At 44.9% G+C, this 61,692-nt stretch overlaps 4 protein-coding genes and 1 long non-coding RNA gene across 12 annotated transcripts; 4 read left to right on the top strand and 1 right to left on the bottom strand.

The window, feature by feature from the left end:
* The first annotated feature begins 3,362 nt into the window (after nucleotides 1-3,362).
* Nucleotides 3,363-11,401, top strand: LOC130369938 (nuclear factor 7, brain-like). Its single transcript, XM_056575553.1, has 10 exons — nucleotides 3,363-3,532; nucleotides 5,957-6,194; nucleotides 6,288-6,669; nucleotides 6,778-6,873; nucleotides 7,291-7,515; nucleotides 7,930-8,077; nucleotides 8,284-8,310; nucleotides 9,053-9,117; nucleotides 9,246-9,368; nucleotides 9,938-11,401. The coding sequence occupies exons 1-10, from the start codon at nucleotides 3,493-3,495 to the stop codon at nucleotides 10,316-10,318; spliced, it is 1,725 nt and encodes a 574-aa protein (XP_056431528.1). The 5' UTR covers nucleotides 3,363-3,492; the 3' UTR covers nucleotides 10,319-11,401.
* A 1,609-nt stretch (nucleotides 11,402-13,010) lies between these two features.
* On the top strand, nucleotides 13,011-20,231 carry si:dkeyp-74b6.2 (cerebellin-1). Its single transcript, XM_056576228.1, has 3 exons — nucleotides 13,011-13,319; nucleotides 13,815-13,934; nucleotides 20,034-20,231. Exons 1-3 carry the CDS (start codon nucleotides 13,011-13,013, stop codon nucleotides 20,229-20,231), a joined length of 627 nt encoding a protein of 208 aa, XP_056432203.1.
* A 282-nt stretch (nucleotides 20,232-20,513) lies between these two features.
* On the bottom strand, nucleotides 20,514-30,604 carry ripk3 (receptor-interacting serine-threonine kinase 3). Of its 2 annotated transcripts, none has more exons than XM_056575970.1 (13): nucleotides 30,204-30,604; nucleotides 28,747-28,907; nucleotides 28,099-28,264; nucleotides 27,571-27,726; nucleotides 27,300-27,448; nucleotides 24,977-25,026; nucleotides 24,714-24,869; nucleotides 24,244-24,326; nucleotides 23,855-23,918; nucleotides 23,423-23,475; nucleotides 23,048-23,087; nucleotides 22,736-22,890; nucleotides 20,514-21,857 (listed from the first exon to the last, which is right to left on the bottom strand). In XM_056575970.1, exons 2-13 carry the CDS (start codon nucleotides 28,899-28,901, stop codon nucleotides 21,726-21,728), a joined length of 1,359 nt encoding a protein of 452 aa, XP_056431945.1. In that variant the 5' UTR covers nucleotides 28,902-28,907; nucleotides 30,204-30,604; the 3' UTR covers nucleotides 20,514-21,725. The 2 variants fall into 2 exon arrangements, with proteins under 2 accessions (XP_056431945.1, XP_056431944.1); XM_056575969.1 differs by having other exon boundaries at nucleotides 20,516-21,923; nucleotides 30,204-30,603.
* A 448-nt stretch (nucleotides 30,605-31,052) lies between these two features.
* On the top strand, nucleotides 31,053-45,774 carry khnyn (KH and NYN domain containing). Of its 7 annotated transcripts, none has more exons than XR_008892918.1 (9): nucleotides 31,053-31,736; nucleotides 33,780-33,914; nucleotides 35,000-36,966; nucleotides 37,592-37,722; nucleotides 38,750-38,846; nucleotides 39,073-39,180; nucleotides 41,906-42,007; nucleotides 42,819-44,434; nucleotides 44,806-45,773. XR_008892918.1 is itself a non-coding variant. In XM_056575526.1 (9 exons), the coding sequence occupies exons 2-9, from the start codon at nucleotides 31,515-31,517 to the stop codon at nucleotides 43,207-43,209; spliced, it is 3,153 nt and encodes a 1,050-aa protein (XP_056431501.1). In that variant the 5' UTR covers nucleotides 31,053-31,320; nucleotides 31,476-31,514; the 3' UTR covers nucleotides 43,210-45,774. The 7 variants fall into 7 exon arrangements, 6 of the variants coding, with proteins under 6 accessions (XP_056431501.1, XP_056431503.1, XP_056431502.1 ...); XM_056575526.1 differs by having other exon boundaries at nucleotides 31,053-31,320; nucleotides 31,476-31,736; nucleotides 42,819-45,774; XM_056575528.1 differs by having other exon boundaries at nucleotides 31,053-31,320; nucleotides 31,466-31,736; nucleotides 42,819-45,774.
* A 4,137-nt stretch (nucleotides 45,775-49,911) lies between these two features.
* LOC130370029 (uncharacterized) lies at nucleotides 49,912-53,083 on the top strand. Its single transcript, XR_008892948.1, has 3 exons — nucleotides 49,912-50,519; nucleotides 50,887-50,975; nucleotides 51,648-53,083. It is a non-coding gene; the product is annotated as an uncharacterized LOC130370029 (long non-coding RNA).
* Nucleotides 53,084-61,692: the final 8,609 nt, after the last annotated feature.

The following is a 61,692-nucleotide window of genomic DNA, read 5'->3' as shown; positions in this document are numbered from 1 at the left end:
ATAGGTTAGCATAATTGCTCACCTGTATTAAATTATGTCAGGGTTAATAACAGTAATATAATCTATATTAAATAGAGATAATAATATACATAGATTATAATATAATAATATAGGCTTAATATATGTAGATTATAATATAATTTCATTAAAATACACCGGAAGAGCTGATAATTAAGTTAAATGTAGGCCTATTACTTGGCATCGTTTGATCAACCCTGTCCTGATAAGTTACACCTCTGGTTTCAGGTCAGGATCAGGGGTCTCATTTATAAAACTGTGGGTGGGAACCTTACTAAAAGTGTACCTACGCCCAAAGGCCAAGTTTTGCGTGCGCCAAAAAATATTCAGACTTATTAAACCCTGCGTACGCACACCGTACGCAGTCTTTGCTTTATAAATCACAGAGTGCTTACAAGTGTGCGCAGCTGAATCAGCTTCACGTTCCGCCTGTACACGCCCCTTTTTAACCATAAATGGTCAATGCAATCGATCTCATGAATGCGATCTGCATATAAAACAGACTCAAATGCAAGTATTATGTCTTGTCGGAAACAATGGCAGAAGGACTGAGAAAAGCAAAATAGCGAAATTTCGCGGAGGTTGAAGTGGAGACACGTGTGGGTGAGGTGGAGGCCCGAAAAGTAGTTTTGTTCGGCGGTCACGGGATTGGGATCACTAACAACAAAAAGCAGAGTGAGTGGCAACATGTTGCTGCAGCAGTGAACTCTGTCAGTGGCACGGAGCGCAGTCCCAGGATTAAAAAAGAAGTGGTCTGACATAAAGGTACATATTTTTATGTACCAATAGATCGTTATGGTCCCTGAAGACCCTATCCCTCCGAATCCTGCCATCCTCCAGCAGTGCCAGCAGTGCCATGGTGCAACATTACGCACGAGGCTCACCGCTGTATTTATAGAGTTACGGTAATAAGACTGACCAAGAACACCTTGGATAATCAGTTTGTAATCACCCACGTAAAATGTTTTTTAACATAACCCCTTTTTAATGCCTGATTTGTCATGAAGAGCATCAAGAGGAACGGACAATAATATAACGATTGTGATGAGGAGTATGTGGCTTGGTTTTCCACACTTGGGATTTCATTGACATTTGATTATGTGTTTACAGTGTCACATAAGAATATTATGTTATTGACACATGTTGGACGGATGCTTTATTCCATGCAGTCGCGCCGTCAGTGGACAGTATGGAGTGACGGGATTAAATAAAGAGACTTTTCTTTTCTATCATTTCTATTCTAAGGAAATGCTTCTGGAGTTATAACTGAGAAATAACGCAGTTGACTTAAATTATTCTGATTACATAGATTTAACGCATGATACGGGTTGAAATTAAATTTATGAAGGGCGATGATAAAACATAATCGTTCACTCTACAATTCTTCTTTCTGACTTCAGTTCACCACCACACCTTCTGTGTCGCCAGTACTCCAAACCATGCGTACGCATGGGTCAGAGTTTGCTAACCCATGCTGCGCACATTTTCCCGTCACGTTTTTTTTTTATAGATCACAACCTTGGCGTGGAAAGTCACGTACGCCAATTTCAGCCCCGTTTTGTGCGTACGCAACGGTTATAAATGAGACCCCTGGTTCCAAAATGTAGTTCTTTGGGAAAACATGTTTCTTTTTGTATCTTAAATGTCAATACCAGCCTACATTATAAAAGTAGTAATAATAATCAAAAATATAAATATATTCACACCATAGCATTTTTTCAGAGAGTGACAAACAGTAGGCCTATAATGAGCCATGCTAATTTGTACACTCATTTATTTTATCCAAGTCAAATAAACCAAAGACAGAAAACTTTTCATCATTGATTTTTATTTTTACCCCATAGGCCTGAACATGTTTGATCTTTAAAGAGAAAATACATAGATGTTATAGCCTAGTCAAGTACATTAAGCTTCCATGAATGTTTTACAATGGAAAGTATCAAGGTATTTTGCTCTCCTGGGTATGATCAAACATTTAGCACAAAGCAATGCAAGATGTAAACAAGATCAGTAGCTGATTTTCAGTATATTCGTTACTACTAATACTAGTTAGTAGTAACTAGTCTGCAAGCAATAGTTGACTACAAGACTAATTAGTCACATTACTTCTCACCTGTTGTCCTTTTTCCTCTCTTCGTCTTTTTCGGTCCTTCAATCTGTCTTCTTCAGGCCTTGATGATTCAATAACGACATACATTCACTATAGTAGGTCTATATGTAGTAATATAGACAATTGATATAATGTGTACAATATATTATATGCATGAAAACATTCATGTTGGTCGGTTGATAGTGAGTAAAATAGTTTGTTTTTGTGATGTGATCTAGAAGTGTGATCTAGAAGTCATTTGGCATGAGGAAATTCTGCAAGAGAAAAAGCAAACATTTTACAGATAACCGCAATGCTGAACCGGTCTTACCATCAAAACAAACACACTACAGTTGTTGAAGCACCCTTGCGTTGATAGGCCCTGAGGTGTGAACAAGGTATTTTAATAAATAATGGCAAGAAAATAGTAATGCAGCTTTTACTTCTTCGCGATCTGCAGAGTTTGTTATCCAGGCCTACGATCATTAAAAAAAAACATGTTATTTTCCTTAGACATTTGACCGAGGGAACCGGCTGGACCCTCCGAGGTCTATGCATGGTAACCTGACTCTCATTATGTAGGCCTATCTTCGCGGAAACGGAATACTGCCAACGATAGAAAACGTTGCATTGACTAAGAAACCAAACATTAGGCCTATATGAAGGCCTATTCACTGAACGAAGGTCCCGTAGTTCAAATAGACATATTGCATATTCCACTAACAATTTTGTAATATTCATCTTTGTTTAGGAAGACAGAAACTTCACATATTCTTTCTCCATTTCAAAAGGCTTTCTTACGTTGTGTTCACGTGCACACGGCAAACGGCTTAGCATGAAAAGCACGGCTTTTACTGAACAAAGATGGGAGCAGCAAAATCGGACAAAAACACCAGCAGATCTCAATGATACCATATAGGCATTACTAAACATTATATAAATCTCGCATTATATAAATACTCCAGTCAAACCACGGGCCCTTCGACTGCAGGGTAGGCTGCTAAAGTTAGTGGATGTTCACTGCGTGACTGCGTCTAAAGATCTGTGTTAGTGAGCCTGTGTGTGTGTGTGTGTGTGTGTGTGTGTGTGTGTGTGTGTGTGTGTGTGTGTGTGTGTGTGTGTGTGTGTGTGTGTGTGTGTGTGTGTGTGTGTGTGTGTGTGTGTGTGTGTGTGTGTGTGTGTGGATGTGTTAAGTTTCGTTTTCCAATAAGGACGCAAATAGTTTTTGATTCACTTACAATAGCCCCGACCAGAAAATCCTGTTCATGCGAAGCAAAGTAAACACATAAAAAGCAAGCCATCACCGCTCCCTCTTCTTATGTGTTGACTAGTGCGGTGCCTGTGTTAGTCAGACAATAAAAGTCCACTGCGAGCTCCAAGGTTGCATGCCTGCACTATTTTCAGCCCTTGGCGAACAACGGACAGGTAAGACTTCATAAGTATCACTGGCCCGACAGATAATGCAGTCAAACATTCAATGAGTTTGATTACATTTTGTATGTGCATTCTTTTTCTTCAATAATGAGATGATAAATAATGTTTAAAGTTACTTATTAAATTAAATTCTATTTTCACAACATATAGGACTAAAATACAGAGCAGGGTGTAGGAAGGAATTTGCCATTGATCGATAATCAAAGTAGTGCAGTTCTTTTTTTCCAACGTTATAACATTTCAATAGGGTTCATCTTTACATTTGTAGCCTATTGTAGGCCTACTAATGCAATTGTGCATTAGTGAATATCCATATGGCACAACAACAGAATGGTCACATATTTTTTTTAAATAAATAAAAAATGCAAGACAAACAACCCAAGCCTTTACTTCCCAGCTGAACAACATTGCAAAGCAGGTGAAGACGGCGTGGTCTGTGGCGCTAACTCTGTTCGACTTTTTATAATACACGTTCAACCAACTTGACATACACAGGGTAACCTGACTCTCATTGGGTGCACATTGGTGCAAACTGAATGTTGGCAACGATAGAAAACCCTACTTTAACTAAAAACCAAAACATCATATGGAATTCACTGAACGGAGAATATTAAATTATCGAGAAATGTCATCAGATCCAAAAGCATTTTAACGTCCAAATTAAAATATTGCGTATTCCACTGGTAATTAAAAAAAAAAATCTTTGTTTAAAGGCACCCAGTGCAACTTTATGTACACATTCAATGAAAAATAAACATTCAATTTCTAGTCTTTTTTACACGTAGTAAGTTTCAATAACTCCCTACCATTACATATCGACATTCAAGGAGCAAAGATGAGACGTCGCTGTGTGGTGAGAACTGATAGAAAATCGTAAACAACAACAATCGCCGGTGGGGAGAAGCCATTTTTCCATTGACTGGAAGCCTGCTTTATTTATTGTAGGTTACAAAAAATAAAGAAAATGGCGGCATTGTTGTTGTTATCGATTTTCTATCAGTTCTCACCACACAACGACGTCTCATCTTTGCTGCTTGAATGTCGGTATGTAATGGTATGGAGTTATTGAAACTTACTACGTGTAAAAAATACTAGAAATTGAATGTTTATTTTTAAGCCTCGAAAGTTGCACTGGGTGCCTTTAAGGAGACAGAAACTTGACTTATCCCACGGTCTGGGGGAATTCTCGATTCTGATTGGCTGCAGGGTGTGCATTAACCCCTGATATATGGACACCTACTAATTCCAGTCAAATTGTATGTTCAGCCTTGAAAATGTGAGCTGATAAATTGAAAAATGAATTAAACTGTAATCAGACAACGCCGTTATATGCTATAGACCCTAGAGTACCTGTGGTATAAAGGTATATTCCGAATTATAAATATGTACAGTGCATAACGTTAGCTCTCCGGCTCAGGCGCGTCGTTAGACCCTGGCATTACAGGCTATAGCTCCGGATCTTTTGGGAATAGCCATTGATCACTGTGCCTTCAAAAAGTAAAATAAAATAAATAATAATGATGAAAAAAGCCCCGTAGAGTATACTTCTTTATGGATGCATTACCAGTAGGCTATGGCTCATAGCTGAGCGGACAAGAATACCTCCCGTTGCCGTCCTATTTACTGGAGGACTGAACAACGTTTCCCCTGCATAGGAACCTTACGGAGTAATGATTGTTCAACGTAGACCAGAAAATCCTGTTCATGATGAGTAAACACATAGAAAAAAGAGAGACAAAGAAAGAGAAAGAGAGATGCATAGTGACTGGGAGGGCATGAGAGAGAGCTGTTGAAGCAGCCTCACCTGGCTCCAGTAAGACTGATTCGACTCTGGGGCTGGGTTAGGTTGCAAAATGTTGTTGCATTTGTCCATCAAGCCACGCAGGTTAAACCGTCTGTCGCCGCCCACAAACACCTTATACTCTGCTTTAAACTGCTTCAAACATCAGCAACCTCTGCCCTGGTCATTGGCTGGGCCCAGTAAAGCCACCTAGCTTTAGTGTGGCAGTAACCTCAGTGAAAGATCTGCTGCTGCAAAGAAAACGTTCAGGGAACGCAATTTATGTTACTTTGAGTGGTTTGAAGGGCATTAAGGAGTTAAACACCTCTGGAATTCACAGTGGCATGCTTTGTTGAAGGCTTTGGCAAGCTTCACTTCCAGTACATGATGCAGGACTGTTGGCTGACCGAGCAATAACGTTCAGCCAACATTGGTATGAGAAAGGAAGAGAGTCTTTAAAATGGGTAACAATCTTCTAAATAGTGTGCTATAATAGGAGTAGCTGTAAGCAGATAAATGTCCCTCTCCCTCTCCCAGGCCGCAATGTTGTACTCTGTACACAATAGCTATTGTATACTAGACAATAGCTGAGCTTGTGAACCCTTCTAAGTGTTTCTCCCTGCTTCCCCACCCAGAGAGAAACAAGATGGCCGCCACTCTGGATGCAGAGCAGATCCAGTGCAGCATCTGTCTGGACATCTTCTCCAAGCCGGTGTCCATCCCCTGTGGACACAACTACTGCATGCACTGCCTCGCCACCTGCTGGGCCACCCAGCAGCAGGCCCAGTGCCCACTCTGCAAGGAGGTCTTCCATCCCCAACCAGCGCTCCGGGTCAACAGAACTCTGGCCGTCATCACTGAAGCCTTCACAAGGTCGGTGTGTTTTGACGGCTGAATCGGCTGTTAAACTCAATTTCCCTTGATGCAACTTGTGTAACTCAACCCAAACCAACCCCTCTGACCCAGGGCCCTGTCAGAGAACCTTGAGGACAGGGAGGACGGCCTGCAACCGGTTCCCAGGGAAACCAAAGGCCCGGCCCACCCCGGTCAGCAGGTTGACTGTGACGTCTGCACGGGGCTGAAGCTGGCGGCGGCCAGGTCGTGCCAGGTGTGCATGAGGTCGTACTGCGAGGCCCACCTCAGAACCCACCAGTCCGACGCAGTGCTGCGCAGACACAAGCTTGCGGATCCCGCCGCCTTCCCCACCAGGGGCCTCTGCCGGAGGCACAAGGGGCCCTTGGACATCTTCTGCCGGACAGAGAAGATGCTGGTGTGCGCCACGTGCATCGAGACGGACCACAAGGGCCACGACGTTGTTGTCCTGGAGACGGAGGCGGGCAGGGTCAAGGTGAGGTGCAGAGCTGAGGGATGTTGAAGAGGTTGCTCCGTCATCACCTCTCAAACAAATCCAGTCCATAGTTGAACTTCTGCTTCTTCTTGTTTCAAACTTCTTCAGGTGGAGATGAAGGAGGCAGAGGAACAGCTTCTCCAGATGGTGCAGAGCAAGAGGGAGAAGGTCCAGGAGATCGCAGGCTTTCTGCACAAGGGAAAGGTGAGCGAGAAATTCACACCTTAGGCCCCACCGTTAAGGAGGTTTACGGAAAGGAAGTCAAGTCTGGTGGAGAGATGGTGGGTTACCGTCATCATTCCGTTCTATGGCTCATAAAGACAAGTGACGCCACACCGCTCTGCCCCGAGCAGTCAGGGTGAGGCGACTTGCTCAGGGACACCTCGACACTCAGCTAGGAGGAGCTAGGATCGAACCAGCAACCTTCCGGTTACCAGCTATCCCGCTGTACCTCCTGAGCTACAGCTTGCCCTCAGGTTTCAAGTCTGAGACGGTCGAAGGAGTTTGTGAGAATAGAGGAGATCCTGAGAAGGTGGGTGGGTGAAGTAGGATAGGGTTGAAGTATTCAACGCCATGGAGAAGTTCAATTGGGATGTTTGTGTTTTGGGGGGCGTGTGGCAGGAGTTGGCGGACAAGGAGATTCAGGCGGCGTTTGAGGAGCTGGGGGGCTTCCTCTCCGGAGTCCAGGCCGGCCTGCTGGAGGAAGAGGGGGAGGTGCTGATGGCGGCGGAGAATAAGGCAAAGGTGATGGTGGAGGAGCTGGGGGAGGAGATCACCCAACTCCAGAAGAGGCGCAGCGAGCTGGAGCAGCTACAGCACACACAGGATCAGCTGCACCTCCTGCAGGTTGGAGTCCTCCTTCCTCCTCCTCCTCCTCCTCCTCCTCCTCCTCCTCCTCCTCCTCTTCCTTGTTCTGCAACAAACCAGAACCTCTCTGCTCCATTTCCACCTCCGCCTTTTCCTCCTCCTCCTCCTCTCTCCTCATCCTAATCCTGACCACGGTGGTGATGATTCTCTATCATCAGAATCTGCTGGGTAGAAGGGGGGTGGTTCGGCCAATTCCCCCTCTGGTGTTTCGAGGCCAGACGGTAAACTTTATTGACAAATCCAGAGTGTGATCTCCTTTCCTATGCTAGGAATCTCTCTAGAAAGTGGCAGAAAGTAATGAGCTAAAACATCCTTATTATTTTTAAAATAAGTAGTAGTAAGTCTTTAGGAGTCTACTAAATCCATAACTCCGGACATTTCTCTGTCTTTCAGAGTTTTCTTTCTTTGCGCGACCCCCCGACCCACAGGAACTGGTCCAAGGTCCGTCTCCACGACAACATAAACCTGGGCGGGGCGAGGAGGGCCGCCGCCAAGATGGCTGCCTTCTGCAGAGAGATGGAGAGGCGGCTGTGTGCCCAAGGTGAGCCCGCTGTGTACAGACGAAACACAGCTGCAGTGTTTGATGCTTGTTAATCTAATAATATAATGACGAGTGTGATGATAATGGTGATTATTTACCAGCCCATTCTGAACATGCCTTCAATTACAAGTGATGGAGGGGAATTTTAACAGCTATGCCTAATAAACAGTGACACTGAACACATGGCCGTGCTTTTTATGTTACAGAGATCCAATTGATCGGCCAGTATGCAGGTGTGTTTTTATCTCTTTTTGCATGAATGCCTTAACATCTTTCACCCAGTCTGCCTGTCTATCTGAATAACTAAATGTCTGTCTGTCTGTCTGTCTGTCTGTCTGTCTGTCTGTCTGTCTGTCTGTCTGTCTGTCTGTCTGTCTGTCTGTCTGTCTGTCTGTCTGTCTGTCTGTCTGTCTGTCTGTCTGTCTGTCTGTCTGTCTGTCTGTCTGTCTGTCTGTCTGTCTGTCTGTCTGTCTGTCTGTCTGTCTGTCTGTCTGTCTGTCTGTCTGTCTGTCTGTCTGTCTGTCTGTCTGTCTGTCTGTCTGTCTGTCTGTCTGTCTGTCTGTCTGTCTGTCTGTCTGTCTGTCTGTCTGTCTGTCTGTCTGTCTGTCTGTCTGTCTGTCTGTCTGTCTGTCTGTCTGTCTGTCTGTCTGTCTGTCTGTCTGTCTGTCTGTCTGTCTGTCTGTCTGTCTGTCTGTCTGTCTGTCTGTCTGTCTGTCTGTCTGTCTGTCTGTCTGTCTGTCTGTCTGTCTGTCTGTCTGTCTGTCTGTCTGTCTGTCTGTCTGTCTGTCTGTCTGTCTGTCTGTCTGTCTGTCTGTCTGTCTGTCTGTCTGTCTGTCTGTCTGTCTGTCTGTCTGTCTGTCTGTCTGTCTGTCTGTCTGTCTGTCTGTCTGTCTGTCTGTCTGTCTGTCTGTCTGTCTGTCTGTCTGTCTGTCTGTCTGTCTGTCTGTCTGTCTGTCTGTCTGTCTGTCTGTCCAGATGATGTGATTCTAGACCCAGATACGGCGTGCCCTTGGTTGACCCTTTCCCCTGACGGAAAGCAGGTGAGACGGATCAGATAAGAAGAGGAATGATGAGGATGAGACGGTGACAGTGACGGTGACGGTGATGGTGAGGAGGACGATAACACAGAGATGCATACTCACAAGATAACTGCTCTGTTGTTCGTCAGGTGAGCCAGAGCATCCAGAAGAACCCGAGTTGGTTGCCCAGCGACCCCCGGAGGTTCCAGACGTGTGTGTGTGTCTTGGGGACAGATCCCATCCAGCAGGGGAGACACAGCTGGGTGGTGGAGGTACGATCGTCCACTCATTTCTGAACATCTCCCCTCGCCTCGTTTCATCTCTCGTCTCCTCATCTCCCCTCCCCTCATCTAATAATAATAATAATACATTGCATTTTTATAGCGCTTCTCTCGCAGTCAAGCGCTTTAAATAGGAAACAAACAACTAATGAATAAACAAAAATAAATTCAAAGATGATGGGGGGTGGTCAAGGGGTAGGCAGAGGAGAAGAGATGGGTCTTGAGGCGGGACTGGAAGATGGTGGGGGACTGGGAGTCGCGGATATGATGTGAGTTCCAGAGCCTGGAGAATGCTCTGTCCCCAACACTGCAGACAGCTCTCCTCCCCTCATCTCTCATCCTTCCTCCGCTCATCGCTCCTTTCTCTCATCTTTCCTCACATAATCTCTTATAAACCCATCTCTGCTCCCCTCATCTCTCCACATCTCACCTCTCCTCCTCTCATCTCTCCTGATGCCCCCACATCATCTCTTCTTACCGCGCCTCACCTCATCGCTCCTCACGTTCGTTTCACGCTGAAGGTCGACACAACCTTTAACTGTCACTTTACTTTTCCTCAGGTGGGGGACAAGAGTGAGTGGGACGTGGGCGTGGCCAGGGAGTCCATCAACAGGAACGGCGTCATCAGGGTGGAGCCCGATCAAGGCTACTGGGCCATCTGCCGACGCAAAGGCGGGGCCGTCACCCCCTGCCCCCCCCCACTCATCCCGCCCCGCCTCCAGGCCACCGCCCCCACCCGGCGGGTGTGCGTGTTCGTCGACTACGAGGAGGGCTCGGTCTCCTTCTACGACGTCGACGCCCACATGCCCTTGCACACGTTCAGCGGCTGCCATTTCACCGAGCCCCTCTACCCCTACTTTAACCCCTGTCTCCGTGACAACGGCATGAACACCGCCCCCTTGGTCATCTGCCCCGTCGAGGGCCAGATGACGGGGCAGTAGGTTGGGCCAGGGGTTGTCCCAACCTTTGCTGGCCTTTGACTGACCCCATGTTTATCAACTGCATGTTCTAGTCAACCCGGTATCACGCGATTTCGTGCTCATGCGCGCAAACGTTAATCTGTGCGCATCGTGTCCCAGATCAGGATTGTCCGACTTTTTTAGTGCTGCACAGAACGAAATGTAAACCAATGCATTCTGAATGGGAGCGTTCTCCGACAATTAACGTCGTTTTTTAGGAGGTCTGGTTACAAATCAGAAATGTTGACATATATATAACTAGATGATAATATATACAGATATATAACTAGAGGGTGCACTGTCTCGCTCTCTCCCTCTGTCCCTCCCTTTCTCTCTTTCTCTCTCTCTCGTTTCGTTTTGTGGAGCATGTCAATTGTCGGAGAAGGCTCCCATTCAGAATGCATTGGTTTACATTTCGTTCTGTGTAGCACTTAAAAAGTCGGACAATCGTAATCTGGGACACGATTCAATAGATTAATAACGTTTGTGCGCATGAGCACGAAATCGCGTGATACCGGGTTGGTTCTAGTACTATGTTGCTAGCTAGTCATACAGCAGACGCTTTGATGAGACATTGTGCACAACAGTTGTTCAACTGAACGATTTGGTTGTGGCCACATTTGTTGCCAGAGAGACACAGATTATTAAACTACTAAGAACTGCCTTCGAAGCTGAAGCGCTTTGGCGGTTGCCTGTGCCCCATGACCGGAAAGATCAGCATAAAAGAAGATTAAGTCCCTTAGGGGAGAGATGTATCCAACAGATATGGGTGTGGTCAACCTACCCTAGCAAACGTCAAATATTTTGTCGTTTTACCCGCAGGCGTCCTCGTGTACACGGGGCCTCAGCGTTTACCCACTGTGTCGTGGTTAACCTGAGCTCAGTCCATCGTGGTTCATAGCTGGGTACATTATCAGGACACCGATTGAGAATACCAGGATAGATGCTACTCTGTGTAATTAACTGTTTGATCATGATTAAATACTTGTGATATAATATCCCGGGGTGATTATTGTGTGTTGCGTACTCATGTCTAGGTGTGTTTGTGTCTCCAAAGCTGTGACGTTTGAGGCAGAGAGGGAGGGAAGGGTAGATGGAGAAAGTGAGAGGGATTAGAGAGAGAGAGAGAGACAGAGGGATGGAGTGGGAGAGAGCAGGGGAGGGATCGAGGGAGGGGGAGAGACGGAGGGGACGTGTATGTTAGAGGCAGTGTATCCCTCGAGGTACAATACAACAACCTGCAGGCTTAGAAGCGCCGGGACATTAACTTGTAGAAAGGTAGGAGTTTAAACCTTGATCTTTACTTTTCCCAGCCAAAGAAATTATGTTGATTTTCCTGTTGGATTGTACTACTGTGTTACCGTGGTTTCCCTGTGTCCTTGTATCTAATTGGTAGATTCATGTCACATGGGATGATTAGTGATTGTGCTCACCTGTGTTCTTCGACAGTTTCCCTTATGGTCGGGTCTTCATGTTTCTGTGTGCGTGTCTGTATTCGTTTGTGGGATGTTTTACTAGCACAGCGAAGCTCTGTTTTTACCCCTGCAATTTGGTTCACCCCTTGCCTTGGTTGGCCAATGTGTGCGTGTGTTTTAATGAAATTGAACAAGTTATGAGGCTATTGTGAGGCCAACAACAGAAGTGCTGCATATATTCTGCTTATTCGCTCACGTGTTGGTTTACAGGAATAAAACTATGATTTTAAAAACTATGATGTTTAAAATCTATAATCTATGAAACTATGATTTTATTCAAACTACTCGTATGAATATTAGTTTGTAGTATAGTAGTACAGGACAGCTAAATTGTTTTTATAAAAAAATAAAATATATACAGTAGTTCTAGATATTGTATGTGTGTGTGTGTAGGAATGTGTTCCCTCATGGACATGGTGAAGGGAGGGGTGGGGGGGGGGTCTATAATGGTTACCAACAGATGGAGGCTCAGCGGTGGGCATGCTGCAGCTCTCCCTTCCCCCCCCGGGTCCAGCTGCTCTGGTCCTCACTTTGGCCCTCTCTCCTCCAGGCTGCGGCCTCAGCTCATCACTTCCACCTCCTCTTCGTCCTCTTCCTCCATCCTCCCCCTCTTCTTCTACTCTCCTCCTTCACCTTTTCTATCCACCCTTTTTTATTTCCAATATATTTCATTACTATTGCTGTGTTTGACCTTCAGATACACAGAACACATCAATGTCACTGAATGTTATCTTTGGATACTCAATGTCCCTTACTGGAAGATGACGGCATCCACGGTTTGTTTTATTTCCTCTCCAGTGTCTTACGGATATACTTAATTAAACTGCTGCCGGCAATTTGGTGGAAGTGCCGAAACCTCGTATCCGGAGAGACTCGACCAACTTGTTCAACGTCAACACACCTCAATACTACTTCTCGTTGCCAACATGCCTTCCGAGATAATGTTGTTGATGTACACAGAGTGACAGCAGATATCTTTATCTCATCGAGCAAGCCGCAGGATTTGAAGGACCCCAGGCACTGCCTGGTAAGCCGGTTTATAATTTTGTGTAATTTTGCGTGTATCTGTCTATTGTGCATTGCCTTGTTGTACTTTCATTTTATATTTTCACACTATCCTCTCTTCTTGACTGAGCAGCGTAACCGATTCCCGCCGGAGAAGAATAAAGTTTTCTAGATCTGAACCCGACACAGTCGCCATGGTGACCCTGGCCCCGCCTTTTCCGGCGCTTGTCCAAGCCGTTCCTCTGCTCATATTGGTGCTGGGGTTCCTCCACTGGGGGCCTCCGGCGGTCGGGGCTCAGAACGACACGGAGCCACTGGTGCTGGAGGGGAAGTGTCTGGTGGTGTGTGACTCCGCCCCCTCGGCGGAGCCCTCCTCCTCCGGCGGCGCCCTGGGCATGTCCGTCCGCTCGGGGTCGGGCCGCGTGGCGTTCTCCGCCGTGAGGAACACCAACCACGAGCCCTCGGAGATGAGCAACCGCACCATGACCATCTACTTTGACCAGGTGGGGGGGGGGGTTCATGACCATCTACTTTGACCAGGTGGGGGGGGGGGGGGGGTTCATGACCATCTACTTTGACCAGGTGGGGGGGGGTTCATGACCATCTACTTTGACCAGGTGGGGGGGGGTTCATGACCATCTACTTTAACCAGGTGGGGGGGGGTTCATGACCATCTACTTTGACCAGGTGGGGGGGGGGTCATGACCATCTACTTTAACCAGGTGGGGGGGGGGGGGTTCATGACCATCTACTTTGACCAGGTGGGGGGGGAGGGGTTCATGACCATCTACTTTGACCAGGAGGGGAGGGGGGGGGAGACATGACTATCTACATTGACCAGCCGGGTGGAGGAGGGGGGGGGGGTCCATATACTAGGCGTCAACATGGCGTCCCTCTCTGTTCTAGTAGTCTATGTGCGTGAGAGTAAATACCTGTAACACCTAATTAGAGTACAAGTAATTAAACATAACAACTGTCTACTCTATCGGCCATGTTAGATCCTGGTCAACGTGGGCGGCCATTTTGACCCAGCACGGAGCATCTTCGTGGCTCCCAAGAAAGGAGTCTACAGTTTCAGCTTCCATGTGGTCAAAGTTTACAACCGACAGACGATACAGGTGAGAGGGAAGACAATTCAACTACAATGGCAGGGCTATTTGATAGCTAAAGAAAGCCTAGACAGGAAATGTCACTGCCGACATGTGTCCGACTTGGCAGTGACATAATGAATCGAGTAATTAAGGACCACACCTGATCATTAGCCTGCTCGTTGTCCTGATTGAGTTTTCCCTGTCCTTCTTTTCTCTCTGCTATTTAAGTTCACCCCACCTGTTAGCCCTCTGTCAGATCGTAACACTGTCCCAGTGCTTTTCACTTTTTGGATTTTTCATTTTGGAACTCTCCGTGGATCTTTTGTGCGGGGCCTGCCCGTAATTCCGACACCTCATTGTTCCGAAGTCTCAATGGTCCGAAATATTTCCCATTAGATCGACATGCCACTATGCCGACGGTTCAATGTTCCGAAAACGGAACCCATTGGTCTGAAGGTCCGTTTGTCCGACTTTTCAAAAAGGAGGCGCATTAGGCCGACGGTTCAATATGCCGAATAGGCCTACATATAAAGAGTTTTATACCTCGCTCTCGCTCACTCTCTCTCCAAAATACAACATAGGCCTATATATCACGTTCCAATGAATATTGGAGAGCAATGTGACAACGCTTCACTTCATTTCGACAGGGTGTTTCAGCCCCATGGACAGAGAGCGTAGGTCTAATTCTCAACACACACACACACACACACACACACACACACACACACACACACACACACACACACACACACACACACACACACACACACACACACACACACACACACACACACACATACACATACACATACACACACACACACACACACACACACAGGGAAAAGTATTAGTCCTTGTATAACGTACGCTTCATAAATTCACCTCTTGTGACCGTTCAAGCCCACAGCAACAGTCTGGCTTGGTGAAGATCACTGCTGGAACTTAGCCTATCGTCTTTTATTTTTGGTTTCATAATCACACATGTGGAATTGCGCCTTTGCCTATTCGGCGTATTGAACAGCCGGCCTAATGCGCCTCCTTTTTGAAAAGCCGGACAAACGGACCTTCGGACCAATGGGTTCCGTTTTCGGAACATTGAACCGTCGGCATAGTGGCATGTCGATCTAATGGGAAATATTTCGGACCATTGAGACGTCGGAACAATGAGGCGTCGGAATTACGGCATGGCACCCTATTGTGCGGTACACTTTTGACTTCTAACTTTGACCTTTTGACCTGTTTGCCCTTTTGTTCAAGTCCTGAAGAAAAGAAAAAAAAATTGACTATAGCATCTGGTCTGCTCCTTGGTCCTTAGCTGCAACCCCCCAAAGCCTTGTTTCCACCGGGACGTAAGCGCCGCGGAACGGCTGCGCCGCGGTCGCCGCAGCTGCCCCGCTAATCAATGAGACCATTTCCACCGGGCGCGCTGCGGAACGTCTCAGCAACGTCCCAGGAGCGGGGTGCCGCACCGCAGCGCTACCATTCCGTAGCGCTTCTATTTTCTACGCGAGCCGTTGCTGAACCGTGTCAATTTCAACAGAGCAGATCGAGCCGGGCAGGAAATGAAAAAGGAAAGCCATAGAGCATCCGGTCAATTTTCAAAATAAAACACAATACTCAGCTCGTAGCCTATCACAACTTCACATCAACATTACGTCATGACCGGTGGAACCAGGTCAGCAGTCAATCAATCAAAGGGGCTCAGAGGATCGGCAACATGGACGACGAGAGACTCATTGTCGAAGTGGAGTAACATAAAATAATTCATGCAATAAATCATCCTTTTTATAAGGACAATGTCAAAAAGGACAAAGCCAGGCATTTAATTGCAGTAGTTTTGGGAGTGGAAGGTGAGGTGAGGTGAGTATATTAGGTTTAGGATTATCGCATGATCTCGTGATCTTGCGTGAATACGGCTGGCTCGCAAGGCAGCGCTACGCTGCCGTTCCGCGCCCGGTGGAAATTGACGCAGGGCAGAGTTCGCAGCCGTTCCGCAGCCCGGGCGCCCCCAGTGGAAATCAGGCGTAACAGTACGATCCGACAAAGGGCTAACAGGTGGGCTGAACTTAAATAGCAGACGGAAAACAGATCATTGGCAGAGAGAAAACAAGGGACAGGGAAAACTCAATCAGGGCAACGAGCAGGCTAATGGTAAAGTGTGGCAGACAGGATCAGGTGTGGGCAGGGAGTGGCACAAGGCAGGCGAGGGCGGGGTTCAGGACATAACAACAAAAGCACATGGCAAAGCAAACAAAAACATTCAATAGCACAAAGGACCAGGGCGGACAGATTCCATGCAGGATACCAACTGGATTAATCAGTAAATGATCTCACAACAAAGCACCTCACTGGTAATTGGTGGTTACACATCACACTGTTGTTTTTGTTTTTCTTTTTTGTATGTTTTTTTTGTATGTTTTTCATCGTCCAGGGAGAAAATACTGCACCTATAATATAACATAACATACTACATCACGTCATCTTACACCCTGTGCCCACTACCTCCTTCAGTCAACGGAGGTGGGAAGGCGTTGCTGACTGATGGGGGAGTAGTCTTTGCAGAGGCATCCGTCAGCCAATCAAAATCGCTTCGCCGGGTTCTTCCCACTACTTCCTGCTTGTTGCGATGCAAGATGACCCGCTTTCCCGCTTTCCAGTATCGTCAGAGCCCGAGTCGCGTCACAGTGCTTAAATTTGCAGACGCGATCTGATTGGATGACGGATCCGTCGCTGCCGAAAAAGTTGAACATATTTCAACTTCTTGACTGAGCCGAAGGCTCCAACGGAACGTACGGATCCACAATGCATTGCGCGTCCGTCCCCATTAAAGTCAATGGGGATCACTCAACGGACGAATGTAGTGGGCACGGGGCGTAACCCTGCGTTCACACCAAAAGATGCAAAAAGTTGACGCGCGTCGTGATCCCATTCAAAGTGAATGTAGAGACGCGTTGCTGCTTTGCTGCCGCAGCATTTGCTGCCGAGAAAACGGGCAGCAAAACTTGATTTGCGGCGCGTCAAAATCTGATTTGCGGCGTGGCATGCCCGTGCCCGCTGCCGGGCACGGGCGAAGGGTGCGTTCACGTATTTTGCGGCGCGTCAAATGCTGCTCGAGTTGAAATATTTCAACTTTTGACGCGCCGCAAAACCTTTGACGCGCCGCAAAACTTGATTTGACGCGCCGCAAAACTCAGGCGTCAACGCGTTCGGGCAGCAAATGCATCTTTTGGTGTGAACGCAGGGTAAGAATACGTATTGATGCTATACTATAACTTAGTACATCCCCTGGTTTACTATAATATAACTTGCTACATCATCTGGTCTAAGTAGACTACATTAGTACTATATAACATAGTACATCACCTGGTCTAAGTAGACTAAATGAGTAGGCTACTATAATATAGAACATATTACATCACGTGATCTAAATAGACTTCAATAGTACTATGATATAACAGTACATCACCTGGTCCCTTTTTCCACCGACAATACCAACTCAACTCGCCACGACTTGGTTTGGTTCCGGGCACGTGTGTTTCCATCTAGAATGTACCGCTTCGACGTGGGCGGGTCGTCATAGCACGCATGCGTATAACTGCAACACATACGCGACCACGCGACACCTAAACAGACGATAGTTATGATATTATGGCCGTTTCTCAATTCGTAGCACGCGTACTACGGACTCGATGACTTGCAAGCACGTACTTGGCAAGTCTGTACTTCAAGCACATACTTGCGAGCACGCGAGTACGTACCTGGCCTGCAATTGGAACAGCAGCGGACTCGATGACGTCACCACCTCTGCTCGTCCGTTAACTGTTAACCTTGCTCGATCTCGCCGTTTCACCAAGCATGCATCGGAGGTGGCTCGTGTGTGCTTGCAATCGCTATAAATCCCAGGATGCATTTCGCACTCGCAGCAGTACGATGGCGGACAATATGGAGAAGACGCACAACTGTAGCTTAAGTTACTCTTAACTTATATATATATTTATATAATATAATAATAATATAAGATAATATATAAATATATATAAAGTCGTGTGTGTATAGCTTATACACATGACAGGACACGCATATCTCTTCAATTTTTATTCATTCAGAATATTTACATACTATTTGAAAATGAAAGAGGCTGGGATTTTGTTTTATATCATTTGTTTATATTGTTCAGTAGTATATGCCTAAATGAGGCCGTAGCACAGTTAACGGACGAGCAGAGGTGGTGACGTCATCGAGTCCGCTGCTGTTCCAATCGCAGGTACGTACTCGCGTGCTCGCAAGTATGTGCTTGAAGTACAGACTTGCCTAGTACGTGCTTGCAAGTCATCGAGTCCGTAGTACGCGTGCTAGGAATTGAGAAACGGCCATTCTTTCAGCATTTGGAGGGTACAGCAGGGGGGAAACTAGACGGCTACGCCTACAATCATAGAACTAGAGTCATAATATCATAATATCACTATCGTTCTATTTCATGTAGGCTACGCTGTCTAGGCTTCGCCTTATGGGTCTAAGGTGAAGCTGCGAGCGGAGCCCAATCAATGTACTCCTGCTGGACCCCAGTCAAGAAACTTAAGTCACCAGGGCACACAAGACTCAATGAAGCCGAGGTTGTGCAAAACACAACAGCTTAATAAAAAACGTATTCCTCCTAGATCAAGCAAGGCGATGATCAAGAGAAAAAAGTGAGTCTGCAAAGACTCTGGCCCCAACCCGTCCTTCATGGAATCCATGAAAAGTGAAGGGAAAAACCAGAGTAACACGGTTTCCATTCGGTCCGCTACCATCGGGGGCGGAGCTACGGAATTAGACTCTCCAATAAGGAGCTTCTCTCGTCCGTTTCTTATTTTAAAAAACGGCGGGAATGCCATACTGGCAGACAAAACCGACTCGTCAAACGGCGAGCCAATAGGAACCTCTCTACTTCTCTACCTCTCTAGGAGTTTCAACGATGCCGCTTAAAATAACATGCCTTCATTCCTAAGCCGTAGAAGGGGCACCGGACTCCAACACAGAGTTGCCGAGTGAGACCCTGGACATGTCTAACATGTAGAAACGAACAAAGGGGCCGGGGGAAGACCAAGACGCAGCCGCGCAAATGTCTTCCAACTGGGTGCCTCTGAGTAGAGCCGTTGAAGCGGCCAAAGCCCCGTGTCGAGTGAGCTTTAACGCCCAACGGTGGCGCGAAGCCCTGCCGAGCGTAGGCTAAGCAAATATCCTCACATATCCAGCGAGAAAAACGCTGCTTAGAGAGAGCGCGGCCCCTGCTAGCGTCGCTATAACACACAAACAACTGTTGCGTGGAGCGAAACGTGGCCGAGCGTTTCACGTACATAGCCAGCGCCCGCACCGGGCACAGGAGATGCAACTCCGCCTCCGCCTCACTAGAATGAGGCGGGGGGTGGAAAGCCTCAAGCACAATATCTCTCGACCGGAAAGAACTATTAATGTTCTTAGGGAGGAACGCAGGATTAGCTCTGAGCAGCGCAAAGGAGCTGTCCTCGTTTAGCAACAAGCAGCTCGGGCTGACAGACTGAGCGGTCAGCTCGCAGCCAATAAGAGCGCCGTTTTAAAGGACAGGGCATCCAAAGGGGCCTGAGACAGAGGCTCGAAAGGGTCCCTGGACTACCCGCGCAACACGGTGGGGAGATCCCAGCGTGGTGTAGGCACGCGCAAAACAGGCCTAACCCGTCTAGCCCCACGCAAGAACCTCTTGACCAGTGGATGGCTGAAGATCTGTCCACAATCACAGCCCGCATGGCCAGCCGAAACAGCTGCCGCATAGACCTTGATAGTGGAAAAAAGCCAAAACTTTCTCCGATAAGTGCTGTAGAAACGCAGGCACGCTTCAAACCTCGCAATGGGATGGGACAGCGTGGTTCCTGTCACACCAATCAGAGAAGCGCACCACTTCGCCGCATAGAGGGAAGAAGTAGAAGGCGCACGGCACGAGCACCCTGAATAGTGTCGATAACCGCTTCAGGCAAACCTTTGCCCTGCAGGATCAACCTCTCAGGAGCCAGACCAACAACCGTCCCGATACATCGGGCGGTTGGAAAAGGGGCATTAGTAGACTACATTGGTACTATATTATAACATAGTACTACCTGATCCTCCCCCCAGGTGAGCCTGGTCCTGAACAGCTGGCCGGTGCTCTCTGCCTTCGCGGGGGACCAGGATGTGACCCGGGAGGCGGCCACCAACGCCGGGCTGGTGCTGATGGAGCGGGGGGACAAGACCTCCCTCAAGCTGGAGAGAGGCAACCTGATGGGGGGCTGGAAGTACTCCACCTTCTCCGGCTTCTTGGTCTTCCCTTTGTAGGTGTGGGGGGGGGGTGGTTGGATGAGGGTTTGAGGTGGGGGAGGAGCTGCTGGCGGTGGACCGGGTGGATGAGGGTTTGAGGTGGGGAAGGAGGTGCATGGTGGTAGCGGGGGTGAGGGTGGATGGAGGAGTGGAGGATGGGGATGTGATGGTGACAGAGGTGGTGGTAGGGGAGGTGGTGGTCATGGGGTGAAGGAACTCGTGGATTGGGTGGATGGAAGGGTGGTGGACGATTTTGATTTAACCTGTTTCCAGATCGATGAAATGTATTGATTCTGCTCTATATGGACATTATTCTGTTTTACGTCTGCTATTTATTGATCCTTCTCTTTATTTATTTTGACGCATGATTTGGTAAACAGGCTTAGTACATACTGTAGCAAAAAAACAATATCAAATATGATATATATAATACAACCAAGTGGAAATGTAATTTATGCTTTGAAAATAAAAACTCCATTCATCAATCAATTCCAGTATTTATACATCGGCCTCTGAACCAGTCCGTCTCCATGGTGACAGCTGTTCATTCTACAAATAACAAGCGCCCCGCTGCTTGGAGAACAGAAAGACCTTGACTCCGCGCAATTGACTCACAGATACACCACACAAAAGGCCCCCTCAGACATACACACCCAGTACTGCCCTAAAACAACCCCACCTAAACGTAAGGTACACCTATATGATACCGTCTCCGAACTCCAACCATCATGTTAGCTTATGCTTGTTTACGTTCCCCATTAGATACCACAGAGAGCTGACCCTTTACCACACAGAGCTTCCTGTTGCCGTAGCGTGTCCTGGTGCTTCTCAGGGGACGTGACTCTGCGGGGGGGCTCCAGTGACAGATGGATCGTGGGTGAGCGAGGGGGCAGAGTGGGAACTGATGCAGAGTGAACCCTGGTAGCTCCAGGGTGCCATGGTAGCTCTCTCTACTACCCTGGGGCTCGACCAACACAGTCTGTCCACACCGATCTGGCTCAATGGCCCTGAGTGTGTGACAGAATCTTCTAAGCTAATTAGAGCGGTTTATTTTAGACTTGTTTTTCGACTTACTTCCCAAAATGAACAAACACACAAGAACACAAGAAAACAAAATAATCATAAAGGCCTCACAGATAGACAATTACAGCAAAGTCATTCATTTAGCCTGAAAAATAACAGATCATTAGAAAACCATGAATTTACTTTTAACAGGAAAGATTTTAGCATTTTCCGGGAACCAGCCTGATAAAAACAAGTTGATGATCGATTTACAATTAACCCTATATCATAATGTTCAGCTTGTGTAAGGCTTTCTTTTAATCAAAGGTTTATTCGAGATTATTGCAAGAAAATCGTAAAACATGAAGAGTGAATCCAGTCCATTGAATTGAATGAAATGTAAATAATATGCTGCAGTTAGTATAAAAAAAACGAATAGAACTTTTTTTCCTGGCAAAATATGAGTTTCAGTGGCGGGGAAAGGTAAAGATCATCCCAGGTGATCCAGAGTCAGTGTTCTCCTGTGGGTGCTCCGTGGCCTTTTGAGTTGGGACGTGTGCTGTTGAACCTCGGGGGTGCTGTTGGGTGCCGCCTCCTCTCTGCTAACCCGTCGCTGATGTGCATGTAGTTACCCTCGCCTCTCTGAAAAAAACTCACGTGGCTGTTTATGATGGATAGGGGTCGCTGCTCGGGATTGGAGAGCTGGCGCTACAAACCAATCGTTGGAAACAACGAAAAACAATCAGAAACAATCAACAATCATCATGAAACACCCACTCCAGCAACATTAGATGCAACAAACTATAGTCAACAACACCAGAAACAACCAACAGCAATCAGCAACAACCAACTGCAATCAGCAACAACCAACAGCAATCAGCAACAGCCAACAGCAATCAGCAACAGCCAACAGCAATCAGCAACAACCAACAGCAATCAGCAACAACCAACAGCAATCAACAACAACCAACAGCAATCAGCAACAACCAACAGCAATCAGCAGCAACCAACAGCAATCAGCAGCAACCAACAGCTACAACTGTAATCAGTAACAATCAACTGTAATCAGTAACAATCAACTGCAATCAGTAACAATCAACTGTAATCAGTAACAATCAACTGTAATCAGTAACAATCAACTGCAATCAGTAACAATCAACTGCAATCAGTAACAATCAACTGCAATCAATAACAATCAACTGTAATCAGTAACAATCAACTGCAATCAGTAACAATCAACTGTAATCAGTAACAATCAACTGTAATCAGTAACAATCAACTGCAGTCAGTAACAACCAACAATAATCTGCAACCATTCGGCCACAATTCGGTCAAAGAACCGAAAATGATTAATGACAATCGGCAACAATAATCAGCAACGACCAACAGCATTGGACACCAATTCCGCAACAATCAGCAAACTCAACTACATCAGCTTCTATGGACAAAATCAACTACAATCATTAAAAAAGAAAGGCAAACATTTAACCACAACAACAAGGACCATTGAAGCAGCTCACCTGGTACGGTGACCCTGGTGCGGTAGGTCTAGCTGTGGCTTCCGGTTGTGGATTCGGAGCGTGGTTGAGGTTCAAAGAGGACCCTGGCTCCATATTGGTTGATGTACTGATAAGTTTGGTTTCAGAGAAGCTCATTGGCTGAGATGAGGGCTTTTCTAGATAGCAGAGAACATCATCCAAGTGGGTTTAAACATTCTTATCATGTCTGTGATGGTTTTGTATTTTCAGTGATTTAATATTTTGTAGTTTTCTCTCATTGCAGTGGCCAGGCAGTGAAACACCAACCACGACTTCGCCTTTAAAAGTGTTTACCTGTGCCACACTTCTTCCTGGTTAGATCATCAGCCGTCTCCTTAAAAACAAAATGGATGTTGAGGCATATTTCTGTCTGATTCCTGCTAGGTCAATTTGAATGCGACAAATAATGGCTCCTCTTAATGTAACACACTCTCGGTTTTCTTAAATATTCACACATGTTTAGATATTTGATGTTGATTTTTATTTTAAATGTATAAGCCAATAAACAACAAGACAATAGTCATCCAGTTGACTATTATGAGGTCCTAGTCCTTATGTGTAAACATAGGCTCCTGCATCGCATATCAATAAAATAAATAAAAGTAGTCTGACTGCTACACAAAAAGCTCAGCTTACACAAAGTTGAATGGTGCAACTGTAGGCCTATACCTGAACTGGTGGAGGGCCTGTTATGTCGTCCATTCGCACATTTATGGCTGATGCTGTGTGAAAGAAAGTAGAAGAAAGTGAATTAAGAATAATATTACATTATATTGCCTGAAGCCCTGTTGTGTAAAACGAAAAATCATTTAAAGAATTAAGTATATAGTTCAGTGCTATATTTGTTTGTATTTAGCGAGCCAGCTAACTATAGCAAGCAAGCTGACAAAATAGTTAAGCTAGCACATCGAATGGGCTAGCCAAGTATAAAAAAAAAATCGAATTTTGTGTCTTATTGTGCAACAGGCCAACAAACAAATGTGTATTTTGTTCACGTTTTACTTTTACTCAGGGGTGATGCTGCAAAATAAATAACATAATTATAGTTCAGATTAGTAACTAATCTTTCATTGTGTACGATTGAAAAGATATAGAACCAACATGGCTGGGTTATGTGAAGCTCTGTGAGTCCATCCGAGATCTTTCGTTCTTCTCTATTTGTGTCCTAGAAATAGGAACAGAGAAAATATAAGTGTGAGAATGGGTGGAATACAGTAAAAGCAAAAAAAAAGAGAAATAAATAAAGCAAAAACAATAGCAAAAAAGAGAAGGATAGTCTACTCTAGGATTGAGATAATATGTGATACGTGGGCAAAAAGGGCAGAACAAACGGGCAAAACAACAACAAAGGAAAATTGAAAAATAGCATTGTCAGAGACAGGAACACACTTTGTACTTGATGGCAAGATTTGTGCTGTGTCATCAACCCGGTTCCGAGGCTACAGAATAGTTGTGTGGGGTTAGAGGTTGTGTCTTGAATGCTGCATTACCAGTAGGGCCTGCGTGGAGTGGATGGCACTGGTGATGCCAGACTTATGAAGGTCATACTGCTGCTCAGTCACAGAAATGCAGTCTATAGAAAAATAGAAAAATGAACTGAGAAATCAATAGACAAGATGGCTTAAAATTAAAATTTGTCCAGACGGAGTAGACAGAGTCTGTGTAGACGGAGTAACCAAACACAAATGTACAACTTCAGGGGCAGCGCAATCTCTAGTGTAATCTGTGCTATTGCAAATCCAGTATGGGGATTGGTTTAAATAGATGACCTGATCCCCTGGCAACAGTTCGAGCCAATCAGAAACAGAGATTCTAGTCTATACCTGATTGAAATCTTTTCATAAGCTCCTAATTACCCCCCCAAAAATAATTATATCATTCTACACCGTTCCATTTAGTTTTGTCTTTTATTTTATACACAGCGAGTGTGTTCAGTATTACACAGTGGAAGGAGTCCTACCCAGGAAGGATGGCCTTCGTTGGGGTACACTGTCCCAGCACCGGGCCATCATGTCCACCAGCGACCTCAGACCCTCAGTCTGGCCTGGGTCGATACTCTCCAGGGGGGGGCGGTCCCCTTCTGGGACCCGGAAACGCACAAGGCTGGAGATGACATCTGCAGGGTGAAGTAGACCACCCGGAGGGAGGAGAACCGTTGTGTTATCTGTCTGACTACTATGTCTCTGCAGCACTGATGAGCGATGGAAGAGAGATGGAACTCACGTTTGTATGGCTTTTGACCCGTCAGAATGGACCACAGCAGGATTCCATAGCTGAAACAAAAATAAACACACCGCTGAACTAAGCGCACATCACCACAACGCCTTGTAAATCAACAGGTACTGTGATTTGGCGCGGCACAACGGGAATGTCTTAGTTTTGTTAGGTACTGCGGGTGCGGGCAGGCAGGTAGGACCCAGACGCAGACGGTTTCAGGGAAAACGGCACTTTAATCAAACCTAAAGGCTAAGGCACAGGAATCAGGGAACTCGGGAGACAACAGGGAACTCGAGAGGGAACAAGGAACACGGAACACGCAGGACTAACAACCAACACTAACCACAGCAAACCACAATGACAGCACACCGAACAAAGGAAAGACGAGGGCTTAAATAACAAACACAACGAGGAACAGCTGACACATTAGGGGAGGGAACAGTAATCAACACAGGAGGGAAACACAGGGAGACACCCACACCCAGACAGTACCCCCCCCTTAAGGGTCGACTCCCAGGCGACCCACGACAAGCAAAAAACAAAGAAAGTCAAACCCAAAACGGGTGGGTGGAGGGGCACCAGGAGGGGGGAATCAAAAAAAAAAATGGACTGCGGCAGAGCCGAGGGACGTCAGGCGGGCGGCCAGAAAACTGCCCCAGGGCATGGCAGGGAGCCTCAGGCGGACGGCCTGGGGGGCAAGCAGAGGCAGAGTGAAGGCGGAACCCTTCAGGAGGCCGGCGGCAGGGACGATGAGGGCTCAGTCCCTCAGGAGACCTGCAGTGGCACAGAACCCCCGCAGAAGGCCGGCAGCGGTGAAGGCGGAACCCTTCAGGAGGCCGGCAAAGGCGAGGTAGAGGGCGGGTCCCCTCAGGAGGAAGGCCAGGTAGAGGGCGGGTCCCCTCAGGAGGAAGGCCAGGTAGAGGGCGGGTCCCCTCAAGAGGAAGGCCAGGTAGAGGGAGGGTCCCCTCAGGAGGAGGGCCAGGCAGAGGGCGGGTCCCCTCTGGTGGGAGGCCAGGTAGGGGGCGGGTCCCCTCTGGTGGGAGGCCAGGTAGGGGGCGGGTCCCCTCTGGTGGACAGGGTAGAGGGCGGGTCCCCTCTGGTGGAAGGCCAGGCAGAGGGCGGGTCCCCTCTGGTGGGAGGCCAGGTAGGGGGCGGGTCCCCTCTGGTGGACAGGGTAGAGGGCGGGTCCCCTCTGGTGGAAGGCCAGGTAGAGGGCGTGCCTCCCCTGGACGGTCTGGAGGGCGGACCCCCTCCGGTAGAAGCAGAGGCCGGTCCTCCTCTGGAAGGAGCAGGGGGCGGAACCCCTCAGGCAGGAGCGAAGACCGGTACCCCTCTGGAAGGAGCAGGGGGCGGGCCCCCTCAGGCAGGAGCGGAGGACGGACCACCTCAAGCAGGCGACGAGGCCGGTACCACTCTGGAAGGCGAGGAGTGGGCTCAGGAACCGGACAGGGCTCGGGGACCGGAGTCAGTGCGGGAGCTGGAGTACCAGGAGGAACCGGGTGGTACCCCAAACCCTCCCAGCGCTCCATTGTCTTATTTATTTTGGCTAGTAAAACCTCCAACTTACGGCTAAATTGAGCGTCCGCTGGGTCCAATAGGGGTGCTGTCATTCTGTTAGGTACTGCGGGTGCGGGCAGGCAGGTAGGACCCAGACGCAGAGGGTTTCAGGGAAAACGGCACTTTAATCAAACCTAAAGGCTAAGGCACAGGAATCAGGGAACTCGGGAGACAACAGGGAACTCGAGAGGGAACAAGGAACACGGAAGACTAACAACCAACACTAACCACAGCAAACCACAATGACAGCACACCGAACAAAGGAAAGACGAGGGCTTAAATAACAAACACAACGAGGAACAGCTGAGGCACATTAGGGGAGGGAACAGTAATCAACACAGGAGGGAAACACAGGGAGACACCCACACCCTGACGGTTTTGAGCGCTTAAAAAGGCAACTCCCAAAATCATCTGCTACGGAGGCCCATTGTGTTGCCTGAACGCGTGCCTGCCTAAGGTGTGTATACTTAATGGATAAGTGCACGTGCCAAAACAAATCTAGGGACGAATGGATAGGCGTTCTGTTGCAGGATGCCCGACAAGAACTTAACGAGGACGCTGAGTTTGACGAGCTTCATATGTACTGCTAGAATGAGAAACCCTCTAAAATAACAAAAGAGTGGCATCACACTCCACGCCCAACTTCACGGGCCCTTCCTCCGGTGTTGTGTGTGCGAGCGTGAGAGGGGGGGGGGGGGCAGAGGGGGATCGCAGTATGAAAGGGGCGCAGTATGTGAGTGTCTGTTTTCATGCTAAACATGCTCAGCTGTACCTGTACATGTCCGAGGAGCGAGAGGGCCTGTAGTCCCTCCCGAAGGCCTCGGGGGGCATGTAGCTGGTGGTCCCGGCGTCCTCCGCGCTGCCCACCTTGGACTTCCGACTCACGCTTTGTGAGATCCTTGCCAGACCGAAGTCCGTCAGCTGTGAGGGAGGACGAAGGGGTCCTTACATTACTGTTGCCATAACAAGAGCTTGAAGTTGACCGTAGCTAGCCGCTGAGCGTAGCAGGCCGCCGGGCCTTTGCCCAGAAGCCTGGGACTCGCCTTGACGTTCAGGCCAGAGTCCAGCAGCACGTTGCTGGGCTTCAGGTCCATGTGGAGCATCGGAGGAGAGAGGGTGTGGAGGAAGTTCATGCCAAGGGCCACTTGGTAAGAGAGCCTGAAGGCCAAGGGCCAGGGCGGGGGCCCACGCAGGACACCCTGTAACAAGACGGCATTAACTGCTGAATAATGCAAAAGACAATGTATCTGCGGCGCTGAAGGGAATTAAGATATAGGGAACAGCGCGTTATGGTTGATTCGTATCGCTACAGGTACGAAAACATCCCGCCAAATGTCCCTAATTCACAAAGAAACAGAGAACCTCCTGAACTGGTTTACTAGTTTCAGCAAAGACGAAGCATTCAATTTGTCCCCTGGCGTGCAGTTTTAGATGTATAAATGATCAGGAACATTCCTTGCTGATGAGTTTCAACATAACACATTTGCCTCGATTGTTTTCCGGTAAGTGAACTCGTTCCCTTGCGTCATTCACGGTGGGACAGGAAGTGACAGGGGGGTGGCCGGTCTCACCTGGAGGTCTGCAAGGGAGCCCTGCTCCATGTAGTCCATGACCAGGCCCAGGATGGAGGGTCCGCCGGAGGGCAGCCGGCCCTGGAAGACCCCGGAAACCCTCACCACGAAGGGGCTCTCCCCCCGACGCATCAGCTCTGCCTCCCGCCGCAGGGCTGAGCTCGACCTGGAGGGGGAGAGGGGGAGAGGGGGAGAGGGGGAGAGGGACAGGGGAGAGAGGGATGGGGGAGAGGGGGAGAGGAAGAGAGGGACGGGGGAGAGGGATGGGAGAGGGACGAGAGAGAGAGAGAGAGAGAGAGAGAGAGAGAGAGAGAGAGAGAGAGAGAGAGAGAGAGAGAGAGAGAGAGAGAGAGAGAGAGAGAGGGAGAGGGAGAGGGAGAGAGAGAGGGAGAGAGGGAGAGGGGGAGTGTGTGTGTGTGTTTGTGTGAAGGATGAATATTGAGCCTCACTTGGACCATGGTTGGTCGAAATTAGAATAGAATAGCCGGTAACACAGGGGGAAAAGATGAATTCAATGTACGTTGCATTAGTATGAAAGCATATTAATGTCATTAATGGATATGATTGTGTTTAAGTGTTTAAAAATATTGTTTGTCATTTTTATTTGGTGTGAATTCAGCACTTTATGAAACAGTGTAGTGTACATACCCGTCGTCATAGTGGAGGATCTTAATGGCAACGTCCCAAGCCCAGCGAACATGCCTGGCTTTAAAGATCTGTCCGAACCCCCCAGAGCCAATCACCTCCCACCTAACCAGGCTCTCTTCATCACACACCGGAATATGGCACTGGTTTTGTTCCATGGTTCACTAATATATGGAAAAATCTCTCATGTCATGTTTGGAGAAATTATGCATTGTCAGTCGCTCTAGGCCAGGGGTCGGTAACCCTAGGCAGGCGTGCCACCACTGGCACGTGGCAGCATAATCATAGAAACGCTTAAAAAAATTAAAAATTAAATTAAAAAACGTATTTTTTATTTTATTATTGTTATTAAAAAATGTCACCGCACAATACGGCAGCTGAATTATTACTACTGATATTTTTTGCACTTTATTCTGTTTTGGGCATTTCCTCCCAGTGCAAATATGATAAAATGATCTAACATTCTCATCTATTCTTGTTTTTTACATTTATCACAGTGCAACTATGTTTTTGAATGAGTTTCTTAAAGTGGTGTTTTTAGATGGGACATATGTAATTATAATTTGTAAGCCCATGTAGCTAATATAACAACAAAAAAAACATTTAAAATGTTGATGCATGATTGTGGACTACATAAATAAGACAATTCCAGGTCTTCTGGAAATGTTTTTGGTCGCTGTGTTATAATTCAGCTTAATATTGAATAGATTGTTGCTAGAGAAAATGTCAAAAAAAATGTCAAACTGGCACTGCATGTTGAAAAGGTTGCTGACCCCTGTACTAGGCCTACATTGCCCTAGTGCTATTATCAAGTTGATTATTCACATTTTGAAGCAAGGGCGCCCCCATCTGTTCAAATATGGTAATATTCCGTATATCATATTACATTGATTGAGGCCTACATATTAAAAGGATACCACGTTAATGTTATATACTTAATCCTGATTAGCCAATAACGTTCTAGGAGTAGGCATTGTAGTTCTTAAACGACACCTCTGCCTGTTAACTTTCTGTAAAAAGCAACAATGTTTTTCATGAAAGAAACACGTATCTAATCGTTGTTAGTAAATGTGGTTTGAACGGAGAATAGGCCTACATCTCCGGGTTGAAGTTTGGCGGTGGAAAGCCACCGAAATAGGCCGTGCATTACTTTCCGATACCTGGAAACTCCGTGGTGGTTTATTACATTATTAAAACCAATGCGCCTCATCATGGCCGCATTGGGCTATAGGCCCATTTCAACTTGTATTTACCATTGATACCTCCAATCTAAACCAAATGCAAGAAGACAGCAACAATATGCCTGGTTGTAATCAATAGTTCATCGTTTAATTAAACCCGTCAAACAAAGAATTGTAACTAGAGCCATACGTTTCATGTCAACCTTTTTCGGTCACGTAAGTAACAAAGTTTATAAGCAGATTTTTTTCCACAAATGCCGTCAACAAATCGAACCTCACCTGTAAACGGATCATCTGGGAGATTTTAGGATTCAGGCCTAAGTAGATATTTTTTGACAAGGAAAATTGAATTAGGTGAGGTTCTCTCACCTAATATATATGTAGGCACCATTGAATAAAACGAGAAGTGAAACTGATTAAGTCCATCCCACAAGTTCCACTTCTGTGTGTTTTTTATGGTTTGCACATTGCACCCCTTTCACCTCAAAGTGATTTGAAAGGATCATATTTGATTTAATTAATTAATTAATTTCAATTTTAATTTACAAATCGGTTATAATTCACTTAATAAATTATAATAACTACATTATTCATCAATAATTCACTAACTATTATTTAATAATTCTTTCTGTCGGTTCACAATTTTCCAGCCCAGCATGAAGTCTCCCTCTCTTCGTCTGTTTCCTGGACTCCGATGACATCACAGCGCGTGCGCTGCACAAGCTCAAGGGGGAAAACAAGTTCGTGACGTTAATGGAATTCCCCTGGCCAATCTGTGTCGTGTTTTGACGTCTTTTATTAGGAAGAAGAATGTATACTTTATTATGATACACCCTAAATGCTGCATATGTGTTGACATTACAGTTCTTTATCTCTTAAAATAAAACAATAAAGACAAATCAAAAGACTCGTCGAAAATATTGTTATTGACGTAACTAAGATCAACTATTCACTTGGTTTCCGAGATAAATATCGGAACGTAAACTGGGCGGCACAAATCTCTTTTACCAACCAATCAAAAGACCAGTCACAGTGCGTCCGGATCATTGACTGGTTGGTAACGGAGAGAAGCAACGCCCCCTGTACGCTCGGACCCTTGGATCAAGGCAACCGCCATGAAGTGCCTGGGGGACCGCCCCAGTCTGGCGCGTCGTTGCCACTTTCGTTTTGTTTGGGTTTGTCTGGACTACGAAACTTTGCATTATAGTGAAATAGGAGACAGGTTAAAACAATCATCAAGTTATAATGTAGAATATTCCGCTTTTTTATCGCCTTTATTATCATAATCGAGTGCCAACATTTTGGAGTTACGACCGGTTCTTCCCCTGCTCAAATGAGAGAGAAGGGAAGTAAAGACGAAACTTAAAGGCAGACACAGATCAAGCCGTCCAACAAAGTAGGTAGGAGAAGTTAGGGCTAGCTCTACTTCAACAATGTATAAAATAGCGTAATATCAGACAACTTAGTCCGAAATTGTGCCAATGTTTCAGCCTCTACCTCTCCATTCCCTTTCGATGCGTCGGTCCCCCAATAACCATTAGGTCGTTTCAGAGAGATTGGGAGGTGTTTGGAGAGAGAGAGACTGGGTTGATGGACCCGTCGCGCAGCGGTTCCGAGAGGGAGGGTGAGCTAATGGTGAAGGATGAGTTCGCCTGCGCCGGTACGTTGCGGGATTCTCTAACGTCCCAGCGACATTCAGTGGAGAAGATATTCCGGGTTTCATTTGGGATCGGGACCGACGATGTGCCTCACAACGATGGGCAGATGTGGCTCAACTTGCGGGGTGCGAGCCACAATGTGGCCGCTGCTAAGGTCAGTCTAACTCCATCATTTTGCCTTGAGTAAAAAGTGAAATGTATTATTGTCTAGACAGTGGTGTAGTCTATTTTATTGTAGTGGGTATACTGTGATGATTCCCTCCCAGCCTCGTACAAACCCGTCCCACTGGTTCGTGTAGGCCTACGTGTGTGGCGCTTATGGGGTGTCGCACCACACTCACCAACGCAGGGGTCTACAACCCGCTGATATAAGAGTATAACGATTATCACCAATCATGGACAGCTGAATAGGTTTATCAGTTGTAATAACAGTGTGAACAAATATATCACAAAAATGACAAGTTGTCCTTTGTATATCTATAGTAGCAATAGCACATGCTAAACAAGGACAAAATCTACTCAAAATAATTTAATCAACTGTTTACAACCATGGCTAACCATAATGTTAATCTCATTTGCATAGTGATTAACATTATGAATTTCAATTGTGCATACCAACTGCATGTTGGCTGACATTTACCTAACTTTTTTTTCCCTCCACTCTAACCAAGGATGCCTGTTTTTAAATTCCCTAGCCTGACACCCAGTCCGAAAGGCTGTCCAGGGGTTCACATCTAAAAGTAACAAGGAGATATACAGTGGGATTAAAACATTGTCTTCTGTTGACTACTTGTTATGTGGTTTACACATTAATTTGGGAGGACTGGACACACACACACACACACACACACACACACACACACACACACACACACACACACACACACACACACACACACACACACACACACACACACACACACACACACACACACACACACACACTTTTCTTTCTGTTGTGTCTTTGCTAGTCTCCGTAGCTCTGGTAGTGGCATCTGCTGCTGCAAGGTCAACTTGCAGTAGCGAGTTGACCCTATGTGTGTAGTTTGCTTTTCATATTGTAATGTTGAATGTTATTGTAGCATGTAGCCTGGGACTCTTTAAGTGTTTGTGTTGTGTTTTTTAACGTTTTATCCAGTTGTTTTAACAGGCCAATTGTTCCCGCGTTTAACTTTCAATCTGTGTGGGATGCTAATCACAGCGCCAGAAGGAGGGGCTCGGCCCGCCAACTAACCTGCAGAGATGCAGGGGCAGCTTCGCGCTTCGTAATAGAGACAGGGCAGCGCGCGAGCGTGCAGGGGGAATTTTATGTATGGTGAATGTAGGAGATAACTTCCCCTGCTAAAAGTATTTTATTGCAGTTATACCCAACCGGTATTTGCGAAAAATTAACACAGAAGTGAAAGATCTGTCACAAGACGATTGATACGTATCCGTGCACATTTTTAAGTGGGTATACGCAAATCCTGGTGCGTTCCTAGTGGGTATACGGCGTATACCTGCGTATCACGTAGACTACACCACTGTCTGTAGAGCCGGCCTATTCTATTACCTTTTATTAATGCTGCGTTATTGTTCCAATCACCGCCTGTATCCCTTCCCGACCCCCTGCAATGTAGTTATTTAACTGACACCTCTTCCTGTTAGCTTTCCGCAAAAAGCAATAATATTTGCAATAAAGCAAACATTAAACCTCTGAAGGTCCATAAAAAACACAGCTCACCAACAGATATTAAATCAACATTCAAATTCTCTGAAGGTCCATAAACCTTGCAACTCACCAACAGATATGACACATCATTCTAGTCTTAATGTATTAGGGCGGCCTAGACCAAAACACGGCCCACCTGGGTGATTACACCGAGATGAATGCGTTGAGTCACAATGCCTCTTAAAGACCAAATTAATTTTCCAACTTGTATCAATACAAATTTTTATACATACACGATGATTGACAGAGACAGATATATACTAGACAGAAAGACAGACAGGTTGATAGACGTATCGATAGATCGACTACTTCTTGTATGAAATTTGAATCTCATAATTTATCGTTTTAACTATTTTGTGTCTAAAGTTTTAACTCCTGGTCAATAGGGTTAGGTGTATGTATTATTATGGACTCCTCTCCTTGCGGTGACATTACATTGCTCTTACTTTGAAAGTAATTTGCATTATTTTTTTCTTCCTGTGACAGCTGTTTGTCCGAGGCCTGGTCAACGAGGAACAACAACAGGAAGTGCCGTACCCAGGGTTCCTGCACTGTGTGTTCTGCGGAGCCCAGGGGTTGTTCATGGACTGCCTGATCAAAAACACATCCGCATATATTGTGGTATGCATGGAGCTTGTTGTGGATAAAAACCCGCAATCTAGTACTCGAAGGTCGAGAAGGACTAGGTTTGAAAGATTAAGGCTTTATTACCACTTGCATAAAGTAACCACTGTCGTGGCAATTCCTTTACCAGATATTGCGTCCAAGACAGATGAGATTTCCAAAACGCAAAAAGCACACAATACTTGTGGACAATTATGGTCATATATATTTGTAATAATACTAGAAACAATGATACATCACAACATTCATCAACAAACAATAGAATAGGCATACATTACAATAATCCGAGGCCTCAGATGGGAGTTCGCCCTGCGTCTCTCGTTTACAAGGTTTTACAAGGAGGTTTCTGAGGGCAGCTGTCCCTCACCAACCCAACAACGTTTGTTAACCTGATGGTAATCTATTGATGGAAGCTCCTCAGGATGTCATAAAGGGGGTCGCGGCCGTGCCTCTGGTTTAAGCAAAAAGACGCGGGGCTCCTAGCAGAAGCCTGACAGGTGGTTTTATGAATGACAAAAGGAATCCCTTGGAACAGGGCCCTCTGTGAACTCGGCTTCGTTCCACACTGGCATCAAACAGATGGACAAGGTGTTCCAAATAGTTATTTTAAGCCTCAATACATCTTTTCTCCCATACTATTTGTTTGTTCAATTTGGAGATTAATTCGATTCGTTTTGTAGAATGAAGTCTGGATGACAGTTAAACTGCCGTACTGTGGAGATCTCCAGAGATAGAGAACCTTTTAATGAATACATTTGGACAATATAATGTTATTTTTGACAAAATTATTCAGCTTGTTTCTCCCCTTCGACATGAACAAATATAATTTCCCTATGTTGAGATGTAACGGGATCAGTGTGTAAAATGTAATAGCATCTAGCGGCAGGGTTGTAGATGGCAACCGACAGTATAACATGAATAATATATTCCTGTTTCTGCGAGGTCCATTACGCTTTAAGTGTAATCCGATTTGTCAATATCGGTGGTAATATTTTAATCTAGAAAAGCATGTTGAGACTGTCAATTTTATCGACGGGATCGACAGACTTAAACTTGACATGGTTTTCTTTCACCTGATTCAGGTCGGCTCCCATGGTTGCCTGCTTATCTCTGGCCTCACAGAGCCAGTAGTACAGGCCTACTCCCTTATCACAGACCTGTTGGAAAGGTTCCATATCACCCAGGACCAATGCCCCGAAACAGGCAGCCGGGCCCTGGGAAAGTCCCTGGATTCAAGCCGGGCCTTCAATTGTCTGGTGAGGAAATGGGAGGACAAGCATACCCCGGAACTTCTAGCGCTCCCCGAGGCGGCCAAGCAGGGCCTGCTGGCCCTGGTGAAAGAGTCTGGTCTTTATTCCAGCCCCGGTTCTTTGGATCGTTCCTCAGAGTGTCTAGACCAACCAACGGGCAACGGTTCACCTAGCCCCGTGTCCGGGGGCCCCGCGAGACTGGGCTTGGAGTCGGGGAACATCGCGAGCGCCCTCGCCTCCAACGCCCTCGCTCGTCTCGGGCCGGAAGGCGCCCGGGATCCCGATGGCCAGGAGGCGGAGCGTCGCCGAGCCGCGCCGCATTTGGTGGCAGAGCACCCGTCGCCGGCTACAGAGCGACCTGGGTGGGGTCTCACAGGTCCCCCGGCGGAAGACCTCACACCCTGGGACGCGTCGGGCCCACCCGGGCACACGGCTGTCGGAAACGGGGGAAGAGGAGGAGGAGGAGGCGGCGGAGGAGATGGAGCCGAGCAGGGCCCGGAGGAGGAGGAAGCGGTCAGGGCGGAGGCGCTCGAGGGGAAGGTGGAGGAGGAACCGGAGGAGGAACCGGAGGAGGAACCGGAGGAGGGGGATACGGAGGACGGCGAGGCGGTGCTCTCCCTGGGCAGCCAGAAGGAGTTCCGGCTGCTGCTGAAGTTCTTCACGGCCATGGGCTACACGGAGCAGGTGGTGAGGCAGGTCCTAGCCCGCACGGGTCCCAGGGAGGCCTCCCAGATCCTGGACCTGGTGCAGCAGGAGCAGGACTGCAGCGACAGGAGCCCGGAGCCCGGAGACCGAAGCGGCCAAGTCAAGTTGAGTCCGAAGAGCGACCTGCCCATAATCGACTTCCTCAATAGAAGGCGCCAGGCCCAGAGAAACTACCCCACGGAGACTGAGGTCGGTGAAGGGGGGACGGGTGAAAAAGGGAGGAGAATGCGAAGTGAACCTTCCAGAGACGAGGGCCGGGGGGACCCGGAGGAGGACTTTGTCCTGGCGGTGGTGAAGAGGGCGGCCGCCAGCTGTGGCTACAAGGAGGAGAAGGTAGCGGAGGTCTACGGCAGCCTCCCCGACCTCTCCACCCACCAGCTGATCCTCCGGCTGCAGCGGGAGGCGGGGACGCTGGGTGTGCCCAAGGAGGAGGGGGAAGAGGGGCTGCTGGAGTGGGAGGCGAGGAGGACGGGCCCCGGAGAGGAGGAAAGAGGCAGGCTAGGAGGTCACCTGACGCCCGCCCAAATCGCCCCGAAAGAAAGGAAACCGAGCGTCGCGCTCCGACCTCAGGAACCTCTACCCAAGCCTTCCGTTTCCACGGCGACGCCGCCGCCGCCAGAGGTCAGGGGCCCCCCGCTGCTTACCTACCCCGCCACCGGCCTGGGTCCGGGACCTACCCCCCGCCAACTCCCCCACGCGGGTCAGAAGGCAAAAAAACCTGAAACTTCACCCCTGCTACCTTATTCCCACCAACCCCAGCCCCATGTCCCCTTCATCTACCCCCAAGCCCCTGGCCACCTCCCCCCTACTGGCCAAAACAACAAAACCTCCAATCCTTCGGCCGAGTTCCCCTACCCCTTCCCCCCGCCCGATCCAGCTCACCAACACCAACCCCCCCTCCATCTCCCCGGCCCGGCACTGAAGGATCCGTCGCAGGGCTTCCTGGCGGCGCCTTGGTCGACAGGCGCCTTGGTCACCGGGGAGCAGCGCTTCCTGGAGGGTCTCCGGCAGACCTTTGACCTCCAGCTGCCTGCCCAACCCGGAGACCCCGGGCTGAGGATGATCATCATAGACGGGAGCAACGTGGCCATGAGGTGGACGGTTTTTAACGTGTTTATAGTGTCGTCCCCTTCTTAACCCGAGTACGAAATATAAACATATTAATGTGCATGTCTGTGTTACCTATTTTAGTAGAAGTACATTCAAGATTTGAAAGTCTTTATCAGCATGTGTTGCAAGCAAAACAGTATGCTTGCTCTCCATTAACAATAAAACAGCCACACAATGTGTGACAATAAGTAAGAGTAAGTGAAAATAAAACTGATATTAAACTGAAAGGGAACTCTATAAATACCTACAGTGGGCATTAAGGTAATGATGCCCTCAGTAGAGGCGCCGCCCCTGACAATAACATTGTATTGTCATATTTTCCATATCTAAACGCTGCATGTTAGGACAGATACATAAGCCGTTCGCCTGAAGAGGGCCCAAACCTATCCCTATGTATGCGGCTTGTGTTTTGCCAATGTCCATCTGTCTATTGGTGTGGCTCATCTGGTGGCGCCCTGGGAAGCTTTGTATTGATGTTGTGTGTGTGTGTGTGTGTGTGTGTGTGTGTGTGTGTGTGTGTGTGTGTGTGTGTGTGTGTGTGTGTGTGTGTGTGTGTGTGTGTGTGTGTGTGTGTGTGTGTGTGTGTGTGTGTGTGTGTGTGTGGTGCAGTCATGGTCTGGGCCACTTCTTTTCGTGCCGTGGCATCGCTCTGGCCGTCCAGCACTTCTGGACCCGAGGCCACCGACGGATCAGTACCTTCCTGCCCCAGTGGAGGCAGAAACGAGACCCCAAGATCAAAGGTACCAGGGTTACCCCCTAGACCCCAAGATCAAAGGTACCAGGGTTATCCCCTAGACCCCAAGATCAAAGGTACCAGGGTTACCCCCTAGACCCCAAGATCAAAGGTACCAGGGTTACTCCCTAGACCCCAAGATCAAAGGTACCAGGGTTACCCCCTAGACTTGCAATGCAATGCAGTTCCTGAAGTTGTAGGAGATTAATCGAGATTTAAAATACTTAGACTAATTTAAGAGAGAGAGTAAAAGAAATCGAGGGGTCCGGAGCAAGAATTGAAAAAGACTTTATCGTGAAGAAAAACAACAACGACAACAGCCTGAGTGAGTCTGCAGAGCCACTCCCGTTCACAAACTGCGGCGTCTTTTTATACACACAAACAGAACAGCTTCTCCTTGAGGTGTCTGCCTCCATTCAGTCATAAATCCACTTTAACCTGAATGGTCAGAAAATAGACAACAAATGGTCTGCAAAGATAGCCCTGCTCCTTTTAGGGGGGGCTCCATCTGTTCTAAACCCAGACACCTAGGCACCGTGTGTTTTCCACTATTAGGTATAAAAGACCTCATAATAATCACAGTTTACCATAGAATATAATCAGTAATTTCTACCACAAAGTATACGTGCACTTCCTGAAGGGTGAACAAACATGCACTTCCTGAAGTATACGTGCACTTCCTGGACGAACGGGGAAGTAACTCTGCAACCTGTGGTTCCCCCCCTCGTAAGTCCTTTTGAGCTAGGGAGAAGATAATCATTCTCTCAGTGTTTCAAACAATACAAAGATCTGTGTATTGTGATTCCCTCTAGGGCTGGTGGTACCACCAGGAATGTCTTATCTAGCGTCGTCACACCCACTCTGTTAATAAGTTACTCCAGAAGTCTGAGTGAGGGAAGCTGGTGATTTCTGAGTGCATTTACAGGCACAGCGGAGGCTGTCTGGAATTCCACCATTAATGGTTCAGAGTGTGGGACTATGTGGCCGTGGGTCATGATGTATTTGACCGTAGGTGTGTTTGATTCGCTCTCCAGAGCAACACTACCTGACGGAGCTTCAGGAGCTGGGGCTGCTCTCCTACACGCCCTCCCGGGAGGTGCTGGGGAAGAGGATCAACTCGTACGACGACAGGTCAGTCCAGACCAGTCCAATCTATAGAGCAGCGCTTCTGTGGTCTTGACTCCAAATGGGTCACGATCCAGACGTAGGTGTGGCGCCTCGCTTAGCAATGCACTTAAAAACATATATATATTGTTTAATAGGCTGTTGAAAACATTGTTCTCTACCAAGTCTGTTATGTAAATCTGTTGCAGTTGCGTACCCTTGCTGACCTCTGACCTTTGCCTGTTCCCGTCAGGTTCATGCTGCAACTGGCCCAGACGAGCGACGGCGTCATCGTTACCAACGATAACCTGCGTGACCTCCTGGACGAGTCCCAGGCATGGATGGACATCATCAAAAAGAGGTCAAACAATGCCGTTTTATTCTGACCAACGGAGAGAAGTGTTGCGGAAGATCACACATTTCTACGACAAAGTTTGAGAAGTGTGACGAAATATATTAAATTAGGTATTGGATAAAGGAATTGAAAGATTGCATACGATATGAAAAAGGTACAGAAAATCAGGGAAAAGAAGAATTACTCGTGTAGGAATGCTGCACGCCACCCAGGTTGAATTGGTTGGGCTCCCCTAGACAAAGGATGCAGGGTTTCATGGCAATTGGGCTGCATGTTGCCATGCAGGAGATCTCCGTCTGAGGCCCCGTTTACACGAGGACGCTTGCGGGTAAAAACGACAAAATATTTTATCGGAAGTGCCTTTCGTTTAGACGGTGACAGCGTTTTTGGGGAATGAAAACGCATAAATCTGAAACCACCCTCCAGAGTGGAAAAGTTGAATACGCTCCGCCGTAGTGTTTCCGTCCAGACTGCCAAGACGCAAAACACTGCTCAGATCTGCTCACGTCGCGTACGAGTTTACGTCACATACATGTGCCAGTACAAGGAAATAAACAAACATGTCCGATTATTTCCATGCGTCGGACCTTCAAGCTGCTCTGGCAGCTCTAACAAGCGTACAGGAGTCTTTCCACGAAATGTAAAGGATATGTACAGATAGTATTACTGAACAGAGAAGGATCTTTTTGTTTTTTGCGGCACGGATAAGAGAAGAAGGAAGATTATACGCATGCGCTCCGACATGGCGGTGTTGTGTGATAGTGTATCACAGTACCACCTAGCCGCCTGGCATGCATACCCAATCGAATTCCACACACTTTTGCGTCACCGTATGCACGCAGATTTCCTCCCGAAAACGCTCGTCTAAACACAGAATAAAAAGTGAAGACGCAACGCCACTTTTGCGTATTCTGTTCAGACCGTCATCGTGTAAACGTAGCCTGAGTGTGTGTGTTGGGATGAATGGTTTAACCTGTGCAGACTTATTACTGAATGAGTGTGCACAGGTGTGCAACCTCACCCAGCCCCAGAATCAGATTAGACTTGGCCAGGTGAGGCTGCCTAAACCAGCATTCATCCACACAGGCTGTTTCCCAAAGTGAAGGCTGCAGCCTTGCTAGGACGCGTCCTTGCTAGTCGCGTCCTATGGAGATGAGACTAGAGTGCTAGCTCGAGTGCTTCCTAGCGTTTGTAACGTCGGACTTTGGGAACGACTTGGTAGTGTGGAAGCGCTTCCGCTTCCGCTTTTTAATACTGCGTGTCCGCTTGTAAACACATGTGCGCTTATGAATAAAACATGGCAGCAATCAAGCTGATCGATATTTATTTGACCACAACGCATTAGAATACAAACAGTTTAGAAATAAGCTGAAATCTACCAGTTCAATAGCTTTGTGCAATACCTGTTGGATAAAGAATGTAACTAATATAAATAAAGTTTTCACGTTATAAATTCTAATCGGAATTGATTGAAAATTAATACATTCTTTTATTCTTTATCTTTGCATACCGGTATTTGTTTATGTCCATTTTATATATGTGCGGATGGAAGCTTATTCAATGTGTTTCAGTGTCATGGCATTCATGGAAATAATATGTTAAATATGCAAATAATGTGTTAGATCTGCAGTGATGGGCTTGTGTCACACTTCCACATTGTGCTTTGAACTCAGTAGTCGATTATATTTTGACTTGCAGAATGCAAAATAGACCACAAAATAGACACCTAGTTTGCAGAGTTAGGTAGCCCCCCCCAGCCCCCTCTATAGCCTACCACTGTGGTTCACACTGCATGAGTTGCATCCTGTATTTACCACCTCCTTATAGAAGATGCATATTTTATTATATATTCATTCTTTTTTCAAACAAAAGTGAATGTTTCTTTTGTTTTTTTTATTGTTCATCTGATTATTTTATGCCCTCTGTTCAGAGAGCAGAAACATTTTCAGGAAGAGAAATTATTAAATAAAATAGGTATACAAAACATACATAAATACCTATTTATGTAAACATAAATAGGTATACATAAATCATGTAATCTTGTGAGCGAGTAAATTGACATTGGTGACAGTGGTGTTTAACACCAGCTACGTCCATGCAAAATATAGCAACGTATCATTAAGTTACAAAAACGTTTGAAAAGTGGCACAGGTCTTTAGGCTTGATTATTTGCATTAACATGATGAATCTATAAAAAGCAATACGGCACAAAATATTTCTGAAAACTAATATAACTTGACTTCATTCGAACGTGTACTGCTCTGCCATTTTCAAGAACCCGCCCAGTGAACGCAGAGGATTGTGGGTAGTTTTGGCTCGTCTAGGATGCAGCGATGCATCCTTGAAAAATCTCGGAATTCTCCAAAACAAAGGACGCAAAAATGGCGCGGCTTTCTAGTGTCCTCAACATTGGAACAGTGCTTGTCGGCGTTCTATGACGTAGCGTCCTTAAAAGGGCGGCCGTTGAGCATGCTTCCTTGACATTGGGAAACAGCCACACACTCCCACATCGAGATGTTATTATTGAGATGTTTTTTAAGATAATTAAAAAAAAAATGCCACACAATATTCCTAAGAAAATCAAAACTTCCCGATAATACATGCAAATAAACCGACATCATGAAATCATGAAATTAACATTTTTTTTGTTAACTTTCAAATTGGCGCCACGTTGGATCCACGTTGATGACAGTTTGTTGACAGTCTCCTGGTTGCTTTTCTCCCCATGCAGGCTCCTTCAGTACACCTTTGTTGGTGATCTCTTCATGGTGCCAGACGACCCTCTTGGCCGAGGAGGGCCACACCTGGACCATTTCTTACGCTCTGAGCATTGGTAAAGTCACAACGCACACCGTTAACACACGGCACAGGTAAACTCACAATGCACAGCGATAACACACAGCACTGCTAAACTCGCAACGCACACCGCTAACACACAGCACAGGTGAAGTTACAACGCACACCGTTTACACACAGCACTGGTAAAGTTACAACGCACACTGTTAACACACAGCACTGGTATCCGCACAACGCACATCGTTAACACACAGCACAGGTAAAGTCGCAAAACAGGTAACATACAGCACAGTTATTGGCACAACAAACGTCTGCTCAGTGCTCAGAACACAGGTAAACGCACAAAACAGGCAAACTCACGACACCAGTGAACTGTGAGGCCTACAACAATCAAAATGTACAAACTAATTTGGAGGAGCTACAAAGCATTATAGTGCTCATATCGCACAAACTTGTTGAAAAATTCGACCTGACAGACGGCAAGAAAAGCCATAGGAGTCAGAAATGCAAAGTTTGTATTTAAATTGGCGGTAGTGCCAATCCTTTTTTCAAGGTGACATATTATACCACCAGGTGTGAGTGTGATAGGCCGCTACAAGCCGTTTTGAAGTTCTGCCTCTTCTTACATCACAAGTTGGCGTGTCCACCTAGATGTATGCTGGATTGATCAGTCCACCAGCCTACCCAGTGGACAGTAGCAAACGTTGCTCGTCTATCCGTCATGCATCTAGGTGGACAAACCAACTTGTGATGTCAGAAGAGGCAGATTTTTAAGACGGCTTGTAAAGGCTATTCACACTCACACCTGGTGGTATAATATGTCAGCTTTAACCTCCTCCTCCTTTCAGGACTCCTTACCCGGGCAGCCACTCCTTCGCTGGCGTCGCCTCCCCTTTCCCCTCCTCCAAACTCCCACGAGCCAAGACGGAAGTCCTGCAGTACCGCGACCTGACACCGGGGGGAGCGGCTCCAGAGCCAGAACAGAGGGGGATACGGGCGGCCGGCGGGAAGAAGAAGAGCGGGCCGGGCAGAGCTGCCAGCCCAGGAAAAGTCACCCGCAGTGGGGGTTGGAAGGCTGGTCCAGAGAGGGGCGTGGATGAGACGGCCAGACTCAGGGACAGCCTGTGCCAGGTGTTCCCTGGTCAGGACAGCACGGTGGGCCTGGTTCTCCAGCGACACCCCACCGAGACGGACATCAACTTCCTCTCACACTTTGTCTTAGAGCTGCAGAAAGGCTGAACGATGTCAGTACGTTTTAAAATGCTTGCGGGGGAAGCCCCCGGTTGCCTGAGTGCTAGACGCACAAGGACTTGGACCAATGATTGTGAAGTACTGTGTGTGTTACATTTCGACATGCACTGCACTGAATTATGAATATTGTGTTGATGGCATTGAGCGCTGACAATGTTTACAAATAACCCCAGTGGTTAAACTAGCTGAACAAACAATTAGGTAGCTTATGACCAAATTATCAAAATGCACAGCAACAAACAGCTAGCCTGAGGCTTAACAACCAAATATTTAATCTTTTGCTTCTAGCAAACTAGGGTAACACAACAAACAGCCTGCCGTTAAACTAGCAAAACACCCCAAAAATAACTTGCCTGTGGCTAAACAAGGTAAACTCACTGTATATTTTCCTTTGCATATTGCAAGACGATTTTATGGATTTTATATGAATTTACGTAAAGCCTCAATATCAGTGAGCGCAGGATTAGTGATTTTAATTTTTTTCTAAAACGCTTAATTTTTCTAAAATGTGGAGACGTGTTCGATGATACTACTTTATTTGAAATTCAAGTGCCTTATTTCAATTCCTAACATAAAAAAAGTGTAAAGGGTCCGTTAAACCAGAGCCCGTCTTCCTATTAGACATTCTCTGGTTATACGAAAGGACCACTGCAGCAGTGAGAACTTCCTGCATTCCACCGTGAGATATGACCACATGTCTGTTGGCCTCGTCTCTCTGGAAGCATGAAGAAATTCTCTGCATTTGATGAAAACATAGACTTTTATCCTTCAGAGTGGATCATTTTATTTTTCTAAGAATAAATACAGCGATATATATATTTTTTTATTTTCTCTAAAGAGCAATAAATAAATGAAATAAAACATAATAGATGACTTTATGTTTTTGTTTACTTTGCGAGACATACCAGGAGTAAATGGAGTGTGGCTGTGAAGGTGAGCAGAGCCGTTCTCCCGAGTTCACGTCCATGGATGTGGGAGGGTTGCTGAGTTGCTCTCTTAGCCGACTGGGTTCCATTTATTCAAAACCACTCATTTTATCTTGATAGTCTCTCACCTACCTACACAGAAACTCTTAACAAATAATGATTTAGTATTGTCGAAATAAGGGAACTACTTTTCTCAGAGTATCAACACATCTACTGGGCACTCTGGTCTCCATCCACATCTACAGGAGCAGCAACTGCCAGCAACAACTACTTAAATTGCAGACTAGGTGAGTCCAGACCAATCCATTTAAAACTTGTCTAGTTTATATGAAAAAATTAACTGGACACGACATGAAACATGTCTTCAAATAAAAACTAGACACGTTTAGTTCATATTTGAAGACATGTTTCATGTGTATGTCATTATCAAACAATACTCTTGCATTTATCACATATGTATGCTTTTCCGTTGTTGCTAGCAAGCTAATGCTACATGCTTTTCGCTGTCAGCATCGGCAACTTTTTGAGTGTAATATTGAGACGCTGTTTTTGCTTATGCACACAATGGCCTTCCCGCTGGAAGGAAACGTCTTTGTTAACCGAGATCAACGTCAAACAATCGTTCCTGTCTCTTAACGTGGATCGTCGTTCTTTTCAGGTGCAGTAAGAGGTGATCCCCATGGAGCCCTGAGTCCTGTGGGGCTTCATGTGGTGCTCGGGCCAGGGTGGTTGGTGTCTCCTGTGTCTAATGTTTCAAATTTAAGGTTGTTGGTCTCCTTCCTTCTCTTGCTTTAAAATAATCCTAGAATTATTTGAGATTCAGGCCTGTGCTGTTTTTAAATGAAAACTCATCGTGTTCGAATTTCCGCTGAAACAGTGGGTTCACTGGCTCTTTAAACTGTAATGACATTACTAACTAAGTACTTGTGTTGTGTGTGACGGATACTAAGAGGCCAGATATGTCCTTGGTGACTAGATATGTCCTTGGCTCATGTGAGGTGCCATTCAAGATTCAAGTATTTATTCGTCACATGCTTAATTTGAGAAACAAAAAGCAGTGAAATGGGGATTGCGACTGTAACTCCCAAGTTTAATAATAATTGAAAAGTAAGATCACCATTCATTCACATATCAATTCCAGAGATACTACCAGGCTAGGTGTCTGAGAAACCCAGAAGCTCAAGGCCACAAAAACAAGTGTAATCTCCTACAGGAGGTCAGAAACAAGCCACCAACCAAGTTGTAATGCCCACACATAGCCACAAGGGACCAGCACCGAGTACACATACGGGTATCCAGGAGGCTGGAGCTCAGCACCATGCTTAGCCAATCAGAGCACATTACGGAGGCCACGCTTGCACATTATTAAAGTCACAACCAGTGGCGGTGGGTCTATAGAGGGCGCTAGGGCGCCGCCCCTCCGTGAAATATTCACTTGAATATTCAACTATTATCAATACGAAATAAATCAACAAAAATACATAGCGTTTATCCTCGTTTCGTTTGATTTACTTGTCAATGCCAGCAACCATTTAAATGCGTCTGAACGTCAATGATTTGGGCTAGGCTAGTTATTGGTCTTTCTAAATAAAGCCCTCCTCCAAGTCAGGCGCGCCGGCCTCGTTGAAGTTAATGTAAGCTCGCTAACTTTTTGCTGTCTATCAAGCAGAAAAAGCTTTTCATTGGCGCAAAAAAATTCGCCCTCGGGTCGCACCAGTGTGCGCCCCAGACCAATGGTATCGCTTTTCTTTTTTGTTATCACCACATGATTGGAAAATTCAGCGAATCAATCAAATAGGCTACCTCCCTCAGCAGCATTCGCGCAACACAACTAGATAGAGAAGAGATAGATCGCTAACTAGCAGAGAGTTGTAAGCACTTTCCACCCTTTTCAGTGGAGGAATTGGACTCCCCAAGCAATGTTATACTTAAAAGGAGCAAGTAAGTTACATATTAATTTAGTCTTTCGGCCTGTAGCATATAAACTAAATGAAGCAACTGTCTCATATTTCTAACTGCATTTGAAGTAGACATTGAGACTCACAAAAAACGGACGCTATAGGACAGTGATCATGATTTGTCTCAATATCAGAATAACAACAATGGGTGAAATAGCAATGGCTGGTGGAATGGCCCTTATTTTATGGGGGGGGGGGGAATCCCAGACCCCCAGTCTATTACTGTTCCCCACCAACATTTTTGATCACCAGCCGCCACTGGTCACCACACATAGCCCAAGGGACCAGAAATGCTCTAGGTAACGCATCCATCAGATGTCCTACTAAGCGTATCTCCATGTGTGCTTATACAATTCCTCTCATTTTGCTTTGTAGATATCATTTTTCGTAGATACCTTTACAAAATAAAGTGAGTGAAAAGCGATCCTGACTGCGACTTTCTGAAAGAACACAGCAATTTGGTGTGTGGAAAAACCACTTCTAAGACTTAATACACAAATACGAGACTCTGAAAAAAATAAAATATGAAAGATAAAGACTTTAGTATCACTAGCAAACAGCTAACAGAGTTAGTTTTCAAAATAACCCCAGAGCCTCTCCCCAGACCTCGGCCTGTATCCTCCATCCTGGCCGTCCATCATCCACACTACGTTACCTCACCCCATGCATCCTTTCCTTATGTGGACATTTACTGTACTTACATTTAATCTTACACTCCTATCCAGTGCTCCCTAGCTACCCTCTTGGCTCACAGCCTGTAACTCACCTTAAATGGAACACGCTAGCGACACACATAAAACATGTCTCCATAGGCCGCCTGCACTCTTTAACCTCGACTCTTGGCGGACATTATGGTAGCAGACTGCAGCTGTACTGGGGGAGAGTGTGCTTACTCAATGTTTCTCCACACTTGTTTAATTCATATAGCGTATATGCAAGATAATAATATATTATCATTAAATGTTATAGTAAATTTCGCCCATAGTATCGGTACCCAAATGTAAGTATTTGTACTTGGTCTGACCAAACACGGCATCCCTTCCCGAAGGTGGTTCCTACGGCGACAAACTGCCCGTGGGAACCATGTTGGCTACCCCTGATGTAGTCTATCTTAACTGTTCCATTTTCCATTTGATTTATTTCAATTCAATAAAGCAGTAAGCCTATCGTGGCTCATTGCGTTAGTTATATATTCGTGATTAGTTATTTTTTTATAAGATATTAGCTATTTGTATTATATTTAGACTTTTCTTACATAGATGTAGCACCCTTTAACGACCTGAAGGGGGAAGAAAAGTGTTAGTCACCTGTCAGAAAGCCTTAGATCAGGTAAAGCCCTTGTTATGATCACCCCAGTGCTTGCTGCTCCCTGGTTAACACCACCTTTCAAGTTGCAGGTTGATGTAATTGATAGGAGCAAGTGCCTTCATGTTCCAAGCCGAGACCGGATGTAACAACCAGTGAGTTTCTTTTCTAAAAAGTTTAGGCACTACCACACTTTGGTGTGTATATTAGTTAGTACACAGATCATAACATGTTGACATTCTTGCAATTCAGTCAGGAATCACAGTAATGGCTCCACTCTATCAGCTTCAAACTAATGTTATTATCCAGCTTGCTTACAGAGCAGATGTAGACCACAGACTGGGAGTGAGGTCTAAATCACGAAACTGAGGTTCATCCTTTCAAAGTAATGTACAGTCGGATTAAAACTAACAATGTAAAAGGATTTAATTGAAAGCTAGAGAGGGTCGACTTTTCACTTTCTATTTATTTATTTTTGTTTAAATTAATATTGATATAATAATACAAATTAAAAATATGAAAAGATTAAAATTGTTTTTTTTTTATAACTTACATGTGTATGTCATTGCGGGCCTCCAGGAATGTTTCTGCGGGCCGCCATTGGCCCGCGGGCCGCATTTTGAGAACCAATGCATTAGATATTAGTTATTAGGTATATATTTAGCAGTGGCTCCTGACCACTTCATCTCCTTAGAGGAACTTTATTGGTCATTTAGCTTTGCATGAACACAAATTAAACTTGTTTCCATGTGTTTTGCATTCTCAGAACCCTGCGGGAGCTAAATCAGCCATGGGCTCTCGGTCCGACACAACTTCTGCTATAAACAATACAGTCAAACAAAAGATCCCAGCCTGTTATGACATACCAGTTGTCATGACTTTACATAATAATAATTCAACATGTTATTTTCATAATAGTGCATACTTATGGACAATCAGTGTTTTCTCAGTATTTAGGTAGTTCTCCTTTCGTGTGTGTGGGAGATCGTGTGAGATTTTTTTGTTGTTCAGATGCTTTCATGCAAAGGACCTTAGAGTAAATACAGAGACAGGTCATTAAGGAGAAGGTAGGAGTAAGGGGTCATCTTGTTCAGGGATGAAAACAGGTAGACTGAGGTCATCGGTGATCAAACAGCCTAACCACTCTCCGGCCTCCCTACTACATATCTAATATATATGATGCTCAATTATGTTCTGCTGAAATGGTTGGATTAGTTTGGATTTGAATATGCACATTTTTTAACCTCTTTGTAATAATAATAATACCTTGGGATTTTTATAGCGCCTTTAAAAATGCCCATGTTCGCTTAACAAAAAAGGGGAGAGGGGAAGGGGTAAAAGGACTTAGGGAAGAGGGTTCAAAGGACTTGTTTTTTAAACATGGGTAGGGATGGGGCAGAGCAGATTGGAGTGGTAGGCTGTTCCAGAGTGGGGGAGCATTGGCAGAGAATGCCATGTCTACATAGGTCAGCATTCTAGTGCGGGGGATGGCCAGCAGGTCCTTCTCAGAGCGTGACTGAGTGTGGACCATGCAAATGTGTCCATAGGAAATATTTTTTTAAGCTACTCCAACTTTGGTTAGGGGCAGAATCATCCTCCCCCATAGTCAAACCCATGTCTGAGACAGATGATACCTGGGGAGGGAGGTGATGGGTACCTTGAACCATGCGGTGTGAGACACACGAAGACTTTGCATGACTTCCAGTATAAGTATTGGCTGTATTGACAGAAAGAGAAAAGAGTGAGAGACAGAGAGAGATTATTCTAGATAATCAGATCGGACACCTTTGACGGGTTGGGTCCTCTCCAGCTCACCGGCAAGTAAGTAGGTACTTCAAGAACTGGTATTTAATTGGCAGACACATTATTTTTTCAACGCGATATTTGTATTCTATATAAATAACAAATGCATAAAGACGATGAATGAATCTATTCATGTTTGATATTGGCATGTGTGATTGGTTCATATTTTTGATATTATCCTTCTTGAATACAAATTTTATTTCTTCCACAGTGATTAAAGGGAGCATGATAGGCCTATACTTTCTGCTGTTTACAGGTCTGTGAGTGTTTACACTGTATAAAATGATATACGATTCATTTATCTCACGTGTGTCTAATCGCCTGTTCTACCTGTGTTTGACATGTGTTTTACCTGTGTTCCTATTTTACTTGTGCTTGAAATGCATTTGTTTTACCGGTTTCCCTGTATTTCACCGGTGGTCACCGTATTGTGCCGTGTGTTCTACCTGGTTGCCAGTGCGGTAACCTGTGTTCAACTGTGTTCCCAGGTGTCTGTTCAGCCCTTCATCAATACTATTTTGTCGATAAGCGCCTGACATGGAGCGACGCCCAGAGCCACTGCAGGCAGTACGGTGGTGATCTGGCCACCATACACGGCCCGGAGAACCAGACGAGCCTGGTGGAAGTAGCTCGCAAGTACAACTCCCATCTCTGGATAGGGCTGTACGACGATGTTGAATCCTGGACATGGTCGCTGTTGGAGAACGGTAATTATAGTGGCGGAGAGGTGGAGCCCTGGAGCTGGCCCTGGAAGACTAACGAGCCAAACCACCATAGAGACAGGGAGGGATGCGTCAGAACACTCTACGGACAATGGGACGTAGCAGATTGTAATAAGGCCCATTACTTCTTTTGCTTCGACCACAACAAAAATGGTGAGTCCCTGGTAGAAGCTTTAGTAGTAGTAGAAAAATTACAACTAGCCACTGGAGACCTTTCCATAATTGCAGCCACTACGCTCAGCGATTCAAATATCGTCTTAATCCGAGAAACTAAGAGTTGGTGGGATGCCCAGTCGTACTGCCGGAAACATCACACAGACCTGCCCAGCATTGGAACTTGGAGGAGAACCGCTTGGTGTACCAAAACCATAATACCAGTGCACGGAAGTGGATCGGACTGCACCGGAACCTTCGGAGTACTTGGTCGGATGGGAGCAACTCCTCGTACAGAAACTGGAAGGACAACAGACCACCCACCCGCCCTGCCTGGACCGAGAATAACTGTACTTTGGCTTTATTCAACTATGGCTGGCAATGGTTCGATTCACAATGTAACTCCAAGTACAACTTCCTTTGCAACGGGGGTAAGATTTGCTCTATTTTGTTTCAATAAAATAATCGGTATTTCTGTCTGGCATCTGTCTGTCTTTTTGACCACACATGTCTGTTTGTGTGTCTTTCATGTGGACTGTTGTAGTCTGTTAGTCATGACAAAAATGATAATAACATCACCTAAAACAAGCCGTTACAACTCAGCAATTCCTATATTATTATTGAAATTGCTCTTTACACACAGCAAGCGACACATAATATTACTTTGATCGATAATCTCTTAATCGCATTGAAATAATCACAAATTCAGATAAAATAATCCCAATAATAATATGTCCTAATATTGTAGCCCTTCTGTCTTGGTGATTGTTTAAATGCTCTGCAACATTGTGCTTTCAGTTCGAGTCAAGCAGTCGTTCAGAATAAAGCTCAGCTCGGCAGACATCGACCCCAATGACCCTGAATGGAGCGAGGCGATCCTGAAACAGGTCAGAGGTTAACTCAATTGCTGTTGGTAGGTTTAAGCCTGGTGGATGACAATAAAGTTATCTCAAGGTGCAGAGACTCAGCTGGAAGTATTGTAGAATACAGTCCACATTCACTGCATGCTGAACTTAGCTCTCAGCTGTCTCAGACTGTATGTAGTCTCAACAGACGCAGTCTGTCAGTCCAGACAAGATCTCGGGTCATGGCAAAATCTTTCCCATGATCGTCAAAGGTCAGCTGACTTTGAGGGGTCAATATCGCAGGTAAAGGCGCACCTGTCATTTGTAGGTGAATTAAACACATTAGAGAAAATAAAGGAAAAATATTTCGTTTTTTGGTTTTATTTCCTACCTACTATCTCCAATATTGTGAATTTTGAGTGCAGTACCCATTTTGAAAGACATGTCTCGATTGTTACATATTGTATCTTTCAGCCTAAATCGATTGGAATGTTTACAAACAGAAAACGGGTCCATAACTCACTATATAGCTATCATTATAACTAAAATCTAAAATTAATAACTTTATAGAACTAACTGTATCTAACATGATAGGTAAGTAACTTTATGGAGGTAGCAAACTATTAGAAGCTCAACATTATATAACAAACATATGTATATGGCTTACTTTATATAACTACCATTCTGTAGCTAACTTTGACTGTCCTTTTGCAGTTGCACGGGAAGCTGAAGGAGAAGATGGTGAACAACGACTTCAATCTGACTTGGACGAAGGCCCCAGACGGAGAGATCTTCCACAACACACGCAAAGACGAGAAACAACAACATCCTTAATTTGCAGATGAAAGATGTCCTCTAAAGGTTGATTAACCTAGCTTTGACGATAACAGTCAGTTATCACCTTGTTCTAGAGCAACCTCTTCAACTAACCCACTGCTTCCCACCCTGTTTTGCCCTCTCACCTGATTTTAGCGTTGTTTTAATCAAAATCTGGGACCTGCACTCTACTGAGTGGTTAGGAGTAGCCTAGCTTACTTGTGTCTATGAAGGCGGGTATTTTGGGACCTGCGTGAGACCTCTACATTTTTATCATGAATTTTTTTAATATAAAATGTACCATTGCATATCTCTCGCTTATAAATCAGCAATGTCCCCCGACCCCATATGTGGCCCACACAAGTGGGGTCCTGACCCATAGGTTGGGAATCTTTGAACTCCCTATCTATACTATCCTATAGGCCTACTATACTATGTAGCATGGCGTTACGTAGGTCTGAAAATTAGAAACTCCTGAAACAGCTGAAACAGCTCCAGAATAGACCAGTTTTATATTATTGATAAATAATTATGAGAATAGTGAGCTGGATTGGAGCCAGACAATCAAATGTGTCCAATCTGATCATATGAAATTATCTCTCTCTGTCTCCACAATGTTTGATACTGGCAGCCATGCAAAGTCTTCCTTTGACTCAAACTGCACGGTCCAAGATACCCCTCCCTTCCTCCCCCTGTCTCGTCTGTCTCAGAGTAGTTGGACTATGGAGGAGGACTTGGTATTGATTTGCCCGTAACCGAACGTCAAAACCTGATGCAAACAAAGATATTTGCCCATACATCCAAGAGGTTAAAATGCAAAATCCAATTCAATCCAATGAATATAGTTTAGTAGAACATCATTTATTAATATTGGAAGGATAGTGTAGTGGTTGGGGTCTTGGACTCTCATCTGAAGGGTTCTTGGTTCAATGTCCACAGTTCTACTGTAGGACTCATACATCAAGATGCTCCCTAACCTCTACCCCATGATATGTAACCAAATTAACTTTTGTTCTATGCGATGAGATTACAAGTGTGTAGTTAGTTATTTATAAAACAGATAGTGCGGGTCCTTGGTTCTGATAGACATTTAGCAGTTGTAAAATATAAATATATACCTTGGCAACCATATGTTGTCTTGAGGAACTGTTGCTGTTGTTGTTGTCTCGAAGAACTATTGCTGTTGTTGTTGTCTTGAGGAACTGTTGCTGTGCGGTAGAACAATGTTTATTTTCAATTATTGATCACCTTTTACGTTGCTGTGTTTATTTGTTTAAATCTCACAAAAAATATACTGTTTTAGTAGCCATTTAATAAAAGCAAAAAACCCTCCGTGATCCATTGCCTTAATCAGTTATTCAATTTAAGATATTAGTTATTACTCACATCATTGATTTGAATTTAGTGATAAGCTATTAGATGTTATTCTCTTATTAGCCAGTATAACTTTATTAGGTATTGGGGATTAGTTGTGACATATTAGTTATTACTGATTAGATATTGGTCCTTAGTTATGACATTTTTGTTATAATTGATTATGTTAAGTGATTGGTTATTCCATATTATTATTGATTAGATATAGGTGATTAATTATAAAAGGGTTAGGGTTAGATGTTATGCAATATATATTAGATGTTAGTAATTCGATTTAATGGATAGTTATTGGATGATTAAAGTTATTATTGATTAAACGTTAGTTATCAATTATTATTGAGACTTAGTAAGTTATTACTAAAAAGTTATAAGTGATAAGTTAGAAGATGTTAGTTATTGATGATATGATTTTCATTTTAGTCTGTGATAAGATATTAGATGTTCGCTTTTATACAATCTTAGTTATTATCAATTACTTATTATTGATCAGACATAAATGATAAGTTATTAGAAGTTATTAGAAGTGCTAAATTATTATCGACTTGTTATCATTGATTATACATTAGTGATTACATATTAATGACTCAATATTAGTGAATCGTTAGGAGATACCAGTTATCATCCATTTGATATTAGTTATAAGATGATAGTTAGTTATTTAACAGCGGTTCCTCACTACTTACTCTGCTTAGAGGAGCTTTATTGGTCATTTAGCTTTGCATGAAATCAAACCTGTTGCCATGTGTTTTGCATTCTCAGAACCCTTCAAGAGCTAAATCCGCCAAGAGGTCTAGGCCTTACACAACTTCTGCTGTAAACAATACAGTCAAAGAAAAGATCCAGACCTGTTATGACACATGGTTGCCATGACTAATCAATTTACATGGGTGCAAATGTTATTTTCATAATAGTATTTACTTATGGACCATCAGTGTTTTCACAGTATCGTAGCCTGAATTTAGCTAGTTCTCCTTTCGTGTGTGTGGGAGATCGTGTACGATTTTATTTTGGTTAAGATGCTCTTATGCAAAGGGCCTTACAGTAAGTACAGAGAAAGGTCATTAAGGAGAAGGTGGGGGTAAGGGGTCATCTTGCTCAGCGATGACTACAGGTAGACTGAGGACATCGGTGATCAAACAGCCTAACCACGCTCCTGCCTCCCTAATACATATCTAATATACATGATGCTCAATTATGTTCTGCTGAAATGGTTGGATTAGTTTGGATTTTAATATGCAAATGTTTTAACCTCGTTGTAAAAATAATATTAATATTATCAATAACTTGGGATTTTTATAGCGCCTTTCAAAATATCCAAGGTCGCTTAACAAAAATTGGGCGAAGGAGGGGGGGGGGGACATGGGTAGGGATGGGGCAGAGCAGATTGGAGTGGTAGGCTGTTCCAGAGTGGGGGAGCATTGCCAGAGAATGCCATGTTTTCATAGGTCAGCATTCTAGTGCGGGGGATGGCCAACAGGTCCTTCTCAGAGCGTGACTGAGTGTGGACCATGCAAATGTGTCCGCAGGAAATATTTTTTTAAGCTACTCCAACTTTGGTTATGGGCAGACTCATCCTCCCCCATAGTCAAACCCATGTCTGAGACAGATGATACCTGGGGAGGGAGGTGATGGGGACCTTGAACCATGCGGTGTGAGACACACGAAGACTTTGCATGTCTTCCAGTATAAGTATTGGCTGTATTGATGGACAGAGAAAAGAGTGAGAGACAGAGAGAGATTACTCTAGATAATCAGATCAGACACCTTTGACGGGTTGGGTACTCTCCAGCTCACCGGCAAGTAAGTAGGTACTTCAAGAACTGGTATTTAATTGGCCAACACATTTATAGAGTATGCATATTGATTCTACTGCGTGTCTCAGTGAGTTAATTATTTTTTCAACGCGATATTTGTATTCTATAGTAATAAGAAATGCATAAAAACGATGAATGAATCTATTCATGTTTGATATTGGCATGTGTAATTGCTTAATATTTTTGATATTATCCTTCTTGAATACAAGTTTTATTTTTTCCACAGTGATTAAAGGGAGCATGATAGGCCTATACTTTCTGCTGTTTACAGGTCTGTGAGTGTTTACACTGTATAAAATGATATACGATTCATTTATCTTTCGTGTGTCTAATCACCTGTGTTTGACATGTGTTTTACCTGTGTTCCTATATTTGTGTTTGAAATGCATTTGTTTTACTGGTTTCCCTGTATTTCACCGGTGGTCACCGTATTGTGCCGTGTGTTCTACCTGGTTGCCAGTGCGGTAACCTGTGTTCAACTGTGTTCCCAGGTGTCTGTTCAGCCCTTCATCAATACTATTTTGTCGATAAGAGCCTGACCTGGAGCGACGCCCAGAGCCACTGCAGGCAGTACGGTGGTGATCTGGCCACCGTACACGGTCCGGAGAACCAGACGAGCCTGGTGGAAGTAGCTCGCAAGTACAACTCCCATGTCTGGATAGGGCTGTACGACGATGTCGAATCCTGGACATGGTCGCTGTCGGAGAACGCTAATTATAGCGGCGGAGAGGTGGAGCCCTGGAGCTGGCCCTGGAGGGGAGGCCAGCCAAACAACTGGGATGCCAGGGAAGGATGCATCGCAATAAACAGGACAACCTGGCTCGATGCCAATTGTAATAATCAATATTCCTTCTCTTGCTTCGACAACGACACAAAAGGTGAGGCCCCGGTAGAAGCTTTAGTAGTAGTAGTAGTATAATTACAACTAGCCGCTGGAGAAGGACAATAAAACTTGCATTATTTAGTGAGGTGACTCTTTTCCTTTTCCTTAATTGCAGATGTTGCGCTCAGTGATTCCGGTTTCGTCTACATCAACGAAGAGAAGAGTTGGTGGGATGCCCAGTCGTACTGCCGTGAGCACCACACAGACCTGCCAAGCATAAGGAACATTGAGGAGAACGAAATGGTCTCAAACATGAATGCTCCCACACTAATTAAGTGGATCGGACTGCACCGGAACCTTTGGAGTACGTGGTCGGATGGGAGCAACTCCTCCTACAGAGACTGGAAGGCCGGAATGCCCAAAAACTCTCATAGGACCATGACTAACTGCGCTTTGGCTCAAACCGACTACGGTTGGCAATGGAGAGATTATCCCTGTCAAAACAAGTACAAATTCATTTGTAGCGTGGGTAAGATTTGCGCCTAATATTTTGTTTCAATAATCAACTCATCTGTATTTCTGTCCGACATCTTTCTTTTTGACTTCATGTCTGTCTGTGTGTGTGTCTGTGTCTTGTTGACTGTTTGTTAACTTTGCATAATAAATTGCATATTATTCTGAATTAGAACTTTGCAATCAGCAGTTAGCTAATCTTGATAATAATCTTGTCGCAATTTATGAATAAAATAAAATAAAAAAAATATACTCACATATCCAAAGACAGAACATACAAACCATTACAACTCAGAAAATGATATTGTATTATAATTGCTGTTAGATAAAGCAGGCACCACATAATACTCCTTGATTTGCTAATCTATCACAATGAAATACTCGCAATAACAATATCAGGTAAAATAATCGCATAGATAATTGTCGTCATAATTGCAGCTCTTCTGTCTTGTTGACTGTTTAAATGCTCTACAACATTGTGCTTTCAGTTCCAGCCATGAAGAAGTCGTTCAGAATAAAGTTCCGCTCGGCAGACATCGACCCCAATGACCCTGAATTGAGCGAGGCGATCCTGAAACAGGTCAAAGGTCAACTAAATTACTGTTGGTAGGCTTAAGCCTAGTGAATGAAGATAAAGTTATATCAAAGTGCAGAGCATCAACTGGAAGTATTGTAGAATACAGTCCACATTCACTGTATACTTAGGTCTATGCTGTCTCAGACATTATGTCGTTTCAATAGACGCAGTCTGCCAGCCCAGACAAAATCTCGAAGTCATGACAAAATCTTTCCCGGGATGCCTTGGAGCGGTCAATATCACAGGTCTATTTGAGAGAGAGACACATGCAATTTCCTTATAAGGTGAATTAAACACAATACAGGAAATTAAATAAAAAATATTTTGTTTTGGTCTTATTTCCGACCTACTTTCTCCAATTATGAGAATTTTCGCCAATTTTTTATGAAGCTTACTTTAAAATCTGAAATAATAACTATATTACTAAATGTATCTAAGTAAAAAAAGTAAAGTAAAATGTATAATTTCACTGACCACAGTGCCGTACATGGTTCAAAGTAAGGCATATAAAAGAACAAAGACCACTTTATATACCTACAGTCTATACAAACATTAAAGTTGATTTAAAATAAGGACAGCACAGGAAAAACATAAAAATAACAACATATCATAAAAGGGGAAGAATGGCCAAGGAAAAGAAGTGTGTTTGAGCCTAGATTTAAAAATGGTGACGGAAGGAACGTCTAATAACATCAAAATGGCATTTTTTCTACAGAGTCTAGAGTGAGGGGCAGGTCATTTGTTACTTTCAGCAAGGCTGTCTCAGTGCTGTGACGTGATTTAAAATCCGATTGGAAGGGCTCCAAAATCTCTGCATGGTTTAAAAAGGGCAATAGTTGTGATAAAACCTAAAAAATAAAAGGAATTGAGATAGGGCGGTAGTTTTTTGGACATTTTGCATCCAGGTTGTGTTTTTTAAGCAGATGAACAACCGCATGCTTAAAACTTGCTGGAACAAACCCCATAGTCAGGCAAGAGTTAAGAATGACCTGAATACTTGGGCCAATACTGTCAAAGGCATTTTCATTATTTGGGAGGGGACAGCATTGTTCAGTTCCCTCGGTTCCTCTAATGACAAGTAACTGGTGATGAGGGGGTGAAAGACTGCCTAATGTGATTGATTTTGTCAATAAAACATTTAAAAAAAGTCATGCATGTCAGTGGAAGCCTCGACTTGTGAGGGGGCTTGTGGATTAATGATTGAGTTTAAAGTGCTAAAAAGGATTTTGCGACGATGAATGTGTTTGTTGATAGTATTGGAAAAGTGCCTATCTCGAGCTACTTCGGCTGCTGTTTGGAATGTTGCTAGTGAGTTCTTAAAAATCTGGAAAGAAACAGTGAGGTGATCTTTCCTCCACTTTCGCTCAGCTGTCCGACAGGCTCGCCTGAGAGAGCGGGTTGTGTCATCCAGCCATGGTTGAGATTTGATTTTGGGGCGTTTGAGCTTAAGGGGGGCAATCATATAAATTGGTCTTTAAGAAGGTTGTCTCATATCTGGCTGTAGGCGAGTCTTGAAACTAAGAACTCTAGTGTTTAACATTACATTTGGCTAGTCCAATCACTGGTCATCTCCCGCATCGACTACTGCATCTCGCTCCTGGCTGGACTCCCCGCCGCTACGATTAAACCTTTGCAGCGCATCCAGAATACGGCAGCGCGCCTCGTGTACAACCTACTGAACTTCACCCATGTGACCCCCCTCTTCCTGGACCTCCACTGGCTCCCTGTAGTAGTTTGCATCAGATTCAAGATGATGGTACTGGCATACAAGGCAGCCGATGGAACTGCCCCTGCCTACCTCCAAGCATTGGTAAAGCCCCACACCCCAGCTCGATCCCTCCGCTCAACTACCTCAGCTGGACGTCTGGTACCGCCATCAAGAGCTAGCAAAGGTCGATCAGCAATCTGCAAACTGCAGCAGTGAAAGGGTTAATGTAGCGTGCATATCTAACATGATATGCTACTAACTTTATGGAGATATCCTCATGTAGCTGACTTCCTATTGTTAGCTTTGTTTGGATATAATTATAAAGCTCAACATTATATGGCAAACGTATTTATATCTTTAGATTGCTAACTTTATGTAACTAACATTCTGTAGATAACTTTGTCTGTCCTATTGCAGTTGCACGGGAAGCTGAAGGAGAAGATGGTGAACGAAGACCTCAATCTGACTTGGACGAAGGCCCCAGACGGAGAGATCTTCCACAACACCCGCAAAGACGAGAAACAACAACATCCTGAATTTGCAGATGCAAGATGTCCTCTAAAGGTTGATTAGCCTAGCTTTGAGGATATCAGTGTGTTAGCACCTTGTTCTACAGCAACCTCTTCAACTAACCCACTGGTTCCCACCCTGTTTTGCCCCATGACCTGACTTTAGGTTTTTTTTAACCATCATCGGCCCAAAATATCGATGTCCCAGGTAAGGGACCTGCACGTAGTCTAGCTTACTTGTGTCTATGAAGACAGGTCTTTTGGGACCTCTACATTTTTATCATGAGTTTTGCAATATAAAATTATTGTATAACTCTTGCTTAAAAATCAGCAATGACCCCTGACCACATATGTGGCCCACACAAGTGGGGTCCCGACCCATAGGTTGGGAACAATTTAACTCCCTTTACTATACTATACTATACTATACTATAATATACTATACTACTTAGCATGGCGTTACGTAGGTCTGAAAACTAGAAATTACAGATAAAACTCCTGATACAGCTGACACAGCTCTAGAATAGCCCAGTTTTATATTATTAATAAACAATGATATAGTGAGCTGGATTGGACCCAAACAATCAAATGTGTCCAATCTGATCATATGTAATAATCTCTCTGTCTCCACAATGTTTGATAATGGCGGCCATGCAAAGTCTTCCTTTGACTCAAACTGCACGTTCCAAGATACCCCTCCCTTCCTCCCCCTGTCTCGTCTGTCTCAGCGTTAGTTAGACTATGGAGGAGGACTTGGTATTGATTTGCCCGTAACCAAACTTCAAAACCTGATGCAAACAAAGATATTGGCCCGTACAGCCAAGAGGTTGAAATGGAATTCAAAATCCAATTCAATCCAATGAATATAGTTTAGTAGAACATTATTTAAGATACAATATATATTTGTATCCGTATATTCATGGTGAAGGATAGTGTAGGGGTTAGGGCGTTGGACTCTCATCTGAAGGGTTCTTGGTTCAACATCCACAGTTCTACTGAAGGACTCCTAGATCAAGATACTCCCCAACCTCTACCTCATGATATGTAACCGAATAAACTCACTGTAAGTGAAGGTTTCATGTGATAGTAAATGTGTAGTTAATTATTCATAAAACAGATAGTACCGGTCCTTGATTCTGGTTGACATGTAGCAGTTCAAATGCTCTGTAAACATAGACCTGTGACCGCATAACAATTAATTTTAGCTAGCCTGTGTTGCTCGGCAACCTTATGCTGTCTGAGGAACTATAAAGCTGTGCGGAAGAACAAGTCTGTTTTGTTTTCAATTATTGTTCACCTTTTATGTTGCTGTGCTTATTTGGTTAAATCTCACAAAGTAGTAACTGTTTTACTAGCCATTTAATAAAAGCAATAAACCTACCGTGATCCATTGCCTTAATCAGTTTTTCAATAATAGATATTAATTATGACTGACATCAATGATTTGAATTTAATGATTAGCTATTAGATGTTATTAATTTATTAGCAAGTATAACAACTTTATTATATATTTTACTTATAATTGATTATATATAAGTGATTGGGGTCAATATTATTATTGATTAGATATTAGTGATTCGTTGTTAGACGTTAGTTGTTAACATTAGATGTTAGTAATTCGATGTAAGTGGTAGTTCTTAGATGTTATTATTGATTAAATGTTACTTATCAATTATTATTGATTTAGAATAAGTTATTACTTAATAGTTATAAGTGATAAGTTATAAGATGTAAGTTATTGTTGAGATATACGATTTTCATTTTAGTAATAACCTATCGATTGGACATGTGATTAGATATTAGATGTTCGCTTTTATAAAATGTAAGTTATTAGTAATAAGTTATTAATGATCAGACATAAGTAATAAGTCATTAGATATAAGTGCTAAGTTATTTTCGACTTGTTATTATTGATTATACATTAGTGATAGACATTAATGATTCTAGTTAATAGTTAGGAAATACAAGTTATCATCCATTGGATATTAGGTATAAGATGTTAGTTGGTTATTTAACATAGTTCCTGACCACTTATTCTCTTTAGAGGAAATGTATTGGTCATTTAGCTTTGCATGAACAAATTAAACAAATTAAACCTGTTTCCATGTGTTTTGCATTCTCAGAACCCTTCGGGAGCTAAATCAGCCATGGGTTCTCGGCCTGACACAACTTCTACTATAAACAATACAGTCAAACATGAGACCCCAGCCTGTTATGACACACCAGTTGTCATGACTAAACAATTTACATAGGTACAATAATGCCACATTTTCACAATAGTACATACTATTGTGTGCTTTTACAGTATCGTAGCCTGAATTTAGGTAGTTTTTCTGGCAGATGCTCTTATGCAAAGGGCCTTACAGTAAATACAGAGTAAATACAGAGACAGGTCATTAAGGAGCTGGTAGGGGAAAGGGGTCATCTTGTTCAGGATGACAACAGGTAGACTGAGGTCATCGGTGATCAGACAGCCTAACCACCCTCCTGCCTCTCTAATACATATCTAATATATCTGTATATGATGCTCAATTATGTTCTGCTGAAATGGTTCGATTAAGTTCACCTTTAGATTTGAATCTGCAAATGTTTTCAACGTCTTGTTTTACCTTGCAAATGTATAGA

This window comes from Gadus chalcogrammus, chromosome 17, assembly GCF_026213295.1.
Source record: "Gadus chalcogrammus isolate NIFS_2021 chromosome 17, NIFS_Gcha_1.0, whole genome shotgun sequence".
In the NCBI taxonomy this organism is placed as follows: domain Eukaryota; kingdom Metazoa; phylum Chordata; class Actinopteri; order Gadiformes; family Gadidae; genus Gadus; species Gadus chalcogrammus.
This window is presented reverse-complemented; position numbering and strand designations above follow the sequence as displayed.

Coding starts and splice junctions, on each gene's coding strand:
- LOC130369938 (XM_056575553.1), top strand. CDS start 3,493: ATGCCTGCACTATTTTCAGCCCTTGGCGAACAACGGACAG. Junction 6,874..7,290: donor GCTTTCTGCACAAGGGAAAG/GTGAGCGAGAAA, acceptor GGCGTGTGGCAG/GAGTTGGCGGACAAGGAGAT. Junction 7,516..7,929: donor ATCAGCTGCACCTCCTGCAG/GTTGGAGTCCTC, acceptor TCTGTCTTTCAG/AGTTTTCTTTCTTTGCGCGA.
- ripk3 (XM_056575969.1), bottom strand. CDS start 28,901: ATGGAACAAAACCAGTGCCATATTCCGGTGTGTGATGAAGAGAGCCTG. Junction 25,027..27,299: donor CGCTCCTCGGACATGTACAG/GTACAGCTGAGC, acceptor TTTTTGTTTCAG/CTATGGAATCCTGCTGTGGT. Junction 23,476..23,854: donor GCTTCACATAACCCAGCCAT/GTTGGTTCTATA, acceptor TCTTTCACACAG/CATCAGCCATAAATGTGCGA.
- khnyn (XM_056575526.1), top strand. CDS start 31,515: ATGGACCCGTCGCGCAGCGGTTCCGAGAGGGAGGGTGAGCTAATGGTG. Junction 36,967..37,591: donor GGGAGCAACGTGGCCATGAG/GTGGACGGTTTT, acceptor TGTGTGGTGCAG/TCATGGTCTGGGCCACTTCT. Junction 39,181..41,905: donor ATGGACATCATCAAAAAGAG/GTCAAACAATGC, acceptor CTCCCCATGCAG/GCTCCTTCAGTACACCTTTG.
- si:dkeyp-74b6.2 (XM_056576228.1), top strand. CDS start 13,011: ATGGTGACCCTGGCCCCGCCTTTTCCGGCGCTTGTCCAAGCCGTTCCT. Junction 13,320..13,814: donor TGACCATCTACTTTGACCAG/GTGGGGGGGGGG, acceptor CGGCCATGTTAG/ATCCTGGTCAACGTGGGCGG. Junction 13,935..20,033: donor ACAACCGACAGACGATACAG/GTGAGAGGGAAG, acceptor TCCTCCCCCCAG/GTGAGCCTGGTCCTGAACAG.